The sequence below is a fragment of the Physcomitrium patens genome, chromosome 4 (assembly GCF_059467195.1).
Source record: "Physcomitrium patens ecotype Gransden chromosome 4, ASM5946719v1, whole genome shotgun sequence".
Taxonomy (NCBI): domain Eukaryota; kingdom Viridiplantae; phylum Streptophyta; class Bryopsida; order Funariales; family Funariaceae; genus Physcomitrium; species Physcomitrium patens.
In genome coordinates, this window is record NC_143413.1 from 7,144,497 (window position 1) to 7,216,585 (window position 72,089).

At 33.7% G+C, this 72,089-nt stretch overlaps 4 protein-coding genes across 8 annotated transcripts; 1 reads left to right on the plus strand and 3 right to left on the minus strand.

Moving 5' to 3' along the window:
- Positions 1-5,711: 5,711 nt before the first annotated feature.
- LOC112281546 (histone-lysine N-methyltransferase, H3 lysine-9 specific SUVH4) lies at positions 5,712-11,739 on the plus strand. Its single transcript, XM_073533248.2, has 14 exons — positions 5,712-6,757; positions 6,898-6,996; positions 7,234-7,288; positions 7,429-7,535; positions 8,147-8,320; positions 8,589-8,711; positions 8,903-9,001; positions 9,196-9,245; positions 9,432-9,520; positions 9,795-9,954; positions 10,169-10,274; positions 10,453-10,638; positions 10,972-11,193; positions 11,316-11,739. Exons 1-14 carry the CDS (start codon positions 6,065-6,067, stop codon positions 11,424-11,426), a joined length of 2,274 nt encoding a protein of 757 aa, XP_073389349.1. The 5' UTR covers positions 5,712-6,064; the 3' UTR covers positions 11,427-11,739.
- A 358-nt stretch (positions 11,740-12,097) lies between these two features.
- LOC112281548 (uncharacterized) lies at positions 12,098-16,563 on the minus strand. Of its 4 annotated transcripts, none has more exons than XM_024518199.3 (13): positions 16,315-16,563; positions 15,530-15,617; positions 15,116-15,290; positions 14,680-14,770; positions 14,446-14,481; positions 14,068-14,175; positions 13,635-13,762; positions 13,425-13,473; positions 13,223-13,312; positions 13,037-13,090; positions 12,794-12,859; positions 12,506-12,603; positions 12,098-12,393 (listed from the first exon to the last, which is right to left on the minus strand). In XM_024518199.3, the coding sequence occupies exons 1-13, from the start codon at positions 16,435-16,437 to the stop codon at positions 12,327-12,329; spliced, it is 1,173 nt and encodes a 390-aa protein (XP_024373967.1). In that variant the 5' UTR covers positions 16,438-16,563; the 3' UTR covers positions 12,098-12,326. The 4 variants fall into 4 exon arrangements, with proteins under 4 accessions (XP_024373967.1, XP_024373969.1, XP_024373970.1 ...); XM_024518201.3 differs by having other exon boundaries at positions 12,501-12,603; XM_024518202.3 differs by having other exon boundaries at positions 15,116-15,304; positions 16,213-16,470.
- A 1,699-nt stretch (positions 16,564-18,262) lies between these two features.
- On the minus strand, positions 18,263-19,426 carry LOC112281020 (uncharacterized). The gene is made up of 2 exons (XM_024517138.3): positions 18,780-19,426; positions 18,263-18,659 (listed from the first exon to the last, which is right to left on the minus strand). Exon 1 carries the CDS (start codon positions 19,335-19,337, stop codon positions 18,816-18,818), a length of 522 nt encoding a protein of 173 aa, XP_024372906.1. The 5' UTR covers positions 19,338-19,426; the 3' UTR covers positions 18,263-18,659; positions 18,780-18,815.
- Positions 19,427-41,930: 22,504 nt separating this feature from the next.
- LOC112280998 (protein EFFECTOR OF TRANSCRIPTION 2) lies at positions 41,931-45,641 on the minus strand. Of its 2 annotated transcripts, XM_073533198.2 has the most exons (6): positions 44,510-45,484; positions 44,112-44,383; positions 43,817-43,988; positions 43,074-43,674; positions 42,510-42,557; positions 41,931-42,338 (listed from the first exon to the last, which is right to left on the minus strand). In XM_073533198.2, exons 1-5 carry the CDS (start codon positions 44,645-44,647, stop codon positions 42,511-42,513), a joined length of 1,230 nt encoding a protein of 409 aa, XP_073389299.1. In that variant the 5' UTR covers positions 44,648-45,484; the 3' UTR covers positions 41,931-42,338; position 42,510. The 2 variants fall into 2 exon arrangements, with proteins under 2 accessions (XP_073389299.1, XP_024372799.1); XM_024517031.3 differs by lacking the exons at positions 41,931-42,338; positions 42,510-42,557 and having other exon boundaries at positions 42,687-43,674; positions 44,510-45,641.
- Positions 45,642-72,089: the final 26,448 nt, after the last annotated feature.

The window sequence follows — 72,089 nt, forward strand, 5'->3', positions numbered from 1 at the left end:
TTATTAAGAAGTAATAAAAAAAAAAGCTTTTATTTTTTAGAGTAAGAGCTTTTATGAAGACGGTTAAGAAAGAGATAATATTTGTCATTTATGTAATTCCACATAGTAAAGAAGTAAGCTCACTAGTAGTTATTTCAAAGTAGAATAAAGAATTTCAAGATATTTTTGAAAAAAAATATATAGCCATATTATCAAAACATTGATCATATGATTGTACCATCCCCTTTAAAAAAGAGATGAATGGACAAGGTATCAATATTTTAAATATAATTTCATGCCTTTTAGATTGATAATTACTGGAGGTAAATTCCAACATTTGATTAATGATGTTTTTTAAAAATTCATGAATAAGTTTATTATCTGTTATCTTAATGATACCTTAATCTACTCAAAAATTCTTGAAGAATATGAAGAACATATGAAATTAGTCTTGTACTATCATAGGTAGGAAAAGATGGAAAGCTTCACCCAATTACATTCTATTCTAAAAAGTTTTTTGCTACAGAGATTAAATATAATTTTTTTAATAAAGAGCTTCTTGCAATTATATATTTTTTTAAAAAATATTAATACTTTTTAGAATTCACTAATATCTTGTGAATGTATATACAAATCACAAAAACCTGAAATATTTTATGTCACCTCGAGCTTTGAAATGCCACCAAACTTATTAGAATATGTCATTATCTCCTTTTAATTTTGTGATTATATATCATCTAAAAAGTAGCAAAGACTATTAAGAGCTTTATCAAAGAGATCATATCTTGCTCCAAAGGCCAAAGAAAGAAATTTTGATTAATAATATATCACTCTTTTTAATTTAATATATATATATATATATATATATATATATATATATTGTGCTACTTTTATAGTTACACTTGTTGATTCAAGTTTTTTTTAAATAAATTTGTATAGCATCAACTAAAGACTCATAAATTCATAATATCAAGTAGTGCTTTGACAACAATAAGTATAAGTTTATGAAAGATCTTTTATATTATGAAGATCATTTATATATTCCAAAAGCACCAATATGACTTTGTATTCTTCAATCTCATTATGATTTTTTAGTGATAGGATATTTTGAATTTAACAAAATATTGAAGCTTATATCTTGAGATTTTTAGTGGCCTCAAATATAAAGGACCATGAAGGACTTTGCCCTTTCATATGACATTTGTTTAAGATCGAAGAATTCTCATTATTATCCTTATGAATTTCTACGACCATTGTCAATTTCAAAGTAACCATGGTCTGCAATATCAATGGATTTCATCATTGATTTGCTATCATGAGCTACATTTGATACCATCTATATATTTTTAGATCAACTTCCAAAGATAGTATATTTTTTTCCATATAAAATAGTAATTTTTGAAAAAAAAAATGGCAAGGCTCTTTCTTAACAATATATGTATTGATATCATAGCCTACTTGATAAAACCAATTTTGATTGAGGATATGAATTTATTACAAAGTTTTAAAATTTTCTTTTTAAGATATTGAAAGTAGATATTAAACTTTTCTTTATCTTCCACCTTCAAATTGATGGTCAAATAGAACAAGTCAATTAAGTTTTAGAAAAATATATATAATATACCATCAACTATCAATAAAATGATTGGACCTTGTATTTACTTTTAGCAAGGTTTATTTATAATATTATTTTATATTTTAACTCAATAAACACCATTTTATGCCAATTGTGTTTACCATCCAAAGTTTGATTTATTAGATATAATAAAGGATGAAAATCTAATAGCTAAAGATCTTCCAAAAAAATTATCACAACTCCAAACAACTTTAAAGCTCTATTTATAAGTAACTCAAGATTCTCATAAAGCATCTTTAAATAAATTTTAAAAATAATCCTCTATTTTTTAAGTTGGAAATAAAACATGGCTTTTTCAATAAAATATCAAGATTAATTGGCCTTGTAATAAGTTGGACTATCAAAGACTAGGGCCATTTTGTATTCAAAAGAAAATCAATCTAGTGGCTTATCAATTGGAACTACCTACATCAATAAAGCTATATTAAGGCTTTCATGTTTCTCTTTTAGAAACTTATTCAAAATTAATTATTCTAAGAAGAGTACAACCATTACTGTCTTGTATTAAAATAGATAATCATATGGAATATGAGATGGAAAAGATTCTTAATTCTCAACAAAGAAGAAGCATGTTAGAATATTTTATTCATCAGCATAGTTACAATATTAATAAATGTAAGTAGGAACTAACAAAAAATCTAATTAATATGTCATAAAAGATATAGGAGTTTTATTGATGCTATTTTAAAAAATCTAAATCTATTTTAAGATAATTTTTTTATGAAGCAAATATTAAAATATTATATATAATAAAGAAAGCAAATATAAAATTTATACTCTTTGTAGAACTTGGAATTAGAAAGAAAGGTGATGTTACAAACACCTAAAAAGAAGATTTTTAAAATATTCTAATAGAAGGTTTTAGAAGATTATTAGAATATTCTAATAGATTCTAAAAAAATCTAAGAAGATTAAAGAAGTTTTTTGAGAAGCTTCCTAAGGTTGTTTTATGTTGAAGTAACATGAGAATTTCTAAAGAAGCTTTCTAATACCTAATATATATTAAAATAAAGGCTAAGTGAAATGAAATTGGATTATCTTTAAGATTTGAGATCCTTCCAATGTATAATAATATGAATTTTGTGACAACATAGAATAATATAGACTAGAATAAAACTAAATAGAAGTAAATAAAATGGAATATATAAGGTAGAAAATAGCAAAAGAGAATGAATAGAATTGAATAGAAAAGCATAAAATCAAACTTTACTAAAAGAAAGAGACTGAAGCCATACTTGACTAGAAATCCAAATAGCCCTAGCCACTCCTATTTATACTTTGTCCAACTATATTGAAACTTTTTAGAATATTCATAATAATAGACTCTATCTAGATAACTATCCTAAGTCCTTTTCTAAAATATTTTATGGTAGGTTCTATATATACCACCAACCTAGCTTCAATTCTAAAAACTTCAAAAATATGGCTCCGATTACCTATTTCTATGTATCAAAAATATAAATATCTTATCCATACTCCATTACACTAATGGGATCTTTAGTCTTGATAACAAATTTTTTAGAGCTCTAGTTCATCTCTCTTGGAATTGATCTTATACTCATTTGGTTTAATTAAGTTCTTATTAATTTTCTTGTTGAAATTCATATGTTAAACTTCTTCTTTGGTCTCATGTATAGTATATTTGTGACATTTATAGCCATACAAAGTAAATAGAAGTCTATTTTGCAAAGAAGCAACATTAGCACTTTTTATTTTTACTACCTCCTTGATTATTATTTATATTTCTAAAATAATTTGCTACAATGTTTTTAATTAAGTTCTTCTATAATATATATATTTTTTTAATCTTTTACCTAATAGTCGTGTTACAATAAAATACTACGTTCCTACAACAAATTCATTTTTTTTATTGATTAAAAAATAAGATTAAATAAAATACTTGATAAGATTTGGTTGAAGATTTATTTTGAGTGAATTTTTTTAATATTGAGTTTTTGAAAGCTTTCAAAATAAGAGGCGTTTTCAGTATTTTTATTTTTTTAAATAAAATAAAATTATATATTTAAATATTTTTTAAAAATTCTGAAATATTAATAATTAAAAATTTATATGAATATACATTTATTTGTTAAGAATTTGACTTTTGAATTTGTAGTGGATCTAATGAATAGATCAAAAGTTATTAAAATCTAATTGGATTAAGGTCAAAATTTAGATTTCAAAGACTGATAAGAGTTTCTTTGAGCTTAAGTAATCTATTTGTTCAATTAAAGATTTTTTTTGTTTATAGATTGTGAACTTTGTTTTCAACAATTTTTATAATTTTGAGTCCAAGTAAAAAATTTAATAAAGAATTATTGCAACTAAAAGATCAATATCAATGTTGGAGAAAGAAAAAAATTGACATCCAATAATTTAAGTTTTTTTTTCTCAATTATTGAATTAGATTCTTTATTAAAAATTTGTGATTATTTTTTATAATTTAATTTCAATGTGTACAAATTCTTAAGGAAGATTAAAAATTTAATCAATAGATATTGAGGTTTTAAGATTATCTTAGGCATGATTAGATTTTAGTTAGGATTTTATCAAGATTTATAAAGTATCTTTAGAATTTCATCCAAGTTTGTTGAGATTTAAATTTATATAATTTTATTGGAATTTTTTGAAGTTTGGTTAGGATTCATTTAGGATTTTTTATGATTTATTAAGGATTTTTTTAGGATTATTATGATTTATTTAGAATATACTTGCGGTTTTTTAAGATTTAAATAGTTTATTTTTAGATTTTTCTTAAAATTTCTTTAGAATTGATTTAAGATTTATTTTAAAATTTTTTAAAATATTTACTTTTAATTTTTTTAGGATTTATTTTATTTAATTATAATTTCTAAATAAATTTAAATTTTTCTTTAAGACTCATTTTCAAAGATTTCTTTATGATTGCTTTATGAGTTTTTTAGAATTTTATTTAATGTTCTTTATGATTTCTTTGATGTTTTTTTTATAAATTATTTAATGGTTTTTAAGGATTTTTAAAAATATTATTTAGGATTTTATTAAGGTTTGACTATAATTTTTAAGATTTAATTAAGTTTTGTTTTATTTTTTATTAATTTTATTAATATTATTAGAATTTTTAGATTCTTTGTTTGTTATAAATACAATTTATCTTCGACAACCAAATGCTTAGTGTATTCTTATGTTAGTTTTTACACAATACAACAATGTTTGAGGTTGATATAATATTTTCTAATCCTTTGCGGATAAGTAATTATTAGAATATTTATTTTTAAAACCTTTATTCTAAAAGAACATATTTTACAAAGATAGAAGACATAAATTTTTCACTTAATCAATATCTAATGACAACACAATAGAAGTAGGGTTATGAAATATAATTTAATTTATTTTAAAAAATAATTCTTAGAGATTTAACAAGTAGGAATGTGTTAGAGGATTTAGATATCAATATGAGTTACAAAACAAACATTCAATAGTATGTATTTTTTTAATAAAGTCTTAAAATAATTTATTACACAATGGTAATTTGTAAAAAACTTGTTCTAAATATCATTGATAAGATCAGGGACATTTGGGTACCTTTGCATTATTCATTGGTTTAGGAGAATAAGAAGACTAATAGTGATAAACTATTTTATACTCCCAAAACAAACCAATGAACAACTCCAAGATTCAAACAATTCAACAAACAATCCCGATGAACCAAAATAGCCAAGGATTTACCGAAATATCTGTGTCTTATATAAAACATGAAGGATTTGTTATTACAATTGAAAGGATGGAGTTGAGAGGGCTGCAAGAGAAGGGCGGGGGCTGTAGTCACCATCACAGTGACTTGCGATTCTCCCGCCAACGTCTTACTCTTACCCATTTGAATTTAGGACTAGAACACCGGAGGTTCCACGCTGTCAACGACCCCCCAACGACAAACGGACGCTTACTGGCATGGCCACTGCAATATGAGGGACCTTCGACGAAGGTTGATAGTTCGTCCAACGAAGGTGGATTTGTTTTCGTCATGTCCCGCCAGTTGTGTTTTGGCGCCAATTGTAGGTTTTGCCTGAGGGGAATAATTCGTGGCTTGTATGTGTGGAACAGCAGTTTGTACGCTTCACTGTGAGTTGTTATGGAGCTGATTTTTGGCTTCTGAACGTTTTTCGCGTATCTGAGATTGATTCGGGGAAGGTGAAAATGTGTAGAGCCTTGGGTTGGATTCTTGAATTTGGTTGTGCAGTGCTATTCCGATTTGAAACCGCGGTGGATTTTGAACTCTGAATCGTGGTTTCTATGTAAGTAGAGACTTTAGTTCTGGAGAAGTGCCGTGCTGGCCATGGTTTGGAATCTGTGACTTGTGACATTCCGAGATGTTGCTGCTGAGGGAGGTCGGGGTGCGCAGGTGACGTTCACGTTAGAGGTTTGGTGCTGAAAAGAGACTGGCGTGCTGGTTCACCTCGTGACATTATAATGCCGAGCTCTCCATATCCGTCGTGTGTGCGTCGTAGAGAGGATGGGGAGAGGCCTGCGGAGACGCGGGCGCGGAAACGGGTAGCGAGGTTGGAGAAGAGTGTGAGTGGTGTGGAAGAGGTTGTTAAACATACTGTGGATCTGGATGGTATGAGAGGCACCAAAACTCCAGGGAAGGCGCGTCAAACTCCTCTGCGGAGCTCCTCGCGCATTGCCTCACTTGCCTCACGTCAGCCCGTGAAACAGGGCTTTTCAGGGTCGCCTAGAGCTCAGCGTTTTCGGAGGCGGGTTAAGGGTGCTACAAAAGTGACTACGGAAGAAAAATCGGTGAAGGTCAAGAAAGTAGATGTTAAAGAAGTGAAGGTCAAGAAAGGAGAGTTTAAGGAGGTGAAGGTTCAGAAGATAGAGGTGAAGGAGGTGAAGAAGGAGGTGAAGGTTAAGAAGACAGAGGTTAAGGAGGTGAAGAAGGTGAAGAAGGAGGTTGCCATTGTGAAAGCTTCTAAAATTCGCAATTGTAACGGGGAGGTTACGGCTGAAGGTGCCGATGATCTTAGCGAGGGTGCAGAGGAGATCATTACTTCCGGTTCGGATAAGTTGGGACAGCAAATTGCGGAGAGAGCTAGTTTAAATGATGCAATGCAAGTCAAAGCAACTATTCGAATTTTCAACTTCATGTACCTGGAAGCCATTCAGGTGCGGATGAGTCTGGTGGTGTCATTCTTCATACATGAGTTACTGTAGAGAAGGAAGGGTCCTACTTGTACCGTTTTGGTTTTCAAGTGCGCAAACCTCTGGTCTAGCTTAAACTGTTCTCTCCCCGGAAATGCTTGCAGGCCGAAGATAAGCGCGCTTTGGAAATTTTAAGTAAGATTGGGAAGGCTTGCACTGGCAAAAGACCTTCCAAACGCCCCGACTTGAAAGCGATTTCCAAGGTAATGCAGGAATCTGGCTCGCCTCTTCGAAATTTTGTGTCATCTCTAGGAAGCCTTTTACACTGATAAAGGAGGCTTGTCCTTCTTTCGAGTTTCCAGCCACTCTATTACAAGTCACAGTGCAGACCTTAGAGCTTAATGTTGTAGCTTTAGGATACGGTTTAAGATGTATTAATAATCATCACAACATACCATTCGTAAAGAAACTTAGGCTGAGCGTATGTGTTTCATGTACAGATGATCGAACTCAAGGCAACGCTCAATCCTGATAAACAAGTTGGCCCTATTCCAGGTTCAACTCTCATCCTGAGCTTAAATTCCGTTGCTTAGAAGGTTCTGAACCCCTGCGACCGTTTTGGTCCGTGATCTGTTGAATCTTTCATCATGCTTCACAAAATATCTCATTCATGTTCATTTCATCTATTTCTTCAGGTGTTAGTGTAGGCCAGCAGTTCCTGTCAAGAGCAGAGATGGTTGTAATAGGATTGCATTCTCATTGGCTCAATGGAATCGATTATATTGGAGCTGTTAAAGGCAGAGTAAGGCTGTTTTTCAGAGTTTGCACTTATGATTTCCAATTTATCTTAAATCATTTACTGATAACTGTAGCTGACAATGTAGTTATTGAACCTGTAGCTGACAATGCTGGAAAACGCACGCTGTTTGTTTTTGCTGTCTTGCAATGCTGATTGATGCTTGGAAATAACTGTATGTTTTCGCCGCCAGTTGTTTCCTTGTGTTGAAATTTTCGTTGTCAAAGTAGGAAGTTCCAATGAGCTGAACAGTACCTCGGAATTTGGGCATGGCTGTTCATCTGCAATCAATATATGGTTGGGACCTGGCTGTTTTGGTTAAAGTGGTTATTCAATGTTGATTGGGGTGAAGTGATCTGTTAACAACTTTTTTTGATTTCATGTTAGTACTTTCTACTAGTTAATAGATACGGGTCTTGTTCTTCTTCTTCTTAACCAAGATTAACCTTCTAAATAAACTATTTAAATATTTTTTCCCCTTTTAAAAATAAAATATTGTTTATAACCTATTCCTTTCATATTTAAGGAGGTTAGGAGGCGGTTACAGATGAATTGTAGCTTCTCACAATTAATTTAATATATTTTTTCTTATTTTAACTTTTTTGCGACGGCTCTAGATGACGGATGTGGAACTTCCAGTTGCTGTTTCCATTGTTATGTCTGGAGGCTATGAAGATGATGTGGACAATTCAGAGGACATGGTCTACACTGGGCAAGGAGGAAACGATCTTCTAAGCACTCGTCGCCAAATTAAGGACCAAAAGATGGAAAAGGGAAATCTGGCTTTGAAGGTACGTGGTAATTTGTCACCAGCGATTCCTTGCCTACTTCCAATGCGAGGCTGCAATGTGATGAACCGAAATGGAAACGCCTAAACGTGCCAATGTTAACTGTTCTGTCCGCTCACATAGCCCACACTCTTGAGTGCAACGTTTAACTTATTACTCAGACTTTTCACGGAATCGCAGCTTGGTTCAGAAATACGTTGTAGAATAGTTGTTAATAGTTTGTCTCTTTTTTTTCCACTGACCAGTGAAATCCATCTTCATTGTTGTACAGAATAGCATGAAATGTCGACTCCCTGTCCGTGTCATTCGTGGCCATGCTGACAAAAGGAGCTACACTGGCAAGATATACACGTATGATGGGTTGTACGAGGAAAGTCTTCTGTTGAACACTGGTGTCAAGATATTTTAACCACTCACATCATCGCTCAGTTTGGGTTGTCCTCTCATCAGCAAAATAAACCATTTAAGTGAACTTAGTAACTTTTATGGTATTTCTATTTATTAGACAGTTTCCTTTAGTTTTTTCTATCGTTAATTGTAATAGCATTGCAAACCATTGCTGATTTGTTTACAAATGACGTACAGGTTTACGGTCATTGGGCTGAGAAAGGAATTTCTGGGTTTACGGTATTTAAGTACCAGCTCCGGCGTTTGCCTGGGCAGCCTACGCTCACTAGCAAACAGGTGCACACGTGTATTGCTTGTGGAATTTCCTGAAAGTTACTATTTCCGGCGTGAGGTTGAAAAGTTTGTACGAATATTCATGGGTTTTATTTGTGTCTCATTCTGTTGTCAATCGGAAATTCTCATCAGTTACTGAAAAAGTAGTAGTGTTCCACGGAACCTATGTTTATCTGCTCCTCGGCTTTCAAATGCAGGTTCATTTTGCTAGGGGGAAAGCACCAGATACTGTTTCGGACCTGCGGGGGTATTAATTTTACAAACCTCCTATTCTAACATAATAGAATGAGCCTCTACAGCTGATTCTAGAGTCTACTCACTATCACTATTTGATTTCTTTAATTTTCATGGATATGCTGTGAATCAAAATCCTTGAGCGTCTGCAGATTGGTATGTAAGGACATCTCAAATGGAAATCCTTGAGCGTCTGCAGATTGGTATGTAAGGACATCTCAAATGGGCAGGAGCGAATTCCAGTGCCTGCTTCTAACACCATCGATGATCCTCCATTTCCGCCAAAAGGTTTGCCCGTGTCCATTTTATTTTATCTCATGTGAAACTTTATTACCGTGCTTGCGAATTTTTAAAAAGAACAAAAAGAACAAAAAGTAAAAAGTAAAAAAATGTTTCTAGTACTTTTTAATGAGGCTGACATCATCATCATGAGGTTGTAGCACTCACTCCAGAACTTGCCGATTCTATGAAATGTTTATTCCTGATGGACCGATACGGATATCTTTTGCTGACATTAGTTTTAAGATCTTGATGTGACATCTGACATGATTGTGTTGACCAGATTACACGTACATCACGAAGACTGTAGTACCTGACGATATCCCTATGCCTATCGCACCGAAAGGATGCAGTTGTAAAGGGAAATGTACCAATGAGAAGAAATGTGCTTGCGCTCGCAAGAACGGAACATCTTTTCCTTACGTTTTCAATCATGGCGAGAGGTACGCCCTGATGCATATGCACTGTCTCTGCTAGGTCGACGTTATATGATGAGGCTGGTTCAATACTGTTCAGTACCGTAGCTAGTCACGATCATGTCTTAGCACTCACGGCAAGCAATATCGAGTCTTCCGCTAGGGCGTTAGTATTTCAATAATTGCTCACGGGTGTTTACTGCTTGTCCCATCTGATATCGTAAATGTTTGTGATTCGTAGGCTGGTGAAACCTATGGACGTTGTTTACGAGTGTGGCCCAGGGTGTGGTTGTGGCCCTGAATGTTTGAACCGGACGTCTCAGAAAGGACTTCAATATAGGTTGGAGGTGTGTGTTTACGTGTTTTTTTGGTGTCATACTCTAAGCATTTATGATGTTATTTAGCTGTATTAAATCTTTGTTCACAGTCTTAAACTTATTCAGTGTGCCCCGGAAATAGTGGTAGCTCTGCAGGTGGACGTGTTGGTCCTGCTGATTGGAGCGTTCAATGATTTGTATTGTGCAGGTGTATAAAACTGTTTCAAAGGGATGGGCTTGCCGATCATGGGATTTTATTCCTGCGGGAGCTCCAATCTGCGAGTACTTCGGTACATTGAGGCGGAATGACGAGAACCTGGAAAGTATGTTGGATAACAGCTATATATTTGAGCTTGATCTGCTTCAAACTATGCAAGGCATGGAAGGGCGCCAGGTATTAAGTCCATACTCTGTAGACATTTGCTATGAATATTAATTTTGCATGCCAACTGACGAAGTTCTTGTTTTAGTCTCAGCAAGATTGAGCTTCGCTTTCATGTTAATAGTTTTCGCAATTAAAAACACGTCCAATCGAGCTATCATCTATGATAATGCTATTTGGAAGGATCGAAAAGGAAGGAATATTAACGTTTAGTTCATGGCACACGACCTGACTAGATTTTTTTGTAAGCTTGCGTGGTCGTCATGCACCTGATACCATACAGTAATACCATGCCTCTTCACCAGTGTTTCTCATTCATAACCTCCATCCATTTCTGTTGTACAGAAGAGATTTGGTGATGTAATGCCAGAACTTAGTGACGAAGACGACTTGTTGCAAGATGCGCCCGCTTACGTTCTTGACGCTGGAAAGAATGGAAACGTGTCGAGATTTCTCAATCACAGTTGTGAACCGAATGTGTTCATCCAATGTGTGCTGAGTCATCACAATGATGTTACGATGCCCCGAATTGTGATGTTCGCGGCTGATAACATACATCCATTAGAGGTGCGTGAATTTTGTCTTTACTGGGTTGAAGTACTTTTGAAATTCAGTTGCAAACCAATATGTTGATACTTCCTTCGATTGCATTACATTTTTTGTAAGCTTATTTTCCATGGGATCACCAGGAGTTGTGCTATGATTATGGTTACGCCAAGGACAGCGTAGTGCGAGATGGCGAAGTAGTGGAAATGCCTTGTCATTGCGGAGCTCCATCATGCCGCAAGCGGATGTACTAGGTACAGTCCATACATAGTCTTTAGGGTTTAGGGTTTATTGGAATGTTTATTTGGAATTTTTAAAATTAGGTCCAACTGTGGCGTAGTCTGATGTAGTCATTGTATATTTAAGTACTACACCCATACGCATGCAATTGTGCAATTAGCGCCGTTTTAGTCAGGATTTTACCGCAACCCCTTCTGGTGAATGTTCCAGAAGAGAATTGTCTAGGTGAAGAATCGGTTCGAAGAACCGAAAATGTTATGCCCTTGATTTTTGGCGGAGTTGCACTTGGCCCTTAACTTATTTTACATTATTCTTGCGATCTCTAAATTTAGAACTTGAACTGAATTTGACGTTCATCTTTTTTGAATCTATGAATCGTGTACAGTTGTAACGGAACTTGTTAACCGCCAAATTTAGAAGTTGAACTGAATTGACGTTATCAGTTGAGGTGTACCCAAATTCAACTCAAGTTTCTATTAATTTTTCTCTCACACTCCTATTTAGAGAATAGACGTCCTCACGAAATGTTCAGATATGATCGGTGAACATATTCCATTACAACTGTACACGAAGATTCATACCCTAAAATGAGAAGACGACAATCCTTGATGGTACGGAAGATAATTATCAAGAACATTCCATTATCCATCTCTAATCACACGTTCCATTCTGCACCAGTAATCGATATGATGAACTGGATGTTGACGCTTCATTACTCACCATATTGCTATTACATTGGCAATCTCACCGTTGAATCAATGAGGGTTGTAAAATGTACCACTGATAATTGAACATACTCCAATCCAACTCGTTTGAAAGCTTGTAAAGCTAATCCACAGTTCATTTATTCCCTCGCATCAACAATTTGGACGTTTGGCTGACTTTACAAATACTTTTACATATATTTGGCGAAGTTAGCGTTGGCTAAGGATATCACCACAACTTCTCTTGAAAGCTAGACACTCCTCAGCCACAAAGTCGCTGCACAGAGAACAAAAAGTTATGGAAAACCCTAAATAAGCCTTCGGTCAAAGAAAAGCAAAATGAAGAAACAATGGCAAGACACTCAATCCTGACTATCAAGGAACCTTACAAAATTCGCTGCGCCATTTCAGAAGCCTCCCAGCGTGGACTCCAAGGGTAATCCTGATATAGGCGTGATACAAGAGGCTTACCTCGTGCATCGAAATGCTGCATACTCAAAGAAGTGCCTCAAACATTTAACATCTCAGAAAGGAAAAAAACGAGTTGTCAATCATCTGCGAGCATAAATCGAATAAACTAAACCAAACAAAAATCGATAATAATGAAAAAGAGTTCTTTCTGACTTAGGCTTGTATATTGTATAAGTAATTATAAGACTTCCAGACACGATATGTACCTGAGAACTTTGAAAAGTAAACGATGGCTGTATCTTTGGAAATTGGATTGGCAGCACAAAATGTACCTGCGCAAGAACTCACAGCCAGGCATCATTTTCAAATCTGCTTGAACTGAATCAAACCTTTTACTGTTACACACACACAAGAAACTAGTAAGATAAGAATCTTAAGTGCTCTACTCAATCAGCAAACGAAGAGCCTTGAAATCTCAGGACCCTAGAACTAGTTCAATATGTGCTCACCAAAAAAGTAAAAACTCCAAAGGAGGTCAGAATAGAGGCCTTTCGGTAGTATAGCTGTGAAAAACAACCACATGGACATGTAAATATCAAACTGATAAAAACAACTCAGAAAAAATGCTATCTGGTTAGGTTACCCTGTAAATGATTAATCTAAGACATACTATTGAGCTGAAAATGGAAACCCACCGTGTCAACTTCAAGAGGATGACCAAAGAACGGGAACAATGCCTCCACGAAATTCCTTCGCAATCGAACAGATGCACGCGCTTCTCGTACCTATCAAAGGTATTTTTATTGAAATCTCATCATCGGCTTACAATCATAGCTGTTTCTACACTGAAAATACAAAAGGACAAAAACAGGATTTGCGTGGAAATCAAATGCGGACCTGTTGCTGTAGAGTAAGCTCCAGTGTTGGCTTATACTCCACTAAACACCTGTTGAATGGCATACCCCCAAGTATTTATCAGATCGTGATTTTTATAATTAACATTTAAAATTGAATACCAGATGAATGCCATAGCACCCGACTACGCACTTAAGGTGATCAATCAAAATACTTCACCAAATTGTCGTAAAAAGTAGGTACATGACTCACATGTGCTCGGGCCATACAGGAAGTTTGACATCATCAACGTCGAATACGTCTCTCATTCCTTCAGGTGCCACCAGCTTCAGCTGCGGGGCACCTCCTCCTGATTGTCCCCCACGCACTGGAAACTTTACCTGCAATCCACGAAACGAAGCAACTGTCAAGGTTTGAGAGAATACGCCTAAAACGACGCTGGTTAGAATTCCACATCCCTACCTAATGGGCACTAGAGTTTTGGGAGACTGAATCTTAGCATAGATAAATTGAGTTGTAACTTGAGCCGTAAAGAAATTCAATATGCAGTGGGCAGTTTGAAGTGGCAGTTCTTCAATATGAAGATACAAAAGAAGAACCAAAACAAACACCTGATGAAAACTATTCGCAGGAGGTAGCGATGTAACGATCAAATAAGCTTAAATAGAATGGATAGAAACCGTACTTGCAGAGAGATATCACTACAGGTAATGGATGAAGACTGGGAATTTGTAGCAGAGTGAGGATTCTCCATCTCCAGCACTAGTGGAAATGCGAAGTTCACCTCTTCCATCTGTTCAAAGGGTCAGCTACCCTTTCAATAACTGAATGTGTATTACAAGTTGTGCCAATCATTGAATCAAATTGGAGGGAAAGACAACTCAAAAAGAACTGGCATGCCTGGACGTCTATCAATCCTAATTGGTACACATGGCTAGCACAATGAATATTCACAACGTTCTGCTCCTAATGATTGCAATCTGAGAGTAGGATGGACTTCAATCTATCTAGAGACAATTCGGCTTCATAGTGACATCAATGATATGAAAATTGTAGAACTGACCCCTTCGGATATAGTCGTTACGCACATCTCCAACCCCTACAAAGTATAACAACCCAAAATGTTATTAAACTACGCTGGACCCATAAACGATTACACAACAGATCCAGAAATCAACCCAAGTTTCCACCCCATACATACGGTCTGATAGCATAAGATGCACCTGAAACCAGTGTAGCCCAAGACCCTTCAGAAATATTAGTGAACATTCGTCCAGTACGACAAAGTTTAACACACCTGAATTGCAGCCATAGTGCTCATTTCAAATCGGACGCGCTCATCGCTAACTTCTTCTACTTTCTTCCGCTGATATTGCAGATACAATCCCCTGCAATAAATCCACAAGCAGAACCTTAAGCTCGAACTTCAAGCAACTCAGTGAAACAATTACGAGGAAATCAGTCGCAGAGTCGCAGCGATGCTATGATGACAAACTGCTGACAGAATACGCAGGTCTGTTATAACATCATCTTTAAAAGCGCTCAAAAATTAGTAATCAACATCAAGGCAACCTATTGATATTGAAGACATCTTCGATAATTTGAACTGCAAATTGGTAGAAAACAGGCAACGAACATTTGAGCAACTTTGACTTAATGAAGCCCACATAAAGCGAAATACAAATAGGTATCACCATTTGTATAAAAGATTCACCAATAAAAGATTCACCAACCTAATGAGAAGAATGAGTTTCAAGAGTCTAGTAGGATCAGCAACTGTCCAGTCTCGCAAGTAATAACATGGTGAAAGTTCCGAATCATCCATGAGTGGCTGGAAAGTTTCGTCATCAGCGCCAAATATGATGTCGGGTGCCACCCGAGTGTCATTCCCGTTGTATACAACATCCCCTAGCATCAGAAGCCTACAGATCAATATAATACTCAGACAATGAATCCATTGCATTTCCTGATGTATACTGATACTGCATGGTTGCTTCCCAGCTCGAACAAGGCAGAAACAGAAATGGAGAAAGTCATAGGATACTAAGGATTTTTGGACACTTAAAAAAACCAGAACAGAACCAGGTGCCCTAGTGTGAGCAATCCTGCATCGCGTTACACAATTGTAGAGGATAGAGAGAACATACATTTTACGTACGAAAGGCAGCAGGGTACAAAGAGAGAGAAGCGGTCCAAAATGTGACCATTGCGAGCACCTGATCGTAAGTTTTCTACCTGTACATGGTTCCAGTACTGGAGATTAAACAAAGACTGCAGATCGCGCGAAATAGACAATACATATTTCAGCACGGTTGAAGATTTTTCGAAATTTTAAATTCAACACTGAATACGCTCGTCCCTTACAATACCACCCGGATATCCTTGAATTGGTAGCCAATACACACTTCGATATACTACTCTGTACGTAAATTTCGTAAACCGACTGTCAAAGCCCCGAATCTACAACCTAAACCACTAGTAGGTGAGCCAGGGCTTGACGACAACTGAGTCCAATCATGACGTGAATAAGCAGATATTGAAATTATGATTACTTCCTAAAATATGCTCAAAGACCAGCACATCCCCAATCGAGCTTCAAAGCCGACTACAGCCTCAAGCATTACAAACATCTAAATGAAAACCAATATATCAAAGGCATAAACGAAGTTTGAAAAAAAAAAAAAAAAAAAAAAAAAAACCTAATTAACCATCCGCCCTCCTCCATCCTCCCTATTCCCACCTCCGAGGTTTGAAGAAAAACGCAATTACTGACAAATTGATCACCTCCAGAGTAACAAAGTGACTTGGCCACCACAAAAATTGAACATACCAGAACGCGATGTCATCCTCTTCAGCACCTGCTACGCTCACGATTTCTAATAGAAGCGTGGAACCAAAAACACAGAAGAGAGAGAATTGGTCACGTCCACACCTTGAGAGGGACAGGAGAGTGCATGCGCAGATACTGCAGCTGGGCATTTAACCAGGATGGCACCATGGCTGTCCCAGAGGTCGACGGTGAAGACAGAGGCCGTGGCTGCTCCACCATCGCCATAGCTGCAAAATTGTGACGAAGATTTCGATCAGGAAAGAGACCCGAAAAACAGACTCCGAGACACGACGTCAAGCCCCACAGTTCTCTGCTCCCAGTCTGGTTCTGACGTCTGTGTGAATGCACACATTTTGATTCTTGTGATTGGATTGACACCCTTTTGAGGACCGTCCTAGTATCCCTGGGTTGTTCCCACCTCTGCCGCGAATGGATGAGAATGGAAATAGGAATCTGTTCATTCAAGTCCGAAGGCCACGAATTAATAAATGAGATGAATACTTGCACATGCAAGGGAAGTCTAAAAGTTGGCACTCTATTTAGTAATGTAAGTAAATGTAACTTTGTGGTACATTTTAATGGAAGCATTCTTTTCAGATCAACTTCATATTTCAATATACATTGCTATTCAAGATCAAAATACACAGATTAAATAAATCAAATGAAAATTTCAAATAACATATTTATTGAAATAAATAAATTTAAAATGTTTAAGTCTTAAACTTTATATTCTTAGTTTGAATTTTTGAATCATACAATAAATTGGAAGAATTCATTAATGCAAAGAAAATTTAGTACGAAATTATTTTATAATTTTTATTTCAAATTAAAATATAAAATATTTATAAATTTTTTTTTGTAATAATTATTTTTTATAAACTATAATAATATCTCAATGTAAAATATTTTAAAAATAAAACAATTGAAAGTGAATACAAGAATAGATAATAAATCAAATGCACTAATTAAAAATACTAGGTATAGAATGTTAATAGAAATAATTATGATTATAATAAGATAAATATATTATAAAATATAAAATATATGATTTAAAATTATAAGAAATAAATATATGTATATATAATATGCTTATTAAAAATAATTAAAAAATAAAATCTAACAAATTATACATATGAGAATAATGTAAGATACAAGAATGACAAAAACCTTATTTTTATAAGAATAATTTCTTAGAAACCAATCTATATTACAAACTTATTTTTTCATATATTTGTTTTATAATCTAATTTAATCTAAATTCATAATATATATGTTTTTTATTTATTATTTCAATTTAGTTTTTGTCCTAGTATGATATTTATGTTATTTAACTTTTTATGAATCAATACAAGGAACATTTCTTTTCTCTTAACATGTAATTTATGTGTATTTTAAAAATTCACGTTCTATTGGTTATGATATAGTTTTAATTACATAGCTTTAATTGATAAGCCAAAAGTCGAGATCAGTATATTCTATAATTAGTTTTGATTATTGATAAGAAGTTTTAAATTTAGTTGTCATAATTTAATACTTCTAATTCTATATTCTGTTTGAATCTTTTATCCACTTATTAGATTATTGATTTGTCATTCTACTTGGTTTCTTTTCCAATATATTTGAAGATTAAGAGTTGTTGTAAACATTGAATTTATATCTTTTTAAAAGAATTTTTTAAAATAAAATGTACTTATAAACTGTAGGACTTGATTTGATGCAATGGATCTCTTCAACCAATGATATTTTGACCATGCATCAGAAACAAATTTAGCTGCCCAAAATATATACAATTTGATATTTCAAAGTAGTTCCCATCAATCATAATACTAATCATTTACTTTCCAACTCAATACTTTCACTCTGTTAATAACCTATGCAATAAGAAAATAAATGAATGATTAGAGATATATCAAAATATTCCTCAGAATGGAGACAAGCATGCCGAAAAACCATTCCAGTCATTCATGAGATCATGATACAATTCAGTTGTGTATGATGGAAGGATACAAATGTAACTGCACATTCTCAACATTACATCAGCAGAACAGCATACATGGAATGAGAGCTGAAGTCAAATTAATGATCGCCTCTTTGCAACACACAAATATCATGTTCACAGAAGAGGTTCATAAACAAATGAGGAATAGTCTAGATGGATAATTCAAGGATGAGAATGGATCGGAGTTCCAAAATGCTCCGTTTATTGGTATCCGATTGCTATCCACTGATCAATTACCGATGATGACAATGGCTGAACTAACTCAGCCACACACACTTACACAAAGATTGCTAATAATTCCGAGTCTACTAGTGGAGGTAGCTTCTGCAAAACCCACATCCTTCAGCAGCCACATGGGTGCACACAGAGCTCGAGTCCAACAGTCTTTCCCTGAACGACGACCTTGCTCTTCCAGCAGCTCAGTTTCAAGATGTTTCAGGCCACGCATCTGCGAGTCATTCATTGCAAAAATGATGAACTATGAAGATAAGAATTTTCAACAGCAACATCGACATGGCAGCATCCACAAGTCTACAAGTCTGATCCGCTAACCCAGATCGAGGCTTACTTATTCTGTGCGTGCAGCGACGAGACGCCGATCGTCCTAGTAGCCGCCTGATGGTGGGCTGGGGGGAGTGTAAGGAGGAGACTGCGGAGTCGGAGGAGTATATGTGGTTGGTGGAGTATAAGTAGTGGGAGGAGTGTAAGTTGTGGGAGGAGTGTAAGTTGTGGGAGGAGTATCAGTAGTGGGAGGAGTATAAGTTGTGGGAGGAGTATCAGTAGTGGGAGGAGTATAAGTAGTGGGAGGAGTGTAAGTAGTGGGAGGAGTATAAGTAGTGGGAGGAGTATAAGTTGTGGGAGGAGTATCAGTAGTGGGAGGAGTATAAGTAGTAGGAGGAGTGTAAGTAGTGGGAGGAGTATAAGTAATAGGAGGAGTGTAAGTAGTGGGAGGAGTGTAAGTTGTGGGAGGAGTATCAGTAGTGGGAGGAGTATAAGTTGTGGGAGGAGTGTAAGTAGTGGGCGTGCCGTAAGTCAGCAACGCTCTCCCTGCTTCCGAAGGCATCACCACGCAGCTTAGCAGAGCTGCTACCATGAGCGTCGAACCCATGGCTTGAGCTGACTTCATCACGTTCTGATGCTGCACACTGTCCACGATGAACCTAGCGCCAGCGAGCTCCCTGCAGCGCACTTTGCCAGATTCTGCTCAGATCACTGACTGACTGTGAGTGCAAGGAGGGAGTCGGGGCTGGTTTATATAGGTAACGCTCATCGACTTGTTTTTGTCACCGGTAAATGCAGAACCCATCAATATTACTATTGGGGTCTAGACCTTCCATCAGTGTTACAGTCATTAGGATAGACAGTACCAACCGTCAATAAGTGAGCTCCTGACACTAGCACCCATTTCTTCCAAAGCCTCATAAATTGCAGGATCAGTTGTCAACTTAGTCGATGTGTTGTTCCATGATCTCCACCACCCCCAGATGCGTTTGCAAACAAAAATGACGAACAGAGGACTTCGGGTAGTAGATTGTGCAAGGACAAAGCTCCTTGTGTTCTGTGCCATCCTGACACACTAATCAATGTCGATTCGAGACTTCTTTTTCTTGCAGCAAACTCTGTCAACGTATCTGCTTTTCTTTTCGCAAGTTGCTTTCTTATATGCTCTTGGGAGTAGTCACTCGTTGTAAACTGTTTCAGTCACTAGTTCTTTTTTCCTCTTGAATGGGATGCAACAGGTGTAGACTCCAGAGATATAACTTGTGAATATACGACAGGAACTCCCCGGACACTCCTGCCGAGACTGGAAGGAATTGTGGTGCAGCAGCAGCTGTACCCATTAATGGCAAATTCCCAGAGCACACTGGTTGGTCCGAAATACTGCCAGAACTAATTTCTGTACTTCTCGGTGTTTAAGAATGCTACTGAAATTTATGAAACCGCTAACTCATTATTATTTACCACCATTTCGCAGCATTGAGAAGACTCTTAGAGGAGCATTGCATTTCATTGATAGTTTTAGATGGACTTGAGTGATTTCGTTGCATTCAGGGACAAATATTAGATATGTATTCGGCAAAATTCCTTCATCTCATGTGGTTGAGGAGGTGGTGTGGGCCATGGAAATGACGTCATTGTGATTTGCTGCCGATGTTGCAATCTAAGCATGTCTGACACTCTCAACGTGGACCATAAAACAGAAAGGTTAACAAATCAGACAAAGTTCTTACAAAACATTAATGCCTCATCCAAAGAATCCAATTGCCATCATTTTTTATTAAATGATTTAGATGGCAATTGGATTCTTTTTTTTGTCTTTTTTAATATTTTAGTACAAGATTTTTTTATATTCAAATTTCAATGAAAAATGTCCTCAATTATTTTTTAAAAAATTCAATAGTATAGAATGATGCATTATATATATATATATATGTATGTATTATGATGGAATATTCATCTATGTTACATTATTTTCTTTGATATTACTCTTTAGAATTTTATTAATATAAATTCACTTAATATAATTATCTACACTTATAGAAATTTTGAGCCAAAAATTCATCCAAAAATTCAAGATATGGCCCAAACTGAAACCTCCATGAAAAAAAATTCACTTAAAAATCTCAATTTTGAAGCACTAACTTCCAACAACTCTTTCTCTTTTGTTCTAAATTGGAATGTATCAATTGCTTTGCATAAAATATAGCTCTTCAAGTTAGCTTTTAAACCTTATTTTTCAATTATTGAATATTTTTTTATAACTCTCTATATGCTTAAAAGAGTAACAATAGATATTGAATTCACATCCTAATTTCAAACAACCATATCTTTCTCTTCAAAATTCCAAATCATATATTTTTTTCATTCAACTTTTAATCTAAAATACAAGCTTTTTGAATCCAATCTCTAAACTTTGAATGGATTACCTTGCTTCAAATGATTTGCCTTGTCTCAAATGGGCCATCATAAAATGGTTCCAAACTCTAGTGTGGTCCTAGATAACATCTTGAAGTCCATTGGACATGACTTTTAATCAATGGAAATGAATTCCTCTATCACTTATCTTATCCATCTACATGGGATGACCTAGGAGTTAAAATATTATACTTTTGAAACCAAAGCTTGTCTAAATTTCTTACTAATAAATCCTATAATTTTTATCTTTAATTATAAAACTTAATTTATAAAATTAAATAAATTAGATAAATATTTTATTTTATTTTATTTTATTTTAAATTATAATCTAAAATTTTATAATATTTCATAATATTTTATATTATTTTTATACATTATACTACTTTCCAGCATGATAGGGATGCAAAAAAAATAATAGCATACCATAAAAAATAATTTGCAAGAAAGAAATGCAAAGACAATTGAATTGAGAATTCTATGATAGTTTGTAGATGAATCTCAAAGGTATTTATGCCACTTTTAATAAACTCAAAAAAAGATATATTCTAATTTTTTTTAGAATATTTTAGATATTTATAGAATCTTTCATAATCTTTTAGAAAGTTCCATAGACTTCTATAAGCTTCTTTAGACTTCTAGAAACTTCCATAGCAAGTACCATAGACTTCTATAATCTTCATTATAATATAAATAGAAGTCTTTGGAACCACTTTTGCTATTAATCTCATTCTTTGTCTTAAATCTTGACATATTTCCTAGTCAGATTTCTTGTGTCATTTACAATTCTTTGAACAACTATGAAATCCATTCCTCGCTCTCTCCAAAACAACATCATCTTTGTTCTTCTTCATTCTCAAAAATCTTATGGTCAAATTACTTCTAAACTTACTTGTAGTAAAGCTAGTATCTCTAGGATAGCAAAAATATTACTTTTAATAGAGATAATCTTAGATTAAGCACACCAAAAAAACTCACTGTAGTAGATAAAAGGATATTTATTTGCCAAATTAATACTAAGAAGGCTGAAAATGTTGTTGAGATCGTTAAAAAAACTTAACAATATTATCAATAATCCTATGTCAATCCAAACCATTTGAAATATTCACCATGGCTTTCACATTCAATATTATCAATGATCTTATACCAATCCAAAAAATAGAATATGAAAGTCATGGTGAAAAAGAAAAGGTCACTACTATCTATCAGCTATTGAAAACAAGACTTGGATTTTACTCTGAAATACAAGAAATAGAATATAGAGGACTGAAAGAGGATTATTTGGTCAGATGAGACAAAAAACAACAGATTTGGATTAAATGGCAGAAAGTGGGTGTGAAAAGAAAAGAATCAATCCTTACTTGACAAGAAGATCTAAGAAATAATTTAGCATGGGGATAGAAATATAATGGTATGGGATTGTATGGGATAGAATGGAGTTGAGAAGATGGTAGAGATTGAGGATAAAAGATGGATACCAAGAAATTTGTAGAAATTTTTGAAAAAAATCTACTCTCTAGCATTGAAAAATCTGGCATTTTTGAGAAAGAGGTGATTTTTCAGTAAGATAACGATACCAAGCATAATTCAAAAGTAGTATAGAAGTAGTTTGATCATCATGGGATTAAAGTAATAAATTGGCTTGCTTAGTTTCTTGATCTTAATTCCATTAAACATCTTTGGAAGCATCTCAAACGCCAACTCAACACTTGGAAGATAAAACCAAAAGAAGTTTAGAAATTATAGGAAAAGATAGCTTCAAAATAAAGTAATATTGAAGCAATTTTATACCAAAACTTAATAGAAAGTATGCATAGGAGGTTGGAAGTAGTTATCAAGGCCAAAAGAGAACCTACAAAGTATTGATATGTAATTGGATACCACACTTAAAAAACTATTTTAATACTATTTTAAATTGGATTGATCATAGTTCTATAATTATTTAATATATTCTTTTTAATTTTGCCTCATTTGGTAGCTATAAAGATGTACTTTATTTTCTATATAAACCACGTGTCATTATTCATTACAATTCATTTATAATACACCATTCTTTCTAAAATATTTCAATATTGAAACAATTTTTTGAATCTCTATACATAATTATTCTAATATTTACCTATATAATTAAGTAGAAGTAGATAAAAATAGATTTATTTCATAATATATTCTAGAAAAGCTTCTTAGAAGCTTTATAGATACTGCTTTGATTTTACATGTGTTTGTAGTTAATTGATAGATTAGAAACTTGGTCAATAAGTTAATCACAAGTTGGTAGCTTATAGAACAAGCTAATTATGTGGCATAAATATAAAAAACTTATCTTGTAAGTTAAGATATGTGTCTTGTAAAGTCAATACATTTTAGAAATCCTATAGAATATTGCCACATAGCTCTTAGTTAAGAATATATATGGAGGCAAAAGTGAAGCCTTCTTTATTCTTATCAATCCATTTCTAGTCTTTAGTCTTATTTTAAGATTTTTTAATTTTCTTATCTTTGACAATAGCCATTGTAGTTTAATACAATATCATCTTTAAGTGATTTATTAGTCTTTTTGAATAAAACAAGCGCGTATTGAGGTTTTTCATTTTTTAATATTTATGTCCTTGACATAAACAAATTCAAAAGAAGTGGATATTATGTTGTGATTTGACTATCATGTAAAAATAATGCACATATATATATATATATATATATATATATATAAAATTTATTATATAATGCGATAAGAGTTACATTATTAGATTTTAGTTAGTTGCAAAATATGATTACATTACTACTTTGAAGTAGTTAATCTAAAAAGGCTATTATTGAGGTTAGTTTTTATGTTAAGAAATAATTTTTATATATTTAGAGCAACTTTTATTAAACATTGATAACTCTTGATTTTTTTTTTTTTTTTTTAATGTTGTATTTAGGGCAAATATTATTTAAAAATTATTAAAAAAAGAATTAGAGAAGGATTTTGGTATCAAAAAGGACAGTTCAGCCATCTATATAGATGAATAAAGATGGATGATAAAAGTCTCTATTCTTATTGGCCAAAAATCAAGTCCGATGGACTTTAGGGAGGCTGCTTGAGGCCTTATTAGGAATTAGGGTTACTCTTTTGAAGAAATTTGAATATCAAAGATTAAAATCAATAATTTTAGGTTTTAAATATAATTTTGGTATAAATTTTGTATGATTTTGAATTTTTGTGAAGAAAATATAGGAACTCAAAGTCAAGGTGTCGATTTTATATGTATTGTCATTTTTTGGAGCATAATGCATGGGTACAAAAATCAATAAAGGATCAATGATTATAATTGAATAATTTTTTTTTAAATATACTTTACATATATTTTTTGATGAATTATAAGTTATGGTTAAGAGAGTATTAAAAATTGAAGTCATTACTTAGAATTTAAGTATAGGAAGTAATTTGATTTATTAGTGATTGTATTTTGAGCTATATTTCAAGCAATTTGATAAGTTTTTGCTTCAAAATTTTTAAAAATGTATATTAATATGTTATTAAGTTATATAAAAAAAATTATGGTGTAGAATAGGTAAATAAACTTTGTGGTAAGTTACTGATTAGTTATTGATAACCTTGAAAATTAGACTAATGGTTGGACAGTTTAGTTAGTAACAATAGGTTGTTAGTAGAATAAATGGTTAACAATTCAAAGGGTCATAACCTTTGGAATGCGCTGGCCGACGGTCCATCTTTTGGTAGGATAAAGAAGTTGAGGAAAGAGAAATCAGGACCAGACTATGTTAGTCATAAGCCGAGGCAAGCTTAGTACTACTTCTTTTTGTTTCTTTATTGTTTACGAGTAATGGATAGTTTCTAAATATTGAGAAGTTAGTATGAAGTACCAAACTATGATAGTTATAAGCCAAGGGGCCAGACTGTGAAAGTAGTAAGCCGGCATAGCCAAAGTATAGTCAATTGTGATACTAACAGATCCAATTCATATAATCAGTCTTTCTCCGTATTCGAATCCACTTCTATAAGTTCAATTGCTTTGGTATATTGAAGCTTGAATACAACGAGAATAACATTTTGGCCCCGTTGCTGGGAAAATGATAACAATATGAAATGTTAGAAATTGATTGTATGGGAGATAGAATTATATGTTGAATGAGAACATGATAAGAACCAGTTTTAGGGTTACAAATATGTGAGTTATAATTCAAGGCAGTATTGATTTTGTAAAGAAGAATGGAAGATTATGAGTAATAATCATGAAGGAGAGGATTATCAAAGAATTAATTGACAAGCAAAAGAAAGACAGGAGCGATTAAGCATAAGAAATCTCCTACGAGAACGACAAAAAGGATTTGTAGGTCCAAATAAAACCAAAAGAAAAAAAATTCAAATTCAAATAGCAAGGAGACCAGTGATAACACCAATGGCCGTGGGAGTGCCAAAAATACCAATTGCAGTACAAATGGGAGTAGTACGAGACCGAACTACAAGTGTGGTACCATTACCTACTTTTAGTGGTTGGTCGGGCTTTGATTCCAATCACCATATATCTCAATTCTTGATAGCTTACATGGCTAATAATGGTAGAATTGAAGACATTTGATTGAGGTGGTTGCCAACAACTTTAAAAGCTATAGCTTTTGAATGGTATATTCGGCAACTAGTGGATAGATTTTCCAATTGAGAGGCCTTGAAGAATACCTTTCTAATACATTTTAGACCAATTGGATTTGAAGATCGGCTTAGAGAAAGTTTTATGAATAGCAAGATGTTTGCGGGGGAATCAGTGGAGTCTTATTATGACCGGATCACGGATATATTTTATAAATGGGTAAATAATCAAATGCCAGATACATTTATATTATCGATATTAATCAATGGTTTGCATCCACTAAAATTAAAAATGTTTGTAAAAGAGGCTCGACCAGCTATGGTAGATGCATCATTGGCACGAGCAAAGATGTGAGAAGAATGTCATTATGACCAATTGTTAACAGTGGGGGCCATGATGATTCCAAGTTCAAGAAGCCAACAAATACAATTGGAAAATGTGTCGATGGGTAATTATCCACAAATGGCTGCATTTAACATGAGGAATATTATGTTGCAAAAATCAATTAATACTATACCACTCCAAGCAATAGCGCCAATAACAATGACACCTTATTGTACATCACCAACCTATCAACAACTGGAGTTGCTCACAAATATGATTGTTAAAGATCCAAATGAAGCCTTATTATTAAATCTAACAAAGAAGATGGAAGAATTGGCCGTGAATTTGGCTAAAGATAAGGAGAAACGACATAAGCCTTCTAATACAAGACTTAATATATGGTATAATAATTGTAAGGGATAAGGTCATTTTGATACAGAATATCTATTACCCAGACAAATGAGTGTTCAATGTACATTTTGTGGAAGAAAGTACCCTATCCAAAACTGTTGGCATTAATAAAGGCAACAATAGTTCAATAACCAGATGATACAGCCATTTCAATGGAATGTCAATCAAGTACAGACTGAAAATATGGATAGTTGGAATAGTAATTGCTCAAATTGACCTAATCATGGCTTTGGAAATTTTCAAAATACTAATTATAATCTAGTTTATGGAACAAATATGCAGAACGGTGGAAATAATCAAGGGAGTAATCTCCAAACTATACCAATTCAGCAGTCCAATTCTCAACCAGTAGCAACTGGTCACCCAGGATCATTTACTATGGCTATCGGGAATCAACCTAGTAGATATATTCCAATGGAGATTCTAAGTGTGCTTGATAGTATGGGTCAAAAATCACTACGTTGCTATCGATGCCGACAAATTGATCATTATGCCAGTGAATGTTCCAATCCTAGAGCCAGTGACGATTATGCACCAGTGTGTACAAATTGTAAGCAGTCGGGACATACTTATCAACAGTGTAATGCTCCGTTCAATTTCAATAATCGAGATCAACAGATCCAAAGCCAAGGAAAAATGGAGGAGATAAATCAAGGTCCTCAAGTTTCTCTGATAAATCGGGAGAAATAAGTCCAAGCCGTTCTTATCAGGAGTCAAAAAAAGAGAAAGGACCTATTCAACATTTGAGTGATCTTGAAGTGAAGGGCCAATTGGACCCAATTATAAGACCATCCAATCCAGGTCTTGACATGGGTCCTTTACTCAGTATAAGACCTGAATCGGTTGTGCACCCTAATGAGGTACCGATTTCTAAGGCTTAAGTTCCATGTCAAGCTGTTCCATTCTCTACACAGTTTTGGAAAATTCAGTTTTAGTAGCTTTATCAATTTTCAATATAGAGAAAATCAATTTACCTGCATCGGTGTCTAGGACTGGAAAGAAGAAATGGACATTAGGAATTACCATTTATATAGAACTATATGATATTCTAAAAGATTTGGGCACCATATAGCCCACGATCTCTATGAAGCAACTATTGGCAGTAGTACCTGAGTGCCAAATTATCTTGAATTTCTCATTAATTCGTCGCAGATCTTGAAATAAAGAAATTCGAGAAGTAAGTTTGAATCCCGATCCGGGTGCACCAATGATTGATGTCTCAATTGATGGAGTGTTATTATCAGGAGTGCAAGTAGACGGAGGATCTAGTGTAAATCTTATGAATGCCGCTACAATGGAGGAGTTGGGTTTGGATCACTTATTGCTTATTACAGTAGTTTTGAGAATGGCTAACTCCAATCGAGTTAAACTTATGGGTATTTTACAAAGTATTGATACAGTAATTGTGGGGATTACTTACAAGATTGATTATATTATTTTTTGATTGCGAAGTTCTATATTGTCATATCCAATTTTATTGGAGCGACCATAGTTGTATCAAGCTAAAGCTCGAAATGATTGAGGCCATGGTACATTGACAATTGGAAAAGGTAATGATAAAATTGTGCTTCAAATATACCTTGTCCAATATCACGGAGAAACTTAAATTGTCAATTCAGAATTCACGTTGAATTGTGAAGATGAGTCTACAAAAGAAGAAATTGGTGTACTTGACCTAATTTTTGCTGATACAAGGTAAGTTGTTGAGCACACTAGAATTAAATACCAGTGTAGGGGACTGAGAGAGTAGTTAGTTCCTCCAGATGTTATTGATGATTCTGATCATATGATTGCATATTGGATAAATACATAGGATGTTAATCACGTTAGTGCTATGGAACTGAAGTTGGAAAGTTCTAATTTGTCGGATTTTGTGAAAGATTTTGGAATTGAGCAAAAAATTATTCTAGTGACTCCTAAAATTCCACAATGTCAACCAATTAATTAAGGAACAGGGGAGGCTCCCCAAATGATTCAGATTTATGATGGTATAAAAGGCAAGGAGAAAGAAATTTGGGTGAATTATATTTTAATGTATAAAACTGCTTTTGCATGGTTGTATGCAGATTTGAAAGGAGTTCCAACTGAAGTTTGTGAGCATTGAATTATATTGGAGGAGAATGCTATACCAGTACGTTAAAGACAATATTGACTTAATTCAAAATAATCACTTATGGTAAAAGAAGAGCTGGATAAACTCTTGGAGGTTGGATTTATCTATCCAATTCTTTTCAGTGAATGGGTTTCACCAATTGTTATGGTACCAAAAAAGAATGAAAAAGTTTGCATCTGTCAAGATTTTCACAAAATAAATGTCGCTACTAAGAAGGATTATTTTTCTTTACGATTCACGGAAAGTATATTAGATGCTCTCACTGGACATGAATGTTATTCATTTCTTATTGGATTCTCCGGTTATAATCAAGTTAAGATTGCAAAAGAAGACCAGTTAAAAACTACTTTTACTACGGATTGGGGGACCTTTGCCTATAAGGTTATGCCGTTTGGGCTTTGTAATGCACCAACTACATTTCAAAGGGTAATGATGCAAGCGTTCCAAGTCTATCTACAAATTTCAATGGAAATATTTCTAGATGATTTGTATACATTTAGTACGAGAGCCAGACATTTAAAATGTCTAGATTATTATTTGAATCAATGTGCTAAATATGGAATTTCTTTAAATTTAAAAAAGTATCAATTTGGTATGCCTTCTTGTAAACTGTTAAGTCATATAGTTTCGGTGGCAAGCATTGCTACAGATCCGGATAAAATAAAGATTATAGTAGAATTAAAGCAACCAGATATTGTTATGGGTGTTCGAGTATTTGTCAGCCACGTTAGTTATTATCAGTGTTTTATCTATCTATTTGTAGTTATATGTCTTCCTTTGACAAATCTCTTGAAGAAACCACCAACCGATGGGACTAGTCTATTTTGGACAAAGGAATGTACAATTGCATTTGAAAAATTGAAACAAAAATTGGTTTCAATACCAATATTGGTGGCACCTTGTTAGACAAAACCATTCCAAGTTTATGTGGATGCATCTAATGTCGCGATTGGTTCTATGCTAAGCTAGAAAGATGACCAGGGTTTTGATCACCTTATTTATTATGCAAATCGTCAATTGGTAGCAGCTGAAAGAAATTATACAACAACCAAAAGAGAAGCATTGGGGATGAATTATTCTATACAAAAGTTTTGACATTATCTTCTTGGTTATAAATTTGTTTTCCATGTCGACTATGATGCTTTAAAATATATGATTAATAAGCCTCAATTGAGTGGTCGTATTGCAGGATGGATTTTACTATTACAAGAATTTGACTTTACTATTCAGGTAAGACTAAGAAAATCACATTCCAATATGGACCATTTATCTCAATTATCCAATATATTAGATAACGAATCCATTAACGATGTACTACTTGATGCGGAACTATTTATGATAGATGTAATTACTTTGGAGTATAGTGAAATAATTCAATACTTGACATTTCAAACCTTTCCATCCAATTTCAATGAAAAGCTTAAATGATGCTTAATATTAAAATGTACACTTTATACGATGATTGGTGAAGTTTTATATAAACAAGGCAAGGATGGAGTTTTGCAATGCTGTATTTATCAAACTGAAGTGCGTACTATATTGGAAGGTTGCCACTTGAACAATTGTGGTGGACATTTTGCAGGAAACAGCACGGCTTGTAAAGCTTTACAGATTTGTTATTGGTTGCCAAGATTGTTTACAGATGCCCACCAATTCCTCTGTCATTGTGACCCATGTCAGAGAACGAGTTGACCTACTGGAATTTCAGCAATGCCATTGGTACCAATTTTGGCTCAAAAGCCTTTTGAAAAATGGGGAATCAATTTTGTAGGACCAATTGCACCAACCTTGAGAAATGGTCAAAAATAATATATACTGGTAGCAACGGATTACGTAACAAAATGGGCTGAAGCCGTAGCTACAAAAACCGATAGTGTAAGTACAATAGCAACCTTTCTGAATGAAAATATTATTACATGGTTCGGTTGTCCACAAGAATTGGTTAGTGATCCAGGAACTCATTTTATAAATAGTAGAATCGAAGCACTCACAGCTAAATACAAGATAAAACATTGGAAGACTACACCGTATCATCTTAGAACCAATGGACAAACCGAAAAGATTAATCAAATTTTATGTAAAATCTTAACAAAAACAGTTTCATCAGCGAGAACAGATTGGGACACTAAGTTGTTTGTAGCTTTATGGGCATATCGTACTGCGTATAAAGTTACTACCAATGCTATCATTTTTCAATTGGTTTATGGCCAGGAAGCAATATTACCTATTGAATTGGAAGTCCAAAGTTTACGAATTGCTATAGATAATAGATTGGGAGATCAGGATTCATTACGGCACCATTTAGAAGAATTGAAAAAATTGGATGAAACTAGAATTAATGCATTAATGATCATGGAAACTATACAAAATCAAAAGAAGACTTATTATAAAAGTAAGCTTAGACCAAAGGCTTTTATACCAAATGATTTGATACTTCTTTATGATAGTCGATTTAAAAATTTTCCAAGAAAATTTCAAGTTTGATGGCATAGGCCATATCGAGTTATTGACAAATTTCCAAATGATTTAGTGCAATTGGAAGATTTTGTAGGTACTAAATTTATGACACAGATCAATGGCCATCGGCTTAAACTTTACTATATATAAACTTGGGATGGATTTTCTGTTACAAAAAAGGGGGGAAAATAAATAATGATGATGATAGGATATTTTATCATGACGAATCGTGGGAAATAAGAGAGAATTGACACAATTGATTAGACCATAGTAAGAAGTAGGAGGGGGGTTCTTAACAAGCATTGTATTTTCTTTTGTGGTTAAGGAGAAAATGGCGAATATGGTGTCTGAGAAAGTAAGGTTGGAGATTGATTGGAAGAAATGGCAAGAACGGCTGCACGTAGAGGTTGCAATATTGCAGACTAAACTAGCCGCATCAGTGAAGGAGGCCAATAATTTAGTGCGAAACAATATATCAATTTCAGCGACAATACCTTCGGAGATACCTTTGAAACCGATAGAAGAATGGCAGAAGGTATTGGAGGAGTGTGATAACTAAATTGCCCGACGTGAGTCTCAAGTACGGGAATTGGGTTTGTTGAATGAAGATTTGAGGGCGTGTTTGGATAGAGAACCCTCGAACACTGAGGTAGATGACGAAGATGTAAAGAGGAGAAGGTCACCAATTCAAAGGGTGGTAAGCCAACACTATTGACTGAAGAAGCCAATGCTTCTACGTCTTTATAAGTTGAGGCTAAATAATATTTGTGAAGACGTTGCATAATTAGGAGTGGGGTTATATAGAATTGATAAATAAACTTTGTAATAAGTTACTGGTTGGTTATTGATAACCTTGAGAATTAGACTAATGGTTAGGTAGTTTAGTAGATAACATTAGGTTGTTAGTGGAATAAATGGTTAAGAATTCAAAGAGTCATAACCTTTGGAATCTGCTGGCTGACGGTCCATCTTTTGATAGGATAAAGAAGTTGAAGAAAGGGAGATCGGGACCAGACTGTGATAGTCGTAAGCCGGGGCAAGCTTGATACTACCTATTTTTATTTCTTTGTTGTTGACGAGTAATGGATAATTTTTGAATACTAAAAAGTTAGTCTGGAGTACAAGACTGTGATAGTCATAAGCCAAGGGGCTAGACTGTGAGAGTCGTAAGCTGGGATAGCCAGAGTACTGTCAATTGTGACACTAACAGATCCAATTCATATAACCACTCTTTCCCCGTATTTGAACTCACCTCTATTAGTTCAATTGCTTTGGTATATTGAAGTTTGAACACAACGAGAACAACATATGGAATTTAGATTTTAGATTTTTGAGATATGAAGAAATTAATACTTGAGTGTTTATAAATTAGGATTTAGAGTATCTACTAGAATTTTTAAGTTGTAAGATGATTAAAAATAAATTTATGGTTCTTTCTTTTTTTAGTAAAAATTAAAAATATTTGCTAAATTATCTAGAAATTTGAAAAAAATTAAACAATTGAATGAAGAGATATGAAAATCTAAAATTTGGATTAAAATAAAAAATATTTTAAAGGGATTTTTGTATATTTTGAGGTTTTTTTACAAATTAAAGGGATTTTTAAGAGCCATGACTTTATATACATTAAAGATGGATATACAGAGCTATGATAAAATTTTGATATAAAGATGAATTTTAAAAGGAATTTATGGATTTTTTTTGAAATTATTGAAAATCTAACTTACCAGCAAATGGTTAGTTATGATTTAATATAACAAGGAACGATGTTAGGAAATTTTTAGATGCTCTAGAAAGCCTTATGTATAAATCTTCTTAAATATAAAAGATTTTTACTAGTAGAATATCTTTTGATATTATTACATTTATTTACCTTCTATATTAAGAATAAGTTTCTTATTGGAACTTGGCCAATAAGTTAAAGCTAAATTTTCTCTAGCTATATACTTAGTATATTTTTAAATTATAAATCATGCCATATCATATGTATCAAATATTTTTCTTTATTAATTATGGTTATTATTTACAACTTAATGCATTTGACTTCTTAAAAGTTCATAATGCTATAACAAAATATTTAATAAATTTTCTAGCAAATTAACATATGATAATGAAGATTCAATCAAAAAAAGCTTAAGAACAATCAAAGATCAATGTAAATGCATATTGTAAGGAACAACCTTAATTTTATGTTGGCAACAACATATGATTACTTCGTCGCAATATCATGACTAGCTACGATTGTGACAAGTTAGATTATTGTAGGCTTAAATCATTTCTTATATGTGAATAAATTAATTATATTTCTTATCAATTACATTTATCAAAATTTATGAAGATCCATTGCTCATTCTATGTGTCTCTTCTTAAATCATATAAGATAATGAATATCTTGAAAAGAAGACAAATGATACATCTTCTTATAGAAGTGGATAGTAATAAAAAATATGAGGTCAAAGAAGTCTTAGATTCAAGGTATTGCAAAATTAGATTAGAATATTTTGTTTATTAGTATGAATATGATATTAATAAATATATATAAAAACTTATAAAGAATCTTATAAATATAGTAAATAATGTTGATACTTTTTATTAATAATATCTATCAAAACTAAGATAAAAAATAACAAATATTTGTTATAAAAGAAATAAGATTCATAGAAGATTGCATTCTACTTTCTATCTTTTTTTATAATTTTTGTATATTTGTGACACTAAAGAGATAGAAAACTAATAGCGAGTTGATTCAAATTAAGAGCTATTATATATTAACTTATTAAATAAGATATTTTGATTGTTATAAGCTTCAAGATGTTGTAATAAAGATGAAGAGCCTCAAAAATGACATGTTCTTCTTCAAATAGATGGCAAGATACAATGCATTTGGTATTATGACCTTGAAAGCAAATCTTAATGTTTTGTTATTTTATTAGAGGTAGGAACAACTCTTAACAAGTTTTCAAATATTTTATTTAAAGAAAATTATAAGGGCATCAACAATAATCAAATAACATAGTGATCTTTCTGCTTTGAAATGGAATATTATCAATATTTGAGAATATCTATCAGCTGCCTTTAAAAAGAACAAAGATTAAAGTATATACAAATATAATTTTTTTTATCTTAAACTTCTTCATTATATGATGACTATTCCTTGTGGAACTCGATTTTAGAAAGAAAAGAAGGGTAGGGCTACTATTATGGATATATATATTTATCTACACAAGAAGTTTTAGGTAGAAGATAAAAGTAGGTAGATTTAATATTATCTTGTGGAAAAGCTTCTTAAAAGCTTTATAGACATGTATTTGACTTTATACATATTTATAGTTGATTGATAGATTAGAAATGTGGCCAAAAAATTAGTCATTTGTTACACATGTAGGTAGCTTGTAGTATAAACTAACATTGTGGCATGCATATAGAAAACTTGCCTTGTAAGTTAAAACATATGTTGGAGGTTCTATAGAACGTTGTTATGTAGCTTCTACTTAGATAATATATATGGAAGCAAGAGTAATGCTTTCTTTACTCTTGTCAATGCCTTTCTAGTGTTTAGTCTTTTTCAAGACTTTCTAACCTTCTTGTCTTTGACAACAACCATTCTAGTTTAAAATTATACCATTTTTGAATGATTCTTTAGTTTTTTCAAGTTATGAATGACAATAATATATTAATCTTTTAGTTTTCTAAAATTCATGTTCTTGACAAAAGTATATAAAGAGATATTAACTACATTTTATATAACTTTGATATTGATATAAGAATGAAAATGAGATATTTAAATTTAAAATATATCTTTGTAAGAGATCTTAAAATTTTATTTGAAAATTATGCTTAAATATTAAAAAATTAATAAAAAATTGTTCTTAGAAGAATTTGAAATATTTATTGTACACATACACATATATACATATATATATACACACATAAATATGCTTTAGAAGATCAAATCTCAAGATTTATAAAAATAATAGTTTTAGAAGAAGAAAGATTAAGAATAGTAAAAAAAAAAAAAAAAAAAAAAAAAAAAAAAAAAAAAACTATCTAAATTTTACATATATCCTACTATAATAAGAAGCTATATGTTTTTTTGGATATACTATCATACCATTTATTATCTTTTCAAAATACTATTTTGTTAATTTGTCTTTTTTATTTTTTTATTATATATTAGAAAAAAATTATTAATTTTTTATTTGATATATTTAAATATAGAAAAAAAAATTTAAGGTTTATTTTAAAATCATCTTTTTATATCAATATAAAAAAAATCTATATTCAATAAAAAAATTAAGTATAACTAAAAATCTTTTTAAAAAATACTTATCATTTTTATGAAGGCTTAAGCAACAAGCACACTTCAAATTGCCATACACATAGCTATTATGTCTATACACACATCTAAGGCTTCTAATTGGTTACTCTAGACCCCCTCTTCCTTATCTTGTCATATGTCCAAGATCTCCTTCTCTTCTACTTTATCCATGCATAGGTCCATGCTTCATCCTCCTATTCTTTTTTGTCTTAGCAAAAATCCTAAACTTCCTTCGTTACTGTCTATTCTTGCTCCTAAGACAAAAAAGAGGAGGATGAAGGGATTGGGACTTGTATAAAGACAAGAAAGAAGAGAGGAGATCTGAGATATGCATCAAAATTTGCACCAAGATAAAGAAGAGAAAAATGAGGTTTAGGACTTGTATTGAAACAAGGAAGAACAGATCTAAAGCAACCAACTAGGGGCCTTAGATGTATGTATAGACATAATAGATGTGTATATAGTAATTTAGATATATTTATAGTTTAAGTCTTTGATGAATTGGATCCAAAACGAAGAATTTTTAATTTCAAAAAATTAAATCTTATGTAAAAAAATCACATATTTTAATTAAGTTCAACTTTATGAAAGTGAGGTTTATTTTAAATTTAATGGTTTTTGTTTAAAAACTTTTCTTGAGAATTTGATTTTTATAAAGCTTATTATAATAATAATTTGTCTCAAAAATAATATCTTAATTTAAAATTTATATCAATATTAAAAATAAAAATAAAATTTGAAGTGTAATTTTTTATAATCATTCTTTGTTCTATGTTTTTTTATGAATTTAATTGAATCGTACTCACTTGTAGCATTTTTCAATAAAATTTCATTATGTTGCTTCTTATCAATAACTGCCAAGTTACATTGGCCTTTTCTATTAAATATTTGTGGCTTGCATAAAAATAATTACTGTGATTCTTTTGGTGATTCTCCCATACAATATCATTTTCTAAAATAATCAATAATTTAATTTGGACCTTTTGTAATCTCTAATGTATTATATAATTTTAAAAATAAAAATAAGTAGTTTATTTAGGATTATGAGCTAATAAATTATTTGCAATGTATCAACAACAAACTTATATTGATTGCAAAATTCTTTTTATCCTGTACAAAAAGACAAACTAAAATTATTATTAACAAAAATAAATCATAAATACAACAAATAAAGGTTTGCATATGTCAATACTCTACTTAAATTTTAAAAAAATTAATCAAATGTCATTTAAAATAGACATAAAAAATAGATATAAAAATCTAATAATTAATTAATTATTAAAAAACATACTTTATTTGCATAATCATTTGATACTTTTATGCCAATTTTCAATTATCAGTTTATTATCTAATATTTTATTATATATGATATTTAATTTTAAAAAAAAATTAGTCACATTTTTTCATTAATCAATATTTTTTTTCCTATTCTTATTCATAATAGATTGAGTCAATAAGCATTTAAAGCACCGTATATATAAAATATACATGTTTCATATATATATATATATATATATATATATGCACAAATGTATATAAAACATGTATACACAAGTTTTTATTTTTATAAAAAAGTCTACATCTTATGTTTTAAGTAAGTTTAAAACTTATGATTAGATTGGTTACAATAAAGATTATTAAGTTTTTTTTTATGTATAGAAATAATGTCAAACACTACCTACTGCCTTTATTGAAATGACAAATATATGAAGTATGAAACATAATATCTGAGTTCAGCCAATTTTAAAAGTTTGATATTTTATATCCATTCTTCTCAATGCCAAGTTTAAAATTTTCATTACTTTACCCCTTCACTTTTTCTGAAACTAAGTATTTCTCATTCAACCATCAAATACAGAAACATTTATCAATGTTCGGTTGAATTCATACAAGTTCATTCGAATGCTCATGTGTTTCTACCAATCCAATCTTAATCTTGTCACCTTGCCAGAGCTTGTACATGTCGTCACATGCAATTTCGTTAATATTTTTGCCATAAACAAGTCATGCGAAACCCAGCAATTAGTTCAGTGGAAGAATCATATATTTAAGTATAGTTTTTGTATTCATTTCTCACAATCTCACATAACCAATTTATTCAGCAGAATATATCATATGACCTGGCAGGTTACAGTTGCCCTTGAAGAAACCCACAACACTTTCAGTTACTCTTTCACTCTTTTTACCACAAACTTGATTTTGCAATATCCCATCGGTTACTATTGCTGAGATTCTCAAGATGTGAAGTACAAAAACCACATTATTCTTTACTCATCCAAAACTAAGAAGCTACCATCTGCTGCTCAGGAGAATGCGAAAATAAACATATTCCTCTGTGAAGCTAATCTTGGTCCTGAATTGTTTCACGCAAGCATGTAGTTAGAAAACTGATTCCATCTACTGTCTGGAGTCATCTATTTGGAAGCACCCAGTGCCGTGCAAGAGCGTCAATGTTCTCATTGACAACCTCGGGAATGGAGGCAAAGCGATGAATCAAGCCAGGACGAATTGTCTGAACCTGTCTACTAGCGTGATTTGTTTGTGCGGAGAGAGAGAGAGAAGTACGTGATTCACAGCAAGGTAATTACGTACCATTTCCATCCATCGCACTCCGCCGATCACTCATCGACATGTCTACAACCTCTTGTAGATGTCCTTGGTGTGGAGTAAGCCATGATTAAGCAATGGACTTTGGAAGCCGTGTGCAGGTGGCTTCGGCGATTAATGAGCCTCCTGTGTACTACTAACTAACGCGGCAAGAGGCCTCCTCGCTGTCAAGGCCATGCCAGAGTAAGAGCTGACTCCCCTCTGTCACCAACTGTGATCCTGAACCACGAAGCTGATCATGCAATCACTGAAATGTAGCCTAGGATATGTAGCTGTCGCAGCTCCCATCAGGGACTGTCTGTCGGTTGCAACGCAGTGAACTTGCGGTCTTCAGCTAGTCAAACTAGTGCTGCGGTGCTGGTTGTTTCGGCTCTGCTGAGCTGTGCTGAGCAAAGCCGAAACAACCAGCACAGTCCGTTGCTGATGCTTGGCCCGGAGAAGACTCGGAGCAGTCGCTTGCCATGCCTGCTCTCCCTCTTCCTATACCTCCTCTCAGGACACTGCTCTCCTTGGTTATCTACACTTGCTTACACTCCCGCTTCTGCTAGTATTCCTGCTTACACACGACCTCCTGATCATCAGTCGCCATCTACACTGCATTACTCGTCCTCAACGCCGTAGTCTCTCTTTTCGTACTTCAGCCATTCCACTATAAGTGGCAACTGGTAGTCTCTCGCAATGTTTCTGTCACGGGGTACACACGAGTTCCGCCAGCAAGTGTCGAATTCTTCAACACCTTGTCCACTTTCATGAACCGGGAATTCCTGCTACTGGTGGCTGTTGACGTTAATTTTCATCACGATGAATTTGTGGTGCCAGTTCCCTGAAAGTTTCACATTAGATGTGTGAGAATCGGTCGTGTCTCTTCCCAGCTTTACGTCAGTGGGAACAATCAAGGGTTTAGAGTTTGTCGAAGTCGAGTAGCATTTCCAAAGTTAACACCACCCTCATTCTGCACATTACCAGTAATATCTCAAACAGCCAATTTTACTTGTTTTACATGTAATGAAGTACTGGTTGGGTTGTTCATGAAGCGGGTTATAGTTCGCTGCCGTGAGACTCTTGGGGAAGGCATGCGATTGCTCATTCAGCTCATGTGGGCAACACTCTGCCATTGCACACAAGTGGAAGAAAAACTGCATAGAGTTAGTTCATTACTGAGTTGTAATCTAGAGGATGTGGGGTATTAGCTTCACCCCTAGATTACCATACAAAGATGAACTCCATGCCAACCCTTCCTAGGTAATGACATCAACATCGTCCACTTTAATCTAAACATTTTAAGTACTTAAGGATTTAAATGTGTTAGGATGGTGCAACGGTTTCTTTTATATTGTAACACATGAGCATTTGGACAAGATAAATGCTTCCTGTTTGTATCTTTCATTATTGTCTGGAATACTTACTCTAAGTATATAGTCTTGTGGAAAGTAATTTGGTGTAAAGAGTTTGCAAATGAACGAAGCAAATCTTAAGTGATGTTCATGGCATCAAATCATTGAAAAGAATACATTTTATAAAGCAGGTTATAATTGGTTTTCCTATGATTTTAATAAACCATTTAAAAGTGAATTGATAAGATATTGCAAATGGAGATTGATATTGGAATACTAAAATGCTATACACAAAGATATATAAGTAAATAATTTCTAATTATATTTTCATAATTTTAAAATATAATTATTTTTATAATAACATTTTAAAAATTAAATTTAAATTAACACCAGAAAGAAGATCTTGAATCAAAATTTAAATATGGATATTTAAAATCTTCATTAAATATTATTTCATAAAATAAAGGTATAATTCAACAAAAATAGTATTTAAATTATTTAAGGAATTCAAACAAAAAAAATATAAAATAATACTATTATAAAATAACTATTTTATAGAATCTTTTTAAATTCTTTAATTATTAAAATTGTTCAAATTCAAGGTCTAATAGAACAAAAATAATACATTTGTGCAACAATAGATTAGATTCAATGAGATTTTGTTTTAAAAATTGAAAAAATTAATATGGGTTAATTTTTTTTATTATGATTCTAATATACCTTAGAATACGTCTAATAAGTTGTGTATCAAGTTAACTGTAAGTAGAATAATATTTATATCTTGGCCATATTACTATTTTTAGTAGTAGTTTTTGATACAATCCAACTTAAATATTGTGGTGTCTAAATTAAAAGTTTAAATTATTTTAAAAGAATTTTTAGAAAATATATTGTACTTATGTGTGTGTGTGTATATATATATATATATATATAGATATGTAATACTTTTAAAACAAAAATTAATACTTTAAAAAGAGTAAAACACATTAATACTCATTTTTGAGAAAATTTTAATTACATTAAAGCTATAATAAAGTAATTTAAATATATTAATTTAAGATCTTTAAAAAATATTATTATTATTATTTATTATTTGATATTCTCTAATATAAAGTTTAAATCATCAACATTAGTAATATTAATATTATTTATTGATAGATTATAAGCTTAGTTACAAAAATATTTTTTAGATTGTAAACATCACAACATTCTCAAAAAATATAAAATAATATTCATGTGACATTTTATCAATCTATCCGTATCTTAATCTAGTATAAAATAAACCATATTAAGCAAACTACACCAAGTTCATCAAAACTAAAAATGCTCCCACTTACATTTATATTTTAGCTTAAAAAATACAGTGAATTATGCTAAAAAACTTACAATCAAGTTTATACTAGATTACATAAAATTATATTTAATATCATACAAAGAAATACTGTAAATAAAAAAAAAATCTCATTTTTATTTTTTATTTTTTTTTAATAAATAAAAAAATCTTAGCATAAGTCTACTTAGATACTTATGAAGTAACTTTTCTAGAAGTATTTCTAGCAAAGTTTTATTTAAATATTTTTAATTCTTTAAGACTTAATTTTTAATATAAAAAATATTAAAATTTACAATAATAATAATTTTTTTCACATAAATTCTTTATAATCTACTAATTAAATCTTAAAAAATATATATATATATATATATATATATATGAATCTTACATTAGAAAGATTTTTTAAACTCATGTAATTAATAAAATTTTGAATTAGTAGTATAATAATAGTATTGTATCATTTCATAATAATTATTATAATAGTAAATTTAATCTCAAATAAGCTAAGTCATGGTTTATTTATAATATTTGTAAAAAGTTAAAAGATTTTAAAAACATAAAAATAGAAGAGTTGTGATGCCACCAAATTAAATTAGGTCTCAACATAAAATAGAATTGTCATAAAACTTCAAAAAATAAAATTATTTTTTATATAGCCTATAATAAATTTAGAATTTGTATTAAGATGTTGGAATTATACAAAATATTGAATAAGAAGCAAAAAATTTAAATGTATATTGATTAGGTATTAATTTTTATACATGCATAACATTTGTAAAGTTGATGACATGCAATAATAGTACAAATTTGATCATAATGCTAGAAAAATAATTCAAAAAATATGCAAAATTATTAATGCCATATCTTCAATTAATTTTGCCACATCTTTCATGACTTCTTTGTAGATAACTAGCTAATAATTTGCCTCTTTTTTTTTTTTTTTGTGCATTTTTTTCGTTTCTTTTCTTTAAAAAAGGGTGGTGATTAAGAGGGAGACAATGAATATTGTATGGAAAAATAGATCATAAGCTATTTTTTAAAAAATAGAATGTTTGCCTAAAAAACTATCTAATTTAAATTTTTATTTATTTATTAAAAAAATAGTTGCTAAAAATATAAAAATATTTTTTCATTATTCTATTTTGGATCAATATTGGGATTTAATATTGGATTGCTAAATATACCCTAAGTGTATAAGCATATTTTTTAGTCAATTTAAGGTGTGTAGAGGTCACATGGGATGTGATAATATCAATTAGGGATGTAACCCTAACAAATTTTCAAATATATTGTATGCAAATAGTACTACATTGAATAGAATCCCTTACAACCAAATTTGTATTGACATCAATAGAGCTTGACATGTATCAACTCTTGTTACCATCACTGAATTTATACCACCTTTTTCCAGTTTTTAAGAAGTGGATGGCTTAAAATAGTATATACCGAGGAACAATATTTTAAACCAAATACTATTATTTATGCTGCATTTGTAAAATAAATAAATGAATGAATGGAGTCCTAACTTTCTTCAAATGGAATGCTCAGCGTTAAATTTGTTGTGCGCCTGCAATTGGAGCTTGTCTCAGGATAACAATTGGGGACATAAATCCCATCCGAAATGCAATGGAGTCGGCAACAGCAAGCAGCCTGAATTGCCAAATTTGTAGCTGCTGATCAAGCCCATGGACGCATTCTTTATGGATCCAGAAATGGCAAGTGCATCTGTTGGAGGCATGAGGAACAACGTGAATTTATTGATCTACGGAGATGATAATAAAATACATTTGGCATTGAAGCTGATGCTACTGATCCTATTGTAAGACAAGGTTAAGGAGCAGCACTTTGCACTCTAAAATTGGGGAGGGGGGGGGCTTGATGTTTAATTTTCTTAACCTCATGTTCCATATGAAGCACTATAAAGTGTGTTGTAAAGCTGTGTTCCTGTCAACATTGAAAACACTTGTGCTTAGTGGGTACCTTGGCCACCCAAGCACCCATCGTCCTTGAGCTACGGCATTTCAATTTTGAGAATGAATAAAAGCAAAGTGGGGAGAGAGAACACAAGGCGCATGCTGACAAAAGAAAACCAGCAAATCTTATTGAAGATTCAATTCATAAAATCGTATGGTTCGTATTAATTAATACGTTCTAAAAATAGCTCCCTTAAGCCTGATCGTATCAAAAAGAGGAAGAATTTTCGTGACTGCAGGATTTCCTCACTTTAGAGATCAAGGAGTTCCCAAGTGAAGAGAAAACTCTTTCTCATCACTCCCTGTGTATGTTGTGTACCCAGTTATATCCTACAAATATACACGGAACTTAGGAATCACATTTTGTTCTACCTCCTCATCCCACTATCCACAGGCAGCGGAGCGTACTCCAGACTGTCGTGAATGCGCTCGGTTTCTACTTTCATCCAAGTATTGAAAGACAGGCTCGGTGGCCGCTTTCTCTCACCTGAAGTTTCTTCCTTGGCCGATACCGCGTTGCGATGCTCCTTGATGGTCTTGATAATTGGACTAGTTTGACGGCGAAGGAAGGTGTTTGATAAGCAGCTCCGTCCTGCACTGACAACCTCAACAGGCTTCCTGAGAGGATAACTGTTTTCTCTCAGTCGCAGTCCTTTGTGCTGTGGGCACCGTCTATGACCTCCAAGGGAAGGGGCATTGCAAGGCAATCCATTGTTTGTAACAACATTACACCTAGGCACCTTAAGTGAACCACCTTGAGTGGTGCGCGTATTAACAGGACCTTGAGGTTGCATTGTCGTGAGGAAGCAGAGGTTTCCCATATTTCCCATGACGCTTTTGTTGGACTCCTGAGGCTTTCGCAAAGCCACCTTAATGCCTACCGCGTTGGGACCAAAACAGATCATCCCTCTTCTTCCAGAGAACACAGAATGGTTGCATAGGGAAGGATTGTTTGTTGGCCACGCCATGAAAAGCTTGGCAAGAATATCTCGGGAGCGGCGGGTGCCGTTAATGCCTTTGTTCCAAGCGTAGTCAAAAACTGCCAGAAGCTCAGATTCCACTTGCTCGGCTACCACCTTGCTGTCTGTCTGTGCAGGCATTCGCTCATTCACGAGACATGGGTCCAAGTAAATCCCTCTTGCAAGAAGATGGGCTAAAAACACTGATTAATTTGTTAATTACGATGTTGAACAGCAGAACTGAATGATTAGAGCGCACACGAGAACTTACATGTGCCCACCGAAAAGCAATGGAGCTGCCCAGGGCAAAGGCCTCCGAGAAAAGGCGCGGCCCTATCTCAGCAGCAACTTTCGCGGCATCTCCACCTCCATTCCATGTTCGGGGGGTGCTGCTCCCGCCAGAGACAGAGCCATCATCTCCTTGACACGATGTCGCAAATGATCTGCAGCAGCACACAACGCTCTTTGAGAAACCAGATCTGCATTCCTCGGTCAAGTTCATTGGATGAGTCAGGAGCTTGGCAGCAGCAGCAGCAGTGCCATGAATCACAAAAAGAAATCCATACCGTGAGCCTTCGAGATGTGCACCTGTCTGCCCATACTTGTGCAGACGTTGTCGGATGTTTACTGCTTGGCCAACATAGACAGCAATCACATCCTCTCTCCTCAAAGACCGCGGCCTCTTACTGTGCAGAGTTGGCACCCATGACGGAGCTGTCACTCCCAGCTCATAAACCCCCGGTCCCAAATTGAAGTCTGGAAGGTTTTGAACCTGACACCTCTCTATCCCGATCTTTCCTGTCGCATAATCGCTCCAATCTGAAGGACCTATTAGAATCTGCAGCAAGCGATGGCTATCAAATTGTGCGACACGGTTGCATTTAAACCATGGCTTCTAAACTTTCTTATCAAGAACATCAATTAACTTAAAGAGTGATGACTTTCATGGTGATAGCAATGCTACCTTCCATTTGGAGAAGAGCTTGTCATGTTTGACAAATTCGCAGTCCTCTCGCCTCAAACGTGCATTTGCACCCACCCATCCAATCCTCTGCTGCATCAGCAAGTCATCAGAGGTGCAGCCATTGAACATAAACCCCATTACTCGCAGAGTAGTTCTCCAGCTCTCTTATATCAAAGTTTCAATTCACATTCTAAACAATTGGTGAGGGGCAGGCAATGCAAGCCTTCCTGGGCACCTCCAAGCCACCCGGCACTCAAAGATTTTGTCTGCAGCTATCTTATCTCGCTCTTGTCACGAATAGAGTAGCTAAGTTCTTGAAAAATTCCTGCAACAAAAGCCCGTGGCTGTTGCCTTGCAGTGTCTCTGCATCTGCCTCTGAAAAGAATCTCCGAGTGTCAGCTCCTCTTAATGATCACTTTCCAATGAAGAATCCTCTTCATCAGATCTAGCCTCTTGACACTGCAGCATCCACACATACTCTTCAAAGCAGGTGCCAGTGGCGGTACCCACAAGCAAGAAATGCGAGAGAGAGAAGGCCCAGGAACTCGCCCGCGAGTCTCTTGCTCAATTGTGACAAAATTCCAGTCCCTACTTTCCCACCATTGCCGATACCACCAAGACCTGCGACGAGCCCTATCTTTCTTCACTGCAACAGAATCCTGCAAGTCTTCCACCGAGAAGATTGAGAAAACAGCTCACCAATCGGGGAACAATGGCGGTGTACTCTTGGCAATACTCGACACTGACATACCGGAAACTACCTGCCAAAGCACCAAATCATCCCCGTTCAGTAAACTGCACCCGAGCAAGTCCACAGCTGGAGTCTGGAGGGACGCTGTTGGAAACTACTCCTCACCCCCACAAGTGAATGATAGCACCTGCAACAAACACAATGGCCCGCTGGATGCGAAAACCAGAATGCAATCGTTTCTCTGTCTCTCTCTCTCCCGCATTTATGACCCTCCAGCAATCCTTAGCCATTATTAGCCATCATGGTGAGGAGCTCTTCCAAACAAGCCAAAGGGCAGGAGCCGACCTTGCAATGAATCAGGAAAAAGCACCAGGAAAGCAAAGGAAGAAACCAGGAAACATGAAAATTTACATACAAACAAAAAAAAACTAATCAGGTACAAGTTAGTCACCCCCCCCCCCCCTGCTTCTAAAATCTATTTCTGGCTTCTTTCTTCGCCGAACTATGCTTGGCTGCATTCCAATCTTCTCATGGGGTGGTGGCCTCCACTTCCTGTGTTCGCAAGGCGGCACCTTTATTGTTTTTTGGCATTTCTACGGGGCAATTTTTTTTCTTCTTCAATGGAGTTCGTTACATTGTCATCCAGCATTCGACGCTGATTGTCTCATTCTTTCTGTCTCTAGGTATAAAAGTATGCATTCACATAAAAACAGATGTCTATAGAGAGAAAATGCTATTCGTAGTGGTATCTCAAACCATTTCAGTTTCTGTGGTAAACTAGTGGTTTCTGTTTTCGTGGATGTTTTTGGATTTGCTGATTAGGAGAGTGTATTTTGGGATTGTGGCTGGGTCAATGAGACCCAGTCAAACAAATTTAAAAGCACCACACCATGGTTGTTGTTTTTGGGTGTGAGGTGGTTTGTGGGTCAGTGTAATACAACTCAAGTTGCTGTGTGGATTGGTTGAGGGTGTGTCCTAAAAGTTGGTTTAGGGTGTGTCCTAAAAGGATTTTGGGGAGCATTGTGGGGGCACGGGGACTATCTATAATCACCCACATCTTTCAAGTTGCTGTGTGTATTGGAGAAAGATGTGTGTGGATTGGTTTAGGATGGGTCAGTGTAATACAACTCAAGTTGCTGTGTGTATTGGAGAAAGATGTGGGTGATTATAGATAGTCCCCGTGCCCCCACAATGCTCCCCAAAATCCTCTCACAACTTTTGATAATAGCTATGCATGTTTGAATGTGTGAGTTGTACAAAAGAGGGGGGAAAGGAGAGGAAAAGATAAAAAATTAAAAATAAAAATTGAGTGTGCACAAAACAGTTGTTGATTTTGGAGACATACTCGTCAACTCGTCCAATTTTTTTCATAAAATCTTTCAATGTTTCATGATGTGAAGTCAAAAGAATTTGAGAGCTGAGTTTAGCCATTAAACTTTTGACCCATAACATGGTTTTTAGGTGAAAGGGTTTGGTGGGTAATGACAAGTTGACTTTTCAAAAGCTTGCTTCGGTATTGAGGAGAGAGGGGTTCAGGATTTTATAATTATGCCCCAAAATGTTAACTAGTTAAAGAAGCAACTCGTCTCATTCTAACTCCGAGCAGATTTCAAAGGTAACCACTTTAATGTACTTTTTAATAATTAGACCCTATTTTCCTAAAAATATATCCCCATGTAGAGGGAAAAGTGTTGTTAAAGTATGACCAACAAAAAAGGAGCACTAAAATTCTTCATAAATGATATGGTGACTGTTCGTGGAAGATGGTAACTGAGCCCATTTTTACTTTTTGCATGCATTTTCTTTTATTGTTATTTTTTAAATCGTAATAGTAGAGAAAGTGGGATCTAATTGTCTATTGTCACCTCTAGTGTATGCTAGCGCACATGAGAAAACTTTTATTGAATAACTGAAAAAAGAGCCACAGAATATTAAAAAACGTAACAGAAAATGATGAAAAAAGTTCCTTTGTTTTTTGTGATGGGAAAGTAGTTAAAAGAAGATTTGGGTTGTACTGATTTGGTGGATTTATTTCGGATTTTTAACTATTTTTGAGAATAATAATAGTTTGAGATTTCTTGGAATTTAAAGGACAAAATAACAGTTTTGTGTTTGTGTGTCTTTACATATATATATATATATATATATATATATATTATTATTAGAACCATTTTATGTGGGAATTATACAATATTATTTTAAAAATACCATGAATACAAAATAGTGAAACATGAATATATATATATATATATATATATATACACACATATACTTGGCTTTATAGTTTTCACTCTATACATTTCAAATATTTTTATGCATAGATTCAATAATTAAGTTAATTATGATTTTGATTAATTTTGTATGGTGCATTGATCACAATTAACTTAAATGAATACAATATATTATGCAAATTTCTCTGAAAATATTTAAAATATTTTTCTGAAATGATAAAAATCATAAAATATGTCAATCAATTAAAATGGAAAATCAAAACTTTTTTTTTTTTTTTTTTTTTTTTTTTCCTTCATGACCAATGATATTGTGAATTATTAAAGATGTAACTTTGAGCACAACTGCATTTATACTCAACTTTTGAAATGTATGATATAGAGATTTAAAAGTTGCCAACAATAAGTCCATGAAAAAAAGTATAAAAAGTATAAAAACAAACAAACAAAAACAAAAAAAGAAAGAAAGAAGCATCTTTGTGCATCACAAAGCTATGGTTGCAGTCAAGCATCAACACAACCTTTGATCATGTAATAACACTACAGGATTTTTATTAAAAAATATGCAATAATAAAACTTAAGCATAAAAATAATACATTTTCATTACTTACAGTATTCTGAATAGGAAAGTCTCATGTTCAACCCACTATATCCTAAATGGCAGAGTTTAATCCATCACATTTAGTTGTGTATGAGTGATTTAATGGATGCATGAAATAAAGAAATAAACATTTGCATCACAATAAATAAATAAAATTTTGAATGAGCAATGATGCTTGAGATGTGACAGCAAGAGTTGCATTTCAATTTCAAAAATTACTCTATTTTGTTTATTACTCTTCTCTTCTGTATTATTGATAGCATTTCTATTAAAAGTATCAATTTGTGGATATGACACGTGCATAAATGCAGTAGAATGTTAGGGTAGGTATGTAGAAGAAATAGTTCTTGTATTAGGATTCATGTGTAATTCAATGAAGTATGCAACAATTCTGAACATAAATAAAATGATAAACAGAATACTTGAGAGTAAAGTTTTTAACTCTATTAATATGTCATTCTATTTCTTATCAATGTGCTATAACACTGCTGTTTCAATCACCTCTATGTCACATCATGGTAGAAATCCAGATTATTACCCAAGTTCATTATTAGCTAAATGACACATGTACACAATTTCCTCTGTAAATATTTTGCACAATTTTAGCCTCAATTCTTATTGTTTTGACACACCTAAAGTACATCTTTTCAGATAGCTAGGCAAACTACTTGAGCATATATATATATATATATATATATATTTTATATATTTTAAGAAAGAGTTTTTGTTTAAATTCTAAGTATCGTGAATTCACATATTTACTGATTGATGTTGAAACTAAAGAAATTTTCGAATCATGTTATATTATTAAGTTATTGTAATGTCAATACAACATCATCACTCATACACTTATGACAATAAATTAAAATTCGCACATAAATACGTGTGTATGTACATGTATTGAAAGTATATTTAAATCACTGAATTAAAATAATATTAAGAATAATAATAAAAAAACACCTATTGAAATTAGTGTTGTGTTGGGTTGTTAGGTATACCAAGCAGCCATGTCAGAATTATTATACAGTATTCATAGAGTATGATCAAAATGATACAGCGCTAGTATGAATACTAAATAAAGCAACCGTTATACTGTGAGCAAATGCATGGAAACGAAAGGGCAGCAGCAGCAGCAACAACAACATCAACAACAATAGTGGTGACGAATGTGAACAAGCAAAGCAAAGCAAGAAGGGTGAAAGGCTGTGAAGAAAACACAAAGAGATGGAAAGAATGTGGGAGCTCATGCAGCGATGCAGAATGCATGTGAAGGAAGATTTGAGCCTGAAAGATTGGCTTCGGTGCCTGCAGCTCTATTGCACTGATACGGTGATCTGATCGAAAGGACTGAAAAGGAATGGAAAGGGATGGAATGGAATGCTTGTGATGTGGTGGTGAAATCTAGATCTGTGAATGAGGGGATCAATCTGAGAACCGGATTAGAGTGCTGCACTGAGCTCGCTCTTTCACTCATCCATGACAATACTCTATATTGTTTCATCTGTTGCGAATTGATGAGTCCCACTCTTAATGCAGACAACAGAAAAGTCGGAAAACCGACACGACTGTGGATTTTATGTTGAGTTCAGTAGCTCGGCAAGATTTATCAGAAATTCCAACTAGCCGTGGGACGCAAGTCCAGCTTATTATCGCATGTAAACACAAGTTCGGTACGAGGTCACAGGTGACCAGCAAGAGAAAAAAGTGAACCGGCACCTGAGCCTCATGCCACCACTTTTGGCGTCCCCTGCGTGAAACATGAGCACTCCGCTGACAGTAACGCCATGCGTCCAAGGAAAATGTGAGAAAAGTCTCGACCGTGGATTGCTTTCTTTTAACACGCTGTGTGACCAGAAGTTCATTTTGTTTTTACATCCGAAGAGAGGATCTGACAGAGATATGACTGATTTGGGGTGCACCCAAATCACGCAACGTGAAGTGGCTGCTTGCCTCGCATCTGGTGTAGACTTATCTCCATGTTTCTGTTACAGCCGCAGCTGATCCACGCTTGTAGACATTGTCCAGGTGCGGTGGCATTTCCACATGCCTATTTCTCATGCCATGTTGCGTTTCCCTTCGTAATCCATCTTTGCGTCACTTATCCTTGCTAGAGTTGCACTTTTCTCCGGATTCATATGCTGTTGTTGACGTTTCCTTCACTACCTGCACTCTCATGTTGAAGCTTTTCTCTTTGCTTTTTTGACATGGTTGTGGTGGCAGAATAGAATAAGAATATTGCTTGTGGAAAGCAAGGATATGGAGATGAAAAGATGGAATGAATGTCATTGCAAGGATGATATAATGATGAGGTGATTTAGCAGGTCAAATGCCGTTGGGGTGGATCTTCTCTTAGAACAATATCATGGTAATTTTCCTTCTTCATTTTTGAACAGGTTTTGGGTAATTTTAACAAATTTTTTGTATTTATGTTTTTGGTTGCCTACCCTTGTCTATGCTTGCGAGCAAAACTCAGCCCTAGCTTAGGATCAAGTGCAATAGAAGCTAATTGGATTTAGACAAAGGCCAATAGGGAGAATTAGGGAGAAGCAATAAAGTACTATGAGGAGGGATTAAAACATGAATATTAAAAATCTAGTTAGTGTAGACACAATCAAGATCAAATTTGAAACTTGCCCTATATTGTTAAGTTTTATGACTAATGTATTAACTTTTCTAAAAGCTAAATTTAGACTCTAATCTCATATTACTTATATTAATGTAGATTATGCCTAACTTTTTGTTTGTCTATTATCTATAATCAATAAGTTAGGCAAAGCTTAGATTAATATTATAGATGGATGAAATATTGCAATAAAAGTCATGTTCTATAGGTGATTTAGCTAAATTATATCAAATGCTATCATATTATAATACAAATATTGGATAAATAAACAAATAAAGATCAATAATTTAGAAGAGTCTTATTAAAAAATTTGTAGCTAATTCTATATCATGAATTTATATATTTACTCTAATATTTAATTATATGATTAAGTTGAAGTAGATAAAAGTAGATTTATTTTATAATATTTTCTAGAAAAGCTTTTTAGAAGATTCATAAATGCTGCTTTGATTTTATATGTATTCATAGTTGATTGGTAGGTTAGAAACTTGATCAATAAATTAACAATATGTTGGTAGCTTGCGAAACAAGTTAACTATGTGGCATATATGTAGAAGAATTAATTTATAAGTTAAGATACATGTCTTGCAAAGTCAACACATTTTGAAGGTCCTATAGGACATTGCCATATAGCTCTTGGTTAAGAGTATGTATAGAGGCAAGAGTGAATCCTTCTTCACTCTTATCAATGCCTTTCTAGTCTTTAGTCTTATTTAAAGACTTTCTAATCTTCTTGTCTTTGACAATAGGTATTCTAATTTAATACTATATCATTTTTTAGTGATTTATTAGTTTTTTTGAGTGACACAAGAGTATATTGACATTTTATTTCTTTGAGGTTCATGTCCTAGATATTCTATTAGGAATTATAAATATAAGATAAGAAGAAGTAGAAAATTTAATATCTATATTGTTATTTTTATAAATATAAATTTTTTATTTATTTTGCAAGGCCACAAATAAAGAATAAAATTTAGATTGAATAAAATAAAAATCTATTATAGACATCTTTATATAAAAATTAAAGGTATTTTTAAAAAAACATAATAAAAATATTTATATTGATATCCAAGAGAATTTTTTATAAACCTAGATTGAAACCAAGTTCCAAAGTACAAAATCAAGCATCTACAAAAAACAATTGGGATTTCTATGAATTAAATTATAAAAATAAATTATATTAAACTTCAAAAATATTCTATATAGCTTAATCCAAGCATATTAAATTTATATAGAATTTTCGAAAGCTATACAAAGTTTGGATTTAATTTTGATGACTTTGTTTTAAAAATTAAATTATCATTTATATTTAGAGAATTTTTAAAATTTTTAAATTTTTATAATGGATCTATACATTATAGTTTGTGAGTTTGTATATACACTTATCTTGAGTATATAAGATGAATTTAAGCTTTGTTTTTTGGTCGGATTTAAAATAATTAGAATCCAAGAAGATTTGAGGATGAGTAGTTGATAGTTTGAAGGTAAGTAGGATTTTTAGGAATTGCAAAAAAACTCTTTGAGTTGGATTGAAATAAAATAATTTGAAAATAATAATTGATATAAATACAAAGAACTAGGAAAAATTTTGAAAAAAAATTAACATTATAAAAAAGAGATCTAGGCACAAAGAGATTAACATTAAGGTTGCAAAAAGAGACCATGCAACATCCAAGTAGTTTATTTTTATTATTTTTTAATCTATATATATATACATATTTTTAATCTTTTTGAGCTTAATATTAAATATAAGGTTAAACAATATTAAAACTTTGAAGTAAAATCAATGGTTAATTAAAAAATTATAGGACTTTTAATGTGTTGTTAGATCTATTTAATGTTGATTTAGATTTTATTAGAGGTTTTTAGAATATATTTATATTTTGATAGGATTAATTTAGAATTAATTTAGGATTAATTTAGGATTTAATTAGGAATTAATTAAGATATATTAAGATTATTCTAAGGTTTTTTTAAAGATTTTTTAAGATTTACTTAGGAATTATTTAGAATTTAATTAGAATTTGATAAAAGATATCTACAATTTTTCTTAGATTAATAGTGTATAATTATGATAACTTAGAACTTTCTTATGATTTTTTTTATGTTTTTTTTATGGTTGCATGGTGTTATAACTTAGAATTGATAAAAGTTAGAATTAATTTGAAATGAAGATTTTCAGAAGATCAAGATTGTTAAGACATATATTTTTAAATATCATATATATTATTTGAATTATAAAAAGAACTTAAAGATTAATTTAAATCCTTCTACAACTAAGTGCCTAGATCATTTTCAAGCTGATTTTTAAATATTACATCAATACTAGATTGAATTTAGAAAATAACGAAGAAAGCTACAAGGATTGAAAGTAAATGAATAGAACTATGAAATATCTTTATTGATAATAGAATAATATTATAGTTTCTCATATTGAATATAAAATTAAAATATTTTTATTTAATTTTTATACAAAAATTTCTTATATTATCTATTACTATCTTATAATAAATAATTATTATCACAAAATATTAAAAATTTATAGATTAGATTTTTGTATTTTTTTCTAAATGAATAAAAAATATATAAATTTTATAATTTGTTTAAAAAAAAATTGAAATATAATTTATTTTTCTTACATTAAAACAATAATAATCTGTAAAAATAATAATTAAATAACTTTCTTAGAAAAGAGTCCAAAAGATATAAAATTATAAAAATTATTATTATTAAGGCTCAAAGTTTTATTATTTACTAATATTTTATTTATTACTTTAAACCACTTCAAAGTAGAAGGTCTATCTAATTAATGATATATTCTATTATAAAATCTTTATAGATATAGCTCTCTTGTATTTCCAAAAATAAAAGAAATATCTTTGTATATATTAATTATATGTTTTTAAATAAAAAATAATTAAATAATTCTTATCGTCACTTTTTATTTTTTAATAATATTTTCTTTTTCATATTTTAAACTAAAAATTCTAATGATGATTTCTTTTATCTTAAATTCTTAAAAAAAATCTTTTAAATATAATTTTTTTTATTTTTATTTTTTAATTTAAAAATATATTTAATTCTCAAACTTCACTTAATTTCTTTTTATTGTTTATTTATTCTTCATAATTCTATTAGATTATATTCTTATCTATTTAATTATTTTTAAAAGTATTAATTTTATAAATCATAATTTTAATGATACACTAGAATAGGATATAATTTGAAGAACTTAAGGAAATTAAAAAATAAAAATTATATTATAAATAAGAAGCTGTGAAAATGCATAAGAATAAGATTAAAAGGCTTCAATTAAGCCATGGGGATTTTGTTGTTGAGATTGAAAATTCTCTCAACTTCAACTCTTAAAAATACTAGGTGCAATAAAGCTTCTTAAAAAGTTATTTTTGATGCTTGGAATTGAAGCAAGCTTCTAAAAACCTTTTATAACCATCTAAGATTCCTTAAAATCTTCAAGGATCTTTTAGAAACTTCTTACAATCTATTAGAATCTATTAAGAACTTTTTAAAATCATTGAATATCTTATAGAATCTTTTAAGCTGAATGTAACCTTTTAGAACCTTTTAGAATCTTCTTATATTATATGTTTATGACATCACCTCCTCTTTTATCTTTGATTTCTATAAGAAAGGATATCTATGACAAAGGATATAATTGAAGTTGATTAAAGACAAAAGAAATCAAATATATGTTATATGATATCTTCCTTATATTGAAATTGACTTTTTTGAGTCAAAAGATTCATTAATCCTTGCAATCGACAATAATAAGCAACACCTTTTATTATATTCCAACCTTTATTTTATTTTATTTTATTTTATTTTATTTATTTATTTTTTAAATTCCAAGATGTCTTATATGAATAATTTTTATTTTGATGACAATTGCCACAAAGTAGCTATTAAGTATTCTTTGACATCTTTTATTATTGATATATATATATATATATATATATATATTTAGATAAGCAGTATTAAATAGAAGGTAAATGTAGGTATATTTGATATTAACTTATAGCAAACCTTTGTAGAAGCTTTATAGATGCATATTTGACTTTATACATCTTTACAGTTGATTGATAAGTTAAAAACTTGGCCAAAAAGTTAACCACATGTCATACATGAAGATATCTTATGGTACAAGTTAACAATGTGGTATACATATAGAAAACATACTTTCCAAGTTAACACACATATTAGAGGTCTAATTGAATGTCGTCATGTAGTTCGTAGTTAGATACTGTATGTAAAGGCAAGAGTTAAGACTTCTTCATTCTTGTGTCAAGGACATGAATCAAAATAAAGAAAATCTTAAAATATACTTGTATAACTCAAGAAGAATAAATATTTATTTTAAAAATAATATAGTATTAAGACTATAATGACTATTACTAAAGACAAGAAGAATATTGATTCTTAAAACTAGACTAAGAGTGAAAAAGGCTTCACTCTTACATATATATATATATATATATATATATATATACTATCTAACTAAGAGCTACATGGCAATATTCTATAGGACCTTCAATATGTATTGACTTTGCAAGATACATGTTTTAATTTGCAAGGCAAGTTTTTTATATATGCACCATATGATTATCTTATTCCACAAGCTATCAACATATGTGATACGTGGCTAATTTATTGACCAAGTTATTAACCTACCAATCAACTACAAATATGTGCAAAGTCAAAGCTTTATCTACGAAGCTTCTAAGAAGCTACTCTAAAAGATATTATGAAATCAATTTATTTTTACTTACTTCTATCTAATCATATAGGTAATTATTAGAATAAATATGTATATTCATGATATGACTTCTCTTTCTAGGATCAAGTTCTACAAAGAGTAATCATCATATATTAAGAAATATAAGATGCAATAAATCATATTTGCTACATATTCTAATCTTTGTTATTTTTAGAGATGGTTGATAGGTCCTCTCAGCTATCAAAAGTATCCCATACTAGGGCAAAAAAATCACCTTTTTATTTGATTTTTGTTGAGACCTTCATTACTCCCTTCAAATAAAACATTTGGAACACTATCAAGAGTCATTCCTATCTCTAGTAAATCATCAAACATTGGAATTCTCTTCCAAAGTCGTGATACCAAGTACATTGTATCTTACCATCTATTTAAAAAAAAATGTATTATTTTTAAGGATCTTCAACTTGATTACATTAATTTGAAGGTTGTGGCAATCACAATGTCTCACTATATAATTCAGCAAATGATAGCTTTTGAATTGAATTTTACTTTTTGTTGATTCTCCATTTTCTTAGTGCTATAAATATATAAAAATTATAAATAAGAAGTAAGATAATTACTATCTTTTTTAGATGTTATTTTTTTTATAATAAAAATTTGATACTCTTCATCTTAATTTTGATATATATTGTTAATGAAAAGCCTCAATTTTCTTTTTTTTATTCACAAAATTCTTTTCTAACTCCCATGTGTATTCTATAATATCATATCTCTGTCCATGAATAAGACATTCTAAATTATTTTGGCGCTACCTTCAATCTATGACTTCTTCTATCTTGAATTTTTAATTATTATCTAATTTTATAGGAGAAGGTGGCATTTGTCTTCTTCTTAAGATATCTACTATCTTATATGATTCAAGAAAAAATATGTTGTTGGAGTAAAGAGAGTTTGCCTCAAGAAAGTATTGGGCTTCTAGTAGTTAATAATTGCTCAATCAAGTCTCAAGATAAGAAAGCACCAAGTTTATATATAAAATTATCTTTATAAAAATAATTACATTAATACATAAGTCCTAACTACTAAAGATCACCAAAAATATAATAAAAATATTCTAAAACCTTATATATTCTGAAAGAAAATTCTCTTCAAACTTCAACAACTTATATTTCACAATTTGATGATCTAAATAGGCTAAAATTTTATATAAAATATTATTTTACTTTGAAAAACTATTTAAATAAATTTCCAATGCAAATCCAATACAAATCTTAAAATATTGCTAAAATCCTACTAGTAACTTCTAACCCTTATTTATATACTTCACATGCAAATTTCTCCATATTTTACAAACTAAGAATTAAAATACCACAAAAATTAGTATGTAACTTCTTAACCTAATAATTCATATTTTTAAAAATTTTGAACCAAAAATTCATCCAAAGACTCAAGATATAGCTCCTACCATTACTATCAATAAAATGGCTTACTTACTACCTTTGAATTACTTATGTTGTCTTTAATTTCATATAATTCCTTCATAAAAACTCCAAATATAATAATCCTTTTATACAAGATGTAGATTTTAAAATTTTCCTTGCAATTGTATCTTTTAATGTCCAAAAAATGCGATAAAACTTCTTTTATCCTCAAAAGAATAATAGTATATCTTAAAAGATATTTTTACTTTAAATAGTTATAACTTCTTCATCTTAACTCCAAATCTTCTAAATTTTATATAAAAATCGTAGTTCAAATCTTAAACCTAATAATCTCTACTTTTGATTTTCAAATCTCTCTTTTGAAGTGACTAAAATCCTTGTTATTATCATAGATATCATATTGAAAGCTTATTGGACATGACTTTCAATCAATAAGAATAAAGACTTTCATTCTTTGCCTTCATCCATCCATATCTTACTTTTATCCCTCCAAATAAGCTTCTTAATAGTTTGAATCTTCATCTTTGAATTCCAATTTTTTCTTAAAATTCTATATTAAATATCTAAATCCTATATAATTTAAATATTTAATCAAAATAAGTAAACATCAAAATAATTTTTCTTATATCAATCCACTTAAAATTAACTAAATAATTACTTTAATATATATCAAGATTTATAAATATATTATATTTTTATTTAATTTTTACATATTATAAATAATTATAATATAAAAATATAAAATAAGGGATGGATTTTCATAGATTCCAATAGGTGTAATCAATAAGCAACAAAATTGACTTGTCTACAAATAAGAAATGGTTTGATCCTACAATAATCCAACTTATCACAAAAGTGGCTAATTTTAATATTAGAACAAAGTAACTATACCTTGTTGCCAACAATAGACATCCACATTGGTCTTTTATTGTTCTTGAGCTTCATTTAATTGTGCCTTTATTTTTGTATGTAGCTAAAATAAATAATTTGTAAAATCTTTTACTGGATGATTATCAACTTTTGAAAAGTCAAAAGTATTAAATTGTAGATGATAATCATAATTAGCAAAAAAGATATTTTTTGTGTAAAAGAATATATCATATTATTATAAGAAAATTCTACTAATGGCAAAAGAGTTGTTCAAACATCTTATTGGTTGTTAATAGTACATCTTAGATATTGCTTTAAAACTTGATTTACATACTTCATCTATCTATGTCACGGTGTCGTGTTGTAACACGAGTATACAGTGAAAATAAAAAGAAAGGGGAATTTTATTAATATTCAGTTACCTCGAATATTGGGAGCATCAACCAACTCCAGTACAAATATTGAGTGGTCAGATTCAGTCACTCCGTTACAGTCAGCCGAGGCATACTGAAATGCTCCGTTCGATTCCAATAACGGGAGTCAGTAGGAAGAGAAGGACCAATTCACACGACGGGTTCGAGGAGCCAATTGGATCCAATTTCGATAATCCAATCCAGGTCCTCTTATCCAATATGAGACCTGAATTGGCCGGTCAACCCAATGCAGTCTAATTACGAGAAATCCAGGTCTTACTACGGGTCTTAGCCAATCTGACGTGAGGACCAATTTGACCCAATTACGGGAACATCCAGGTTACTACAGGCATCTTTCCCAATATAGGACCTGAATTGGTCGGGCGACTCAATGTGGTCCTGATTACGGGGTTCGATTCTGTTTCAGGCTGTCCTGTTCTCTGTGCCGTTTCAGGGAACGTTGTTTTCGGTAAATGGATTTCTTAAAGGCAAAAACGGAAGAGAAAGCTTCACGGCGAGAGCCAATTTTGGATCCAAGCTTGAGGTGGGAGCCAATTCCGGATCTAAGACGGAAGATTGAAGAAATTCAGAGGATAAGGTTAGGGAGGGATATAGTTTTGGGGAGGGAGGTTTTTTTTTTCGGGGGAATGGGGGGGGGGGAGCTTTTTTTCAAGCTTCTGCAAGGTTACCAGTTCGGTTTTCATTGGAGGTTTTTGAAGATCAAGGAAATTAGAGAGAGGAGCTTCATGCTTCGGGTCAGGGAAGGAAAGACATAGAATTTGGATTTTTCTTCTTCATAGAGTTTTGGGAAGACTGAGGCAATCGCTGCTGAAGTCAGTGTTGTAATGGTGAATCAGGATTTTTAAATGAAGTGGGTTTGAATATTCTTGACTGTTTTGTAAAATCGAGTTACGTCTGTGATTGAAGGATTAAAGGGGTGTCTATAGGATTGAGTATGCGGAGTGAATGAAATTTTTTGGGTTAATCTAACAGGACAGTCAGTGGATACAAGATCGTAAGTACAAAGGGGTATTGAAGATTAACAGTTTGGGTTGTTCGGGGTTCTTTGTAACGTCTAGAGACCTATCGGCTGGGGCAAAAAAAAAAAAAAAAAAAAAAGACTTCGACAAGCAGACGAAGAGCATCCATATAGATTTACGGTACATTGTTGCAGTCGTTTATATTTCAGTAGTCAAAAACTGATAGACTGCTTGACTATCGGCGAATCTCCATACTACCTTCTACAGCCAGACGCCCGACGCGTTCTCGAGCAGGAAAGCACGTAATACGACAACGGCTCGAGTTTTAAATCGGCGTCAAGCTCGGTGGAATATGTTGCTATCTAGATTCGATTTTGTTATCACTTATCGACCTGGAAGGCAGCAAGGACTATCCGATGCTTTATCAATGAGATCGTATCTTGCACCAAAGGCTGGAGAAGCAGCGTTTGATCAACAATGTACAACGTTATTGAAGCCAGAGAGATTTCAACTTTGTGCTACTATTGTATCATTTGATGCTGACTTCCTAAACGAGGTAGATGCTATGACCATTAAAGATTCAGTAGCCATTGATATCAAGCAACGTACCAATGACGACAAGTTCAAGGTGGAGGGAGATCTTTTATACTTTGAAGAGCGATTGTACATTCCAAAAGGATGAGCACGACTCCGAGTTCTTCAATCTCGCCATGATTTTCCAACTGCGGGACATTTTGGATTCAATAAGACCTTGGAGCTTATTTCCCGAGATTTTTGGTGGCCCCAAATGTGGAAGGATGTGAAAGATTTTGTCTTATCCTGTGACATCTGTTCAAGATCCAAGAATCCTCGCCATCGCCCCTATGGACTTCTACAGCCATTGCCAATTCCACGTCGACCATAGTCTTCAATTTCTATGGACTTCATCACGGACTTGCCATCATCAAACTCATTTGACAGCATCTTTGTCGTGGTAGATCGGCTTACGAAGATGGCACACTTTGATCCTTGTAAGAAGACATCGTCTAGTGAAGTCACAGCAAGACTCTTTCTCGATAATGTGTATCGATATCATGGACTACCAGATGATATCATATCAGATCGAGGTACCCAGTTTGTGTCAAAGTTTTGGAGATCTCTCTTTGAGATATTGAAGGTGGATATCAAGCTTTCTTCAGCTTTTCATCCTCAAACTGATGGCCAAACGAAATGGGTGAACCAAGTCTTGGAGCAGTACTTACGATGCAGCATCAACTATCAGCAAGACAATTGGACTACATATCTACCACTAGCCGAGTTTGCATATAACAACACCCTCCATGCTTCGACTCAACAAACACCATTCTTTTCCAACTATGGGTATCATCCGAAGCTTGATTTATTGAGTCCGTCAACAAATAATAATCCAACAGCTGAAGGATTTGCGAAGCAATTATCAGAGCTTCAAACTATGTTGAAGCTTCAATTACAATCCGCTCAAGAATCCTATAAGACGTCTGCAGATAGATTTCGGAATCAAGCACCTACTTTCAAAGTTGGAGACAAAGCCTGGCTTCTTCGACGAAATATCAAGACCAAACGACCATGTGATAAGTTGGATTATCGAAGATTGGGACCATTTATCATCCAGAAGCAAATTAATCCAGTGGCATACCGGCTGGAGTTACCAGCTTCTATGAAGGTACATCCAATCTTTCATGTTTCTCTGTTGGAACCTTATCGAGAGTCATCTTTTCCTGAAAGAGTGCAATGTCTGCCACCTAGTATTGAAATCGAGAACCACAAAGAATACGAGGTTGAAAAGGTATTGGATTTACGGCAAAGGTGAGGAAAGTTAGAATATCTTGTTCATTGGTGCGGCTATGACATTAATAAGCGAACGTGGGAGCCAGCTGAAAATCTTGCGAATGCGCCACAAAAGGTACAGGAGTTTCATCAACGACATCCTGATAAATCTAAATCAATTCGACGATAGCTTCTTTCTAAAGCTTGTTCTCCCAACAATATAAGAAAAGGGGAGAGCACCAATAAAATTCGTAGTTGATGTAGTTATTTTCTCCAAGATACATCATAGTTTGGTCTTTTGATATGGATAGCCAAGAGATAGATACTATGCCAGTCAAAGTATCGCAACAGAGTAGCTCACAAAGGTGACCCCCAAATGAAGAACTACATATACCACGACGATGATGGAGGATACCGAGTAACCGATCACTGGTGATCATATTTGAGATCGAGCCTGCTTACGATGGTCAGCCAGAAGGCGTGTTTGCAAGACAATTTCACAATAAGGACACGGAAGTTCATGCTTGGTCAGAAGTCGAAGGCGTGGGCCACTACCGTTGGCTTCAAGGGTCGATGAACCACTTGCCTCGTGAACAATAGTTGGAGTTCATAGCAGAAGTTATGCGACAAATCTTCATTTTCTTGCGTTGGTACTGATCAACAACATTGCTTCTCAGAGACCTCGAAGCTAAAGGAGGGGGTGATGTTAGGGACATATTCCTTAGAACTTTCTAGAGAAAAGTTTCTAGAACCTTCTAGAAAACAAGCCTCTGGAACCTTCTAGAAGAGAAGCCTCTGGAACCTTTTAGAGAGAAGTTTCTAGAAGCTTCTAGAAAGGAAGTCTCTAGAACCTTCTAGAAGAGAAGTTTCTAGAAGTTTCTAAAAAAGAAGCCTCTGGAACTTTCTAGAAGCTTCCTAGATAATAGAAGTAGCTCGAGAAGCTTCCTAAGTAGGAGTATATATAGGGATCGAGGCTAAAGAGTTCTTCAGTCTCGACAACACACCTCTTGGAGTTCTAGCTCACCTTTCTGGTGTTGTTTTTGTACTCATTTGTTTAATCTAGTTCTGTCACTTCTTCTTGAACTTCTTGTTAGATTTCAAGTCTATATTTTGTGTCCGTTGTCGTATTACGTGCTTTCCTGTTCGAGAACGCGCCGGGCGTCTGGCTGTAGAAGGTAGTATGGAGATTCGCCGATAGTCAAGCAGTCTATTAGTTTTTGATTGCTGGAATATAAACGACTGCAACAATGTACCGTAAATCTATACGGATGCTCTTCGTCTGCTTGTCGAAGTCTTTTTTTTTTTTTTTTTTTGCCCCAGCCGATAGATCTCTAGACGTTACAAAGAACCCCGAACAACCCAAACTGTTAATCTTCAATACTCCTTTGTACTTACGATCTTGTATCCACTGACTGTCCTGTTAGATTAACCCAAAAAATTTCATTCACTCCGCATACTCAATCCTATAGACACCCCTTTAATCCTTCAATCACAGACGTAACTCGATTTTACAAAACAGTCAAGAATATTCAAACCCACTTCATTTAAAAATCCTGATTCACCATTACAACACTGACTTCAGCAGCGATTGCCTCAGTCTTCCCAAAACTCTATGAAGAAGAAAAATCCAAATTCTATGTCTTTCCTTCCCCGACCCGAAGCATGAAGCTCCTCTCTCTAATTTCCTTGATCTTCAAAAACCTCCAATGAAAACCGAACTGGTAACCTTGCAGAAGCTTGAAAAAAAGCTCCCCCCCCCCATTCCCCCGAAAAAAAAAACCTCCCTCCCCAAAACTATATCCCTCCCTAACCTTATCCTCTGAATTTCTTCAATCTTCCGTCTTAGATCCGGAATTGGCTCCCACCTCAAGCTTGGATCCAAAATTGGCTCTCGCCGTGAAGCTTTCTCCTCCGTTTTTGCCTTTAAGAAATCCATTTACCGAAAACAACGTTCCCTGAAACGGCACAGAGAACAGGACAGCCTGAAACAGAATCGAACCCCGTAATCAGGACCACATTGAGTCGCCCGACCAATTCAGGTCCTATATTGGGAAAGATGCCTGTAGTAACCTGGATATTCCCGTAATTGGGTCAAATTGGTCCTCACGTCAGATTGGCTAAGACCCGTAGTAAGACCTGGATTTCTCGTAATTAGACTGCATTGGGTTGACCTGCCAATTCAGGTCTCATATTGGATAAGAGGACCCGGATTGGATTATCGAAATTGGATCCAATTGGCTCCTCGAACCCGTCGTGTGAATTGGTCCTTCTCTTCCTGCTGACTCCCGTTATTGGAATCGAATGGAGCATTTCAGTATGCCCCGGCTGACTGTAACGGAGTGACTGAACCTGACCACTCAATATTTGTATTGGAGTTGGTCGATGCTCCCAATATTCGAGGTAACTGAATATTAATAAAATTCCCCTTTCTTTTTATTTTCACTGTATATTCGTGTTACAACACGACATCCACCCCCTCTGAACCTGTGCATCCTCCGGTATGCACCAATTTACCTAATTGCTATTTGATTCAGAATATATCCCCTACGTCTTTGTCTAGTTCGTCTTCGTCACCTTCATTATCCATATCACTTTCATCTTCTTGCTGCGGAATCTCTGTACCTTCATTAAGGTCTTCCATATTCATCTCTGCATGTCTTCGTTTAAATATTTTTATTCGCTTCCCTGCAATTGGTATTTTCAATTTTGTACCATCTAACTCCCGTAATGAGTAAGTCGCATTATCATGAACAGTTGTTACAACATATGGTCCAAACCAACGTTTTGAAAATTTCCGCAAAGTACTATGTTGATTATCCAGACTATTGTCATAAACAAGTATCCAGTCACCTTCTTCGATTGCTTTTGGTCTCAATCGATGTTGCTTATCGAATCGTGCCTTGTTTTGTAACCTTGCTCTTTTTTAACCTTTCCAATGCTATCTGGACATCTTCCGTTCTTTGCTCCAATTGTCAAATCCTAATAGCCAGAAGTTCTTCTCTTGTCAATCCATCTTCCCATGGTAGCATACTCCAAGTAAGTACCTTTTCTTCAATCGGCATAATTGGTTTTTGACCTGTCATAAGTTCTACTGGCATATATCCTGTCACCGAACTATGTGTTGTTCGATCAGCCCATAATGCAAATGACAAAAGCCGTGGCCACTCTTTAACCTTCCCATTACAAGCTTTAACCAATGCTTTCACAATCGGCGGGTGACCACGTTCGCTTTTTGCATTCCCTTCCGGATTATAAGCAGTAGTCAGTGATAGTTTAACTCCACATTTTTCAAAGAACTTACGAGCTTCTTGTGCATTTAATTCTCCACGATTTGCAGTGATTTTTCCTACGCACCCGTAATGGCAAATGACATCTTCAAGCAAAAACCTACAAATCCCCTTTGTAGATTTTGTCCTCAATGCTCTTCCTTCTACTTGGTTTGATAAATCTTCACGAGCTAAAACCAAATATCTCATCTGCCATAACCCAACCGGCATAATAACCAAATCAACAACATATTTAAAATGAATAGCCAGAGGATATGTAGGATGAAGACCATCTCGATGTCGGATATTAGAATACGATTGACAGATTTCACATGACTCTACAAATGAGAGCACATCTCGATACATATTTTTCCACCAATATCGTTCCTTGAGTTTAGCAAAAGTAGCCCAGATTCCTCTATGCCCTGCCCATAAACTATCATGAAACTCCTTTAATAATTTTAGTTTTTCTTCCCTTTTGCCTATTACTCGTTGTGGCATCCCAATTCCTTTCTTCGGTCTCTTCCATAAGAATCCATCTCGAAGTAAAAATCCATATGCTTTTTTTCTTATTTGTTTGAATTTTTCTGTAGACTAATTCCCGTGCTTAGACAAGGTATTCAAATAATGACCAATACCCAATAATTCTCCTTCATAAGATTCTTCAAGAAATAGCTTGTCTTCTCTGTTGAGATTTGATATTGAATAGAATTTCAATCCGACATCATCAATGTCTTCAACCATTTCGTCCTCTCTCTCGTATCTTGCTTGAGATAGCATGTCTGCTACTAAATTGTTCTTTCCAGTGATATGCTTAAATTCTGGATTTAGTGACTTAATATAAGCAATCCATCTCAACATTGCAATATCTGGCGTTGAACAGTTAACAATCATTCCAAGCAATGGCAAGCAATCTCTTTCAATTACTACTACTGCCCCAATCAAATAGTCCTTTTCAGCTTTTATAGCCGAAACGACTCCCCAAAGTTCTCTTTTGACTTGCGAATATGCACGCTGACGAATACTTAAAACTTTAGCCCCAAATCGAACTGCAAATCTACTCCCATTTGAATGATCTTGACCCACAGCCCATCCAACGACAATTGGACTAGCTTCTACAGTAAGAATCACTAGTCTATTGCACTTACAATCAACCTTCCTCAATATTGGAGGTGATATCAATAATTTCTTCAATCTTTGCATTGCCTGAATATGCCTTTCTTTCCATTCAAATCGGTAACCCTTGCGTAACAGTTCATATAATGGATCCGCTATGTGAGCAAAATGAGGGATCCAGATTGGATAAAATACAGATGCACCCAAAAACCTGCGAACCTCTGTTAAAGAACCACAATCCTCTTTTATCCTTCCAATTGCATCAACTTTAGTCGGATTTGGTTTTCTTCCGTAAGATCCGCATAAATGTCCAACAATTACAACCTCTCGCACTCCAAATACGGACTTCATACCCGATAATGTAAGATGAACTTCTCCAAGCCGAGTTAAAATCTTTTCACAATCTTGTATATGATCAACAACATATCTGCGACATCCCCTCGTATCTAAAGTTTCATCCTTGTCTCCTTCTCTACACCCTTTTATAGGAACATCATCCAGAAAAGGCATAGTCTTTTCCGGAATAAAATCTCTCAATACCTTATTCATCCCATTCATCATATGCGCAACTGAGTTGGTCGCGCCTTGAGGAAGAGTGCACATTCTAACCAATCCAAGTGGTGTCTTCATCGTTGTCATATCTCTACTTCCTTCGGCAAGTTGAAATTGATCATAACCTGAATACAAATCACCCATTGAATAGATCGCCCTTCCAGCAAACGCCTTAGCAAATTCATCCACAATAGGTCCAATTCCTGCATTCCTGACAGTTACAACATTCACCGGCTGCATATCTTGAATAAACCGTAGTGACCCATTCTTCTTAGGTACCGTAAACCATCGACTAGAATACGGCGCAAATGAAGGTTCTAATATTTTCATCTTTATCTTTTCTTTCAATAGTTCTACCAATTTAGGTAAATATGCCCTCGGTACTGGAATCGGTCTTAGATTCCAAGGTACATGTGGTACAGTGAAGATAACCATAGGTGTTATAATATTTGGATCCACACACCCAATTTCATGAGATTCGAAGGCAAACGATCTACCTTGTTTAGCCAACATCTTTTTGAAGCAAGTAATTTCCTCCGGCAATAAAGAACCATCAGAACCAATCTTCAATTCTTCAAAAGTCTCTTCAGTAAACTGATGTCCAATACTCATTGGATCTTTTAAACTTGCTTCTTTTGATGCTTCTCCTATTTGTTCTTTAGAATCCTCTGGTAATGGTCCGGCAACAGGCTTTACCTTCTTATCTGCCGTTTTATATCTCGTCTCTACTGTGACTTCTGGTGCTTGAAAAGATTCAATCATGGTATAAATCTCTCTCGAATGAATCTCAACAATCTTATCATTATCCCCTAACCCAATAGATGTAATCAATTCCAATGAATCTTCCAATCCATTTTCTTCATAAACACCCAAAATCCTCTCATCATCTTGCAATGTACCTATCTTGCGTAACTGTCCTTCAATATCATATAATCTTTTTCTTTCTTTTCTTTTAAAATCATCAACTTTCTTATACATAATATTTCCATTCTCCAATATACCAATAAAACTCGCATCAAAGACACCTTCATCTCGCGAGAGTACCTCCTCTTTTGTACCTCCATAATCTCGCTTTACAGTGGTACCTCTCCAAAATCCTTAAATCCTTCAACAATCTTTGGCAATGGTTTCTCCTTCAACCTATCTCGATTCCATTCATGGTTAGGAGGTACTGTTAGAAATTGTACAGCTTTCCTCCCATCTTTGCTCCGTACCCTTGCATAAACAGAACCATCGTCAAGTACCTTTGTTTCCATCCGTGTTGCCGTGATATAAGGTTGTCCTAAAATCAACGGATAAGACGTTGTATCTTGAACAAAGAAATGTTGCTCCGTCGCAACATCCCCAATCCGAATTTTGACATCTGGACAAGCTCCATATAATTCGCCTCGTGTGTTATTAGCTGCTCGTATTGCCCATCCATGTTCCATATCAATTGGCCATTTTTGCTTTTTATAAAGATCTTTAGACATAAGATTTATTTCAGAACCATGGTCCACCAAGGCAACTATTGGTTCTTCTATATCTCCTACCTTCACCAATACCTCAGTAGTTGCCATTGTCCAATGCTTTCGAGTATAATGGCTCAAAGTTTCCATTTCCTTGTCACTAGAATCTTCGAAACGTACTCGCTGATTATACCCATTCTTTTCATTTGTTGGTTGCTTGTAACCAATATCAACCTCTTCTTCATCTCTACATATTCTTGCATCAATAGCATGACTCATTCCAGTTTCGCTCATTAATTGCCTCTTTCGCTTAATGCTGTCAATGATAACATCATGAAACTCCTTCTTTGCAATTCTCAAGACTTCTTTCAATGTGAATTCCACCTTAGCGTTTAATATACGTTCTTCCAACACCCCTTTCAAATTTGTTGCCGCTTCAATGTCAGAAAGTAGCTTATAAGCAATTGATTTGCCCTTATCTTTTGTCTCCATTGTTTTTTCTCTCAATGATGCTGAGGTATCCTTTACAGGCAATTCTTGTGAAGCTGCCTCCCAAGCCTTTTCTCCTCGAGTTTGCCTCTTAAAAGAATTTCCTTCTCTAGTATCATCAAAATTTCCTCGTCTTTTTTCTTCCATCAAAGCTTCATGTTGGCTCTTAGCAATATATGCATGAACTGAAAGAGACTCAACGGGATCCTCCCAACTTGTTCTTCTTCGTATTATAGCTGTAGTTCTCAATAACGCTTCTCGAGGTAATTTCCCTTCTTGCATTGTAGAAACGGCAGAAGTCCAAAACTCACTAGTTTTCGTACTTCCACCAATTTCATCATCTACTCTAGCACCATAACTTGCACTTTCTCGTACTATTGTTTCATGCTCTTTTAAGTAATCTTGAACCAATGCTCTCATTCCTCCCTTGCCAAAATTGGTTTGAAGAAGATCCTTCCTATCTTTCAATGCTATCTTCCCATCTTTCCAGCAAATAATTCCCTGCCGTATCATATTATTAAATTTATTGCAATCTTTTCTAGTGTGTGAAGCATCATCACACCAAATGCATCTTTGTACATATCCTTGTTTTGAAACATTCTTCGAATTGTTTATAGAAGTATTCTCTTCAAGTCTTGCCAATTTGATTTGAAGATCTCGCAATCCTCATATAATTTCTTCCATACCCATATCTGCTTTCTTTGACAAGGACGTCGAAGGTTGAACTGTAGGCATTGTCGGTGGTGTTGTACGTACTGGAGCTTTGGGTGCTTGTACTGTTTTCGGAGTATTACTCCTATCCTTCCTCCTTTCTTTTTTTGTAAGCAACCCCACCGCATCTTCAACGTTCTTCCACTTCGTTGTCAATCCTTCATCTTCTTCTTTGTCTTCAAGAAGGGGTTCTAATTTCTCTTGCAATTCTCCATCAGCAGCTTGAAGAAATAGATCAACTTTGTTCGGCTCCAATGTCAATTTTTCTACCTTCGATAATTGAGAGTACTGCCTCTCAAATTCCCTTAGTAGCTCTGTTGCTTGTAAATTCTTATTGGGCCGTTCAATCCATCCCAGAAACAGCTTCTTAGTAACGTGATCAGCATCTTCCAAGAAATATTCGTCTTTCAATGCATGTGAAAAATCCTCCCATGAATTCCCATAATGATCCGTAATCGATGTAATGTGGTCCCTTATCTCCGGTATCATGGCAAGTCCAAATAGTGCAACCATTTTCTTCTCAAAAACCCGATTTAATTCCATTTCACGAACATAACATCTTAAATACTTTGAAATATTCCTCCCATCAAATTGATCAATTTTATTGACCACTGCCTGCAATGCTTTGGTTGCCAAAGCTTCCTTTCGATCATTGCTTTGCTGTTGCTGCACTGACAATGAGAAGGCTTGAAACAAACTAGCAATAGACGGATCCATGTGCATACCTTGTCCTTTAGAAGACTCGTCACCAGAAACTTCTCCCAAAAATCCTTCAAAATTTTTATTTTGGTTTTCCATAAAAATATAGATAAAATCAACCAAAATCCAATACCTTCTACCTCAAGCTTTCATGTCGGGTTCACCACTTATGTCGTATTACGTGCTTTCCTGCTCGAGAACGCGTCGGGCGTTTGGCTGTAGAAGGTAGTATGGAGATTCGCCGATAGTCAAGCAGTCTATCAGTTTTTGACTGTTGGAATATAAACGACTGCAACAATGTACCGTAAATCTATACGGATGCTCTTCAACTGCTTGTCGAAGTCTTTTTTTTTTTTTTTTGCCCCAGCCGATAGGTCTCTAGACGTTACAGAGAACCCCGAACAACCCAAACTATTAATCTTCAATACTCCTTTGTACTTACGATCTTGTATCCACTGACTGTCTTGTTAGATTAACCCAATAAATTTCATTCACTCCGCATACTCAATCCTATAGACACCCCTTTAATCCTTCAATCACAGACGTAACTCGATTTTACAAAATTGTCAAGAGTATTCAAACCCACTTCATTTAAAAATCCTGATTCACCATTACAACACTGACTTCAGCAGCGATTGCCTCAGTCTTCCCAAAACTCTATGAAGAAGAAAAATCCAAATTCTATGTCTTTCCTTCCCCGACCCGAAGCATGAAGCTCCTCTCTCTAATTTCCTTGATCTTCAAAAACCTCCAATGAAAACCGAACTGATAACCTTGCAGAAGCTTGAAAAAAAGCTCCCCCCCCCCCCCCGATTCTCCCGAAAAAAAAAACCTCCCTCCCCAAAACTATATCCCTCCCTAACCTTATCCTCTGAATTTCTTCAATCTTCCGTCTTAGATCCGGAATTGGCTCCCACCTCAAGCTTGGATCCGAAATTGGCTCTCGCCGTCAAGCTTTCTCCTCCGTTTTTACCTTTAAGAAATCCATTTACCGAAAACAACGTTCCCTGAAACGGCACAGAGAACAGGACAGACTGAAACAGAATCGAACCCCGTAATCAGGACCACATTGAGTCGCCCGACCAATTCAGGTCCTATATTGGGAAAGATGCCTGTAGTAACCTGGATGTTCCCGTAATTGGGTCAAATTGGTCCTCACGTCAGATTGGCTAAGACCCGTAGTAAGACCTGGATTTCTCGTAATTAGACTGCATTGGGTTGACCTGCCAATTCAGGTCTCATATTGGATAAGAGGACCCGGATTGGATTATCGAAATTGGATCCAATTGGCTCCTCGAACCCGTCGTGTGAATTGGTCCTTCTCTTCCTGCTGACTCCCGTTATTGGAATCGAATGGAGCATTTCAGTATGCCTCGGCTGACTGTAACGGAGTGACTGAACCTGACCACTCAATATTTGTACTGGAGTTGGTCGATGCTCCCAATATTCGAGGTAACTGAATATTAATAAAATTCCCCTTTCTTTTTATTTTCATTGTATACTCGTGTTACAACACGACACCGTCATGAAATACTCCAAATTCTTGTGATCCGTATATACGGTTACTGGATGTGTAGCTCCTTCAAGAAAGTGACGCCATTCTTCAAAAGAATCCACTATAGCAAGAAGTTCCTTATCGTGGATCTCATAATTGATTTCAGTAGCAGAGAACTTCCAAGAATAGAATGCAACTGGATGGAGCTTCTTGTCTTCACTCATTTGTGAAAGCACAGCTCTCAAAGCAAAATCTGAAGCATCAGTTTCTAAATAGAAGGCCTTTGTAAAGTCTGGATGTACCAAAATTGGAGTTGTAGTAAATGCTGTTTTCAAGTCTTGAAATGCCTTCTCCGCCAAAGGTCCCCATTCCAACTTATCCTTGCATGTCAATCGAATGAGAAGAGCAGCAATTTGAGATTAATTCTTGATGAAGATCCGATAGAAGTTAGCAAAACCAAGAAAGCATTGTACGTCTCTAACCGTCTTCGGAACCTCCCAAGACATGATTGCTTCTACTTTCTTGGGGTCCATCTTCAAACCTTCTGTAGTCGCAATGGACCCCAAAAACTCCATCTCCGTCTGGTGAAATAAATACTTTTCTAATTTGGCATATAGTCCTCGCTTGCGTAGTTTCTCCAAGACCAAACAAACATGCTTCTCATGCTCTTTTTCGTTCTTAGAGAATATTAGAATATCGTCCAAGTAGATGACAACAAAATCATCGAGGTGTTCTCGAAAGATGTCATTCATCATATGTTGGAAAACCGCTGGAGTATTGGTAAGACCAAAAGGCATGACATTATATTCGAAATCACCATACCTTGTACGGAATGTTGTCTTCCACTCATCTCCTTCCTTGATTCGTACGAGATTATAAGCTCGCCTTAGATCAATTTTTGTAAAGATCTTCGCACATCCAAGTTGTTCTAAGAGACTAGAAATCAAGGGTAATGGGTAACGATTTTTCTTTGTTACCTTGTTGAGGCCTCGATAGTCCACACACATCCGTAATGATCCATCTTTCTTCTTCACAAATAAGATGGGTGCTCCAACTGATGATTTTAAATGACGAATGAAGTTCTTGGCTAGATTCTCGTCGATGTACTTTCGCAACTCTGCCAACTCCATTTGCGATAGATTGTAGATTGGACCAAAAGGTGGTTGTGTTCCTTCTTGCAAGTCTATGGCACAATCATATGGTCGGTGTTCCGGTAGTATGTCGGCGTTTTTCTTTTGAAACACGTCTTCAAAATCTTTATATTGCTCCGGTATACTTGCTGTTGAGATCTTCTCCTCGGTAGTTGGAGCCGCATAAATGAAAAATGGAGTGCCTTTCTTAGATGATCTTATAAATGCTCTTGCTCCAATGAATAAGGATTTCTTTTTTCGAGGTTTTTTACTAGGATTTTTCTTGGGTGGTTTTGTGGGAAAAG

Excerpts from the sequence above, each read along its gene's own strand:
- LOC112281548 (XM_024518199.3), bottom strand. The coding sequence starts at position 16,437 with ATGGCGATGGTGGAGCAGCCACGGCCTCTGTCTTCACCGTCGACCTCT. Across the intron at positions 13,313-13,424 it reads AGCTTACTCTACAGCAACAG|GTACGAGAAGCGCGTGCATC; the intron begins GTCCGCATTTGA and ends TACCTTTGATAG. Across the intron at positions 13,091-13,222 it reads ATCCTCTTGAAGTTGACACG|CTATACTACCGAAAGGCCTC; the intron begins GTGGGTTTCCAT and ends TGTTTTTCACAG.
- LOC112281020 (XM_024517138.3), bottom strand. The coding sequence starts at position 19,337 with ATGAAGTCAGCTCAAGCCATGGGTTCGACGCTCATGGTAGCAGCTCTG.
- LOC112281546 (XM_073533248.2), top strand. The coding sequence starts at position 6,065 with ATGCCGAGCTCTCCATATCCGTCGTGTGTGCGTCGTAGAGAGGATGGG. Across the intron at positions 8,321-8,588 it reads AGGGAAATCTGGCTTTGAAG|AATAGCATGAAATGTCGACT; the intron begins GTACGTGGTAAT and ends ATTGTTGTACAG. Across the intron at positions 10,639-10,971 it reads AAGGCATGGAAGGGCGCCAG|AAGAGATTTGGTGATGTAAT; the intron begins GTATTAAGTCCA and ends TCTGTTGTACAG.
- LOC112280998 (XM_024517031.3), bottom strand. The coding sequence starts at position 44,647 with ATGGGGTTTATGTTCAATGGCTGCACCTCTGATGACTTGCTGATGCAG. Across the intron at positions 43,989-44,111 it reads GCACATCTCGAAGGCTCACG|ATCATTTGCGACATCGTGTC; the intron begins GTATGGATTTCT and ends GTGCTGCTGCAG. Across the intron at positions 43,675-43,816 it reads TTGCTTTTCGGTGGGCACAT|ACAGACAGCAAGGTGGTAGC; the intron begins GTAAGTTCTCGT and ends ATGCCTGCACAG.